Source organism: Nerophis ophidion, linkage group LG25 (genome assembly GCF_033978795.1).
Source record: "Nerophis ophidion isolate RoL-2023_Sa linkage group LG25, RoL_Noph_v1.0, whole genome shotgun sequence".
Classification (NCBI taxonomy): Eukaryota; Metazoa; Chordata; class Actinopteri; order Syngnathiformes; family Syngnathidae; genus Nerophis; species Nerophis ophidion.
The window spans coordinates 11,058,309-11,130,397 of NC_084635.1; the positions used below are offsets into that span (position 1 = coordinate 11,058,309).

The following is a 72,089-nucleotide window of genomic DNA, read 5'->3' on the forward strand; positions in this document are numbered from 1 at the left end:
TAAAGACATGCACCTGGGAATAGGTTGATTGGCAACACTAAATTGGCCCTAGTGTGTGAATGTGAGTGTGAATGTTGTCTGTCTATCTGTGTTGGCCCTGCGATGAGGTAGCGACTTGTCCAGGGTGTACCCCGCCTTCCGCCTGATTGTAGCTGAGATAGGCGCCGAAAGGGAATAAGCGGTAGAAAATGGATGGATGTATTATTTTATTGTATGTTTGTATATTTTGTTTCCTCATGACCTGACACAGAGGCGGAGGAGCTTCATTAAAATGTTAATTTACACGAGGCGTAACAAAGCAATCAATCGCATTAAAGGGCCCTTTATGTGTTTTGTTATCTTTGACGCCTCAAATGAAAACCCGAAAACAACGGAGTCCAGGAACAAAGCGCTCAGATGAATTAATAATTAATTATAGTCGTGTTCTGTAGAGTATAAGTTATGAGAAATGCTGACTCGGCTGATTGTGTGTGAGGATAGTAAACAGAAGAGAAGTACCCCGTAATGACTTGTGATGTAATGTGTAAATATCACAATCATCTTCAGAATCTCCTTCCTCGTCGGTCATTCCTTTCAATTGTCCATGATTGATAGCGTAATATTCAGCAGCCCTTAAGAGGCATCATTTATCATAATATATAACATTACAACTGTTATAAAACTGGTGCAAATTCAAGATATATATGCAAGGTGGTGTTTATTTTGTAAGATGCTAATAAATCAGTGACAGTTACGGCACGTCCAGATAAATTTTGCTCAATATTGTCCATTTTTTTTTTCCCCCAGGTTTTATTGCTGTCAAACGGCTCTGGCAGTGCACCCCTCCCCCGTCCTGCATGTCACACTTGATCAATGGCTTTCATTTAATGTTGAGGGCTTGTGTTCACATCTATTAAGTAGAGAACTCTCCTCAAGCAAGGATGAATATTTAATTTCCTTTTATGGCGAGGAAATTCTCAACTGGTGCTCATATTACACTTACTGGTTGCGTGCATGTAATGATGGTTATGTTTGTAATGATTGCCTGGTCACACATGAGGTGAATCACGGTCTAGGGTTGACTTAATTAAAGGCCGACTGAAATGAGATTTTCTTATTCAAACGGGGATAGCAGGTCCATTCTATGCGTCATACTTGATCATTTCGCGATATTGCCATATTTTGGCTAAAAGGATTTAGTAGAGAGCATCGGCGATAAAGTTCGCAACTTTTGGTCGCTAATAAAAAAGCCTTGCCTTTACCGGAAGTAGCAGACGATGTGCGTGTGACGTCACGGGTTGTAGGGCTCCTCACATCTGAACATTGTTTACAATCATGGCCACCAGCAGTGAGAGCGATTCGGACCGAGAAAGCAAAAATTTCCCCATTAATGGGGACATTTTTTCGGGGGAGATCCATCTGGATTCATCAACTTAATTCTAAACATTTCTTCCCAAAAAAGAAATCTTTAACATCAATATTTATGTAACATGTCGACAAAAAAATCTAGCTGTCAACACTGAATATTGCATTGTTGCATTTCTTTGCACAGTTTATGAACTTGCATTCATATTTTGTTGCACAAGCTCTTACTTGCTAGTCCTGTCCGACTGGTCCTTTTGCATCCTGGGGTGGACAAAACGCGCATCATTATGCGCTACTCTCGTGACAAAAGTCCCCTCTTTGGGGATTGTAATAGTGGTCCATCTGGATTCATGAACTTAATTCTAAACATTTCTTCCCAAAAAAAGAGATTTTTTACATCAATATTTATGGAACATGTCCACAAAAAAATCTAGCTGTCAACACTGAGTATTGCATTGTTGCATTTCTTTGCACAGTTTATGAACTTGCATTCATATTTTGTTGAAGTATTATTCAATAAATATATTTATATAAAGGATATTTTAATTGTTGCTATTTTTAAAATATTTTTTAAAAAATCTCACGTACCCCTTGGCATACCTTTAAGTACCCTCCAGGGGTACGCGTACCCCCATTTGAGAACCACTGCTCTTAGGCAGTGGTCCCCAACCTTTTTGTATCCGCGGACCGGTCAACGCTTAATAATTTGTCCTGCGGCCCGGGGGTGGGGGGTGGGGGTTGGGGGACGTGGCGTGTCATTAAAAGGGGACGTTTTTGTCATGAAAAAGGGAGGTTTTTGTGGTTGGTGCACTAATTGTAAGTGTATATTGTATTTTTTATGTTGATTTAAAAAAAAAAAAAAAAAAATATATATATATATATATATATATATATATATGTATATATTTTTTTTTAATTTGTCATGAAAAGGGGACGTTTTTGTGGTTGGTGCACTAATTGTAAGTGTATATTGTGTTTTTTATGTTGATTTAATAAAATAAAAAAAAATATGCATATATATATATTTTTTTAATTTGTCATGAAAAGGGGACGTTTTTGTCATGAAAAAGGGAGGTTTTTGTGGTTGGTGCACTAATTGTAAGTGTATATTGTGTTTTTTATGTTGATTTAATAAAAAAAAAAAATGTATATATATATATTTTTTTAATTTGTCATGAAAAGGGGACGTTTTTGTCATGAAAAAGGGAGGTTTTTGTGGTTGGTGCACTAATTGTAAGTGTATATTGTGTTTTTTATGTTGATTTAAAAAAAAAAAAAAAAAAAAAAAAAAAATATATATATATATATATATATATATATATATATATATTTTTTTAATTTGTCATGAAAAGGGGACGTTTTTGTGGTTGGTGCACTAATTGTAAGTGTATATTGTGTTTTTTATGTTGATTTAATAAAAAAAAAATATATATATATACATATATATATATTTTTTTAATTTGTCATGAAAAGGGGACGTTTTTGTCATGAAAAAGGGAGGTTTTTGTGGTTGGTGCACTAATTGTAAGTGTATATTGTGTTTTTTATGTTGATTTAATTAAAACAAACAAACAAACGGGACGGCGTGGCGCAGTGGGGAGAGTGGCCGTGCGCAACCCGAGCGTCCCTGGTTCAATTCCCACCTAGTACCAACCTCGTCACGTCCGTTGTGTCCTGAGCAAGACACTTCACCCTTGCTCCTGATGGGTGCTGGTTGGCGCCTTGCATGGCAGCTCCCTCCATCAGTGTGTGAATGTGTGTGTGAATGGGTAAATGTGGAAGTAGTGTCAAAGCGCTTTGAGTACCTTGAAGGTAGAAAAGCGCTATACAAGTACAACCCTTTTATTTATCATTTAAACAAGAAAAACAAAACAAAAAAAAAAAAATATATATATATATATTTTTTTTTTCATAAAGATGAATGAAAAATTCTTCTGCGGCCCGGTGGTTGGGGACCAATGCTCTAAGGGGGCCTTGTGGCCCAAAAATGGGCCCCGGCCCTATGGTTAAGAACCATTTATGAACTGTCACTATACAGAAGTCGGTATCCTTACTGTCGACATATGTATCGATCCACCCCCTTGTTTACATACAGGAGCTCTAGCTGAGCAGATTGCTTTGCCTTTTTGTGTCCTCCTCCTTTATGTAGTGTGGCATGTTTATCCATCCCCCAGTGATACTATTACGTGTAAAAACCCTCGTTTTATTTGCCGCCATGGAGGCAAGGATTACTGATTCATAAGATGCACTGTGGAGGCACATTAGCCGCTATCTCGCCAGTTAAGACACTGAATTGCGTTGAGGGCACGTCAGCTACTTGCATTATCATGATATAACAAACTAAAAACTCAATTGTGGGCCAAATTAATATCAAATCTATTGTGCAGTCCTACACTTGATTATGCGTTTTTTAATTCTATCAACATTCAGTAGCTCTATTTGGCGTACTATAAATGGAGGAGTGCCGCAGTCCCCTGGGGTGGGACTTCGCCGCTACGTCTGTTAGGTTTCTACCGCCGGAGTGCAAGAAGGCACCGTCATTTATTGGAAGTGTTTACCAAACATTAATCATCACCATGGCAACAAGAGTCTACGACACGAGCCGTCTCTATGGAAAAGTCTACCATGACTATCGTTTCTGCGTCAGTCTCAGCTGGGAATGGACATTTTTTTGGGGGGGGGGCAAAGGCCAACCTGTGTGTTTTCCTTGCAAATTTCAGTGTGCAGCAGCAAAACCAAACTTGACGATCTAAGTAGCTGGGCTGTTGTAGTACACCAGGGGTCACCAACGTGGGGCCCGCGAGGACCAAGTAGCCCGCTGGCCTGTTCTAAAAATAGCTCAAATAGCAGCACTTACCAGTGAGCTGCCTCTATTTTTTTAAATCGTATTTATTTACTAGCAAGCTGGTCTCGAGACGCTTTGCACAACATTTTTAATTCTAAGAGAGACAAAACTCAAATAGAATTTGAAAATCCAAGAAAATATTTTAAAGACTTGGTCTTCACCTGTTTAGATAAATTCATTTATTTTTTTAACTTTGCTTCTTATGACGTTCAGAAAGACAATTTTAGAGAAAAAATACAACCTTAAAAATGATTTTAGGATTTTTAAACACATAAACCTTTTTAGCTTTTTAAATTCCTTCCTCTTTATTCCTGACAATTTAAATCAATGTTCAAGTAAATTTCTTTTTTTATTGTAAAGAATAATAAATACATTTTAATTTAATTCTTCATTTTAGCTTCTGTTTTTCCGACGAAAAATATTTGTGAAATATTTTTTCAAATGTATTATGATTAAAATTCCCAAAAAATATTCTGGCAAATCTATAAAAATCTGTAGGATCAAATTTAAATCTTAATTCAAAGTCTTTAGAATTGCTTTTAAATGTTTTGTTCTGGAAGATCTAGAAGAAATAATGATTTGTCTTTGTCAGAAATAAAGCTTGGTCCAATTTGTTATATATTCTAACAAAGTGCAGATTGGATTTTAACATATTTAAAACATGTCATCAAAATTCTAAAATTAATCTTAATCAGGAACAATTACTAATGATGTTCCATAAATATTTTTTTTATTTTTTTCAAAAAGATTCAAATTAGCTAGTTTTTCTCTTCTTCTTTTCGGTTGAATTTTGAATTTTAAAGAGTCGAAATTGAAAATAAAGTAGGTTTCAAAATTGAATTATTTTTTTTTTCTCCTGTTTTCTCCTCTTTTAAACCGTGCAATTAAGTGTTTTTTTCATCATTTATTCTCTACAAAAAACCTTCCATAAAAGGAAAAAAAATGTACGACGGAATGACGGACAGAAATACCCTTTTTTTTTTTATATATATATTTTTTTTTTTTAAATTTTATTTACTAAAGGTAAATTGAGCAAATTGGCTATTTGTGGCAATTTATTTAAGTGTGTATCAAACTGGTAGCCCTTCGCATTAATCAGTACCCAAGAAGTAGCTCTTGGTTTCAAAAAGGTTGGTGACCCCAGTAGTACATAATAGCAGCTGGGGAGCAGCGTTGAAGTCACAGCGGTGGTCTGAATAATACATTGCGCTACGAACGTTATAGCTTGTCTATTTTGTCCCAACGCAGCACACTGTACCGCCGCGCTTACAGTATGTCACGTCATCTGTGTGTCGCTACGCCAATGGATTGTGTCTGGTTACGTTTTAGATTGGCACTTTAAAATGAAACGAGCACTTTATGCGGCGACAACATCAGGCTCATAATCCCTTTATGGCGGCGCTCGCTGCAATAATTGCAATTTTCACATTTATTGTACAACATCCATTTTCTGTATTGCAAGATGTTCCCATTAGGGTTATGGGTGAGCGGGGAGCCTATCCCAACTGATTTGGGGAGAGAGGCGGTGCACACCATGGTCCAGTAATTGAAACAATTCTTTAAAAAACTAATTTTGTCAGGTATATACCTGACAGTTTGGTCAAGTTTTAGTTTTTCCTCAGTTTGTCTTATTTCCTGTCAGCGCTCTTATTTTGTCTTTATTTCCTGCTGTAATCCTTGAGTGTTTTTCCCCTCAGCTGTGGCTGACTGGCACAGGGCCACACCTGGTGTCAATCAGCCAGCTGCTATTTAGACCTGCCTTTCCCTCCACTCTGGGCTGGATTATTGTCATTACGACTTGTCGCTCCTACCGTTTGTACCTGTATCCTATAGCTGCTGTCACGTCGTCCAAGTTCCTGTTTCCTGATATCCTGTTTCCTGTCTCCAAGTTCCTGGTTTGTGTTTTTTCATTTTTAAAGATTAAATCAAGTTTTCCTGCTTTTTTTGATTGATTGATTGATACTTTTATTAGTAGATTGCACGGTTCAGTACATATTCCGTACAATTGACCACTAAATGGTAACACCCGAATAAGTTTTTCAACTTGTTTAAGTCGGGGTCAACGTTAATCAATTTATGCTCAATGCCTGCCGTCATCTCTGCATCTTGGAGTTTGTCACAAACTCAACCTGACAATTTATTATAATGACTAGTTAATTTCCAAAACTAAATAATTGCCCTGCCATGTTCCGATCAGGGTTTTATGCTGCCATAATTGAGACTGGCATGCATTAACTGTACATTTTTCAATGTAACATATTTTTCGTACTATAAGGCGCACTTAAAATTATTTCATTTTCTCAAAAATGAAAACAATAATTTAATGAATATATATATATATATATATATAATTATGATTGAAATAAATGTAGTGTAACTAAGTAAAAGTTGCGTATCTTTTTCACCAAAATACTCAAGTAAAAAGTATGTTCAGGGTACTTACCCGCAGGGTCTTAAAAAGTCTTAAATCTAAAAAGTTAAAGTACCAATGATTGTCACACACATACATTTGGTGCGGCAAAATTATTCTCTGCATTTGACCCATCACTCTTGATCACCCCCTGGGAGGTGAGGGGAGCAGTGAGCAGCAGCGGTGCCGCGCCCGGGAATAATTTTAGGTGATTTAACCCCCCAATTCAAACCCTTGATGCTGAGTGCCAAGCAGGGAGGTAATGGGTCCTATTTTTATAGTCTTTGGTATGACTTGGCCGGGGTTTGAACTCACATCCTACCGATCTCAGGGTAAACACTCTTACCTCCTAAAAATTTTAATTTAAGGCCTTAAAATGTCTAAAATTCTCCTGAAATCTCATGGATGGTCTTAAATACGATTCTGAAAAGTCCTAAACATATATTATTGTTACTTTTATTTAAACCATGCATAACCTTTAGTCTTGTTATTAAATGTTTAGATTTTTAGGACGCTTTAACATAACTACAAAACAGAACTAAAGTACCGTATTTTCCGGACTACAAGGCACACTTAAAATCTGTTTTTTGCGCCCCTTGTAACTTGGTGCATCTAATGTACGGCATAATACTGGTTGTGCTTACCGACCTCGAAGCAATTTTATTTGGTACATGGTGTAATGATAAGCGTGACAGGTAGATGGTAGTCACACATAAGAGATACGTGTAAGACTGCAATATGAGGACAGTAAACAACACACAAACTTTAAATGTTCCATCGAAAATAAAGACATTGCACTCAAAAATCTGTCGAAATGTTTTAGTATGACTTTGAGGCCGCACCACTTGATGGATTGTCGGCCCATTACGGCTACCGTAGTCAGAAGTACTAGAGCAGGGGTCGGGAACCTTTTTTGGCTGAGAGAGCCATGGAAGGCAAATATTTTAAAATGTATTTCCTTGAGAGCCGTATAATATTGTTAACCCTGAATACAACTGTCAGGTTCAAACACTGATGACATATTAAACAGACAAGAAGCAAGGAATTAAACAGAGACAGTATTCAGTTCAGCTCAATGAGGAGAAACGCGTAGACCTGTACTCTTGTACAGTGTGGTCCCAGGCTCTGACAAGAGAATTCTACGCCTCCTCTTTTATTTGGACTTTCCCTGATTCCAACAACTAAATGTGTGCATCTCTTTAATTTTTAATAACATTGTTATTCTGCAGCTAACCAATAATAAATAAAATACTTTTGACCATTAATGCGACTTCTTGAACAGATGCGATAGAAACCGGATGGATGGATTAAAATGCATGAGAATGTTTTATATTTTGAACTTTATTTTTGACACTGTGATTACTAGCGGACATATTCATTACTTATCGTGTTAAACAATGTCAGCTAAGATTAATCCGAAGGCCAGACGCAGTCATCAAAAGAGCCACATCTGGCTCTAGAGCCATAGGTTCCCTACCACTGTACTAGAGTATTGTTATGGTGTGTGTATAAGGACCGCAAAATGGCACCTATTAGCAGACATATTATCCGATCCGTTGTGGTGAAGAAGGAGCTGAACCGGAAGGCAAAGCTCTCAATTTACCCGTCGATCTACGTTCCCATCCTCACCTATGGTCATGAGCTTTGGGTCATGACCGAAAGGATAAGATCACGGGTACAAGCGGCCGAAATGAGTTTCCTCCGCCGGGTGGCGGGTCTCTCCCTTAGAGATAGGGTGAGAAGCTCTGTCATCCGGGAGGAACTCAAAGTAAAGCCGCTGCTCCTTCACATGGAGAGGAGCCAGATGAGGTGGTTCGGGCATCTGGTCAGGATGCCACCCGAACGCCTCCCTAGGGAGGTGTTTAGGGCACGTCCAACCGGTAGGAGGCCACGGGGAAGACCCAGGACACGTTGGGAAGACTATGTCTCCCGGCTGGCCTGGGAACGCCTCGGGATCCCCCGGGAAGAGCTAGACGAAGTGGCTGGGGAGAGGGAAGTCTGGGTTTCCCTGCTTAGGCTGCTGCCCCCGCGACCCGACCTCGGATAAGCGGAAGAAGATGGATGGATGGATGGAGTTTGTTTTTGTCTGATTCAAAAGTTATTCTACTTGTAAATTATGCTAAAGGCCGTCATTGATTGATTGGTTGAAACTTTTATTATTAGATTGCACAGTACAATACATATTCCGTAATTTTACACACAAGCGACTGTCGAATAAAAACATTATTGTATCTTGTGTAGGCGAAGTAGGAACTTATCCGGCATTTTGTTTCGCAATATTGTGCAAAACCAACTTTTTTTTACCTTCTGGTACCTGCTGATGTGTATTTGAGATTTGAGTCCTGAAAATTTACGCACTTCCGCCACTGTAGTCCGTGGTGATGCCGTAGTCGATAAGCTTCTTCTTTTTCACTATCTTCTTGTTATGGGACATTCAACCTGCGCTGTTGACATTTCTAATATAAAGTAATGTAAAGTTCCTACTTATATCCGTCAGTGAACTCACTCTGAAAGCAAATTTCAAAATCTTATGATATATTTTAATTTCTTTATTATTTTTTTGTCACTGCCGCATAATGAGATGATTTGATCCCTTGAACTGAAAACATTTTTGACAAACCTTTCCACTTGAGATAATGCCTAATTAAGTTTTTTCGACCCTGCTTTCGCCCTCACCTTTAAAAAAATGTTTATAATTCTGTTTGTGTCGGACTGCTTACCTCAGTCCTGAACCCTTCCTGAACTCGACGTTTGGGCTCTGAGTCATGCATAAGAGTCTACACTTGGTGCCTTGTGATAGCACTGTGGCTCTGAGCAGCTTATTCGCTGTCACTTATTATTAGCGAGTAAAGACTGCATCACACAGCCAATTCAAAGAAAAAAACAAAACAAAACATCTGTACGTTGGCAATATCAATAAATACTTGATATTTACGCTCAAGTTTAACAAAAACACACTGAAGCTCGATTTAGTTCCTGGATGACTGTTTTGAATTTACTTTGTGAATCTTTACATATTGTTGCTTTGTTTTTTTTTTCACTTCCTTGTTTCCTGTTTGCTTCGTCTCCATGGCTGCATATTGTTTCCACCTGCTACTCTCGGTTCCCGCACACCTGTTCCCACAGGTCACTGCCTTATTTAGGTCTGCCCCTTTTCGGTCTTCTTTCTCGGATCCTAATTTGCCCTCGTGCAACAGTTGACGACTTGTTTTTCCTGCTCTCACTCGTCAGCTCTCACGCTACGCTTCATTTTATTCCTAGCTTTCATGCTAGGTGTTTTGTTTTCCCTTTTGTGCCTTTGTGCCATGTATTAGAGTTTCTGTTTGTTTTCCTAGCTATCCATGCTAGCGCTTTTTGTTTGCCTTTCTGTTTAGCTCCAGTGTTTTTTGTTTCTAGCCCTTTCATTAGTTTAATAAATCCTTTGTTGCTTACCTTACGCTGTGGTTTTGCCCAACGCATACTCGGAGGAACAAATCCGGCATCGTTATGCCACACAAGCTTCACACTCTGTGTGATATTTATATTTAATGAAATACAAAAAAATCCCATTAAAGTAAATATGATAACCCACATTTTTAATTGTAGATTTGATTGACCACAAATATGGTGTTTGGATAATCGGGTGTATATGTCAGCAATGTGCATACTGTATTTAGATGATGTCTAAGATGCCTTTAAAGGCCTACTGAAATTATATTTTCTTATTTAAAGGGGGAGAGCAGGTCCATTCTATGTGTCATACTTGATCATTTCGCGATATTGCCATATTTTTGCTGAAAGGATTTAGTAGAGAACATCCACGATAAAGTTCACAACTTTTGTTCGCTAATAAAAAAGCCTTGCCTGTACCGGAAGTAGCAGACGATGTGCGCGTGACGTCACGGGTTGTAGAGCTCCTCACATCCTCACATTGTTTACAATCATGGCCACCAGCAGCGAGAGCGATTCAGACCGAGAAAGCGACGATTTTCCCATTAATTTGAGCGAGGATGAAAGATTCGTGGATAAGGAAAGTGAGAGTGAAGGACTAGAAAAAAAAAAGGCGAGGACAGTGGGAGCGATTCAGATCATTTACTAGGATAATTCTGGAAAATCCCTCATCTGCTTATTGTGTTACTAGTGTTTTAGTGAGATTATATGGTACTTGAAAGTCAGAGGGGTGTGGCCACGGGTGTGGTGACCGCCAGTGTCTCCGGTGGGAGGAGGTAAGAGAGTCCGCAGCTGCAGGAGGACGCAAGCTCCGCTCATGTCTACGGTAAGAGCCGACTTATTACCAAAATTTTCTCACCGAAACCTGCCAGTTGACATGTGGTCGGGAACCATGTTCACTTGACTGCTCTGTTCCATAGTAAAGCTTCACCTTCGGGAATGTAAACAAGGAAACGCCGGCTGTGTTTGTGTTGCTAAAGGCAGCTGCAATACACAGCTTCCCACCTACATCTTTCTTCTTTGACGTCTCCATTATTAATTGAACAAATTGCAAAAGATTCAGCAACACAGATGTCCAGGATACTGTGTAATTATTCGATTAAAGCAGACGACTTATAGCTGGGAATTGGGCTGGAAAAAAAGTGTCTGCTACAATCCGAGATGTCACGTATTCAACAGGATATTTCTCTCGAAATTTGAAATTGCAATTTAGTAAACTAAAAAGGCCGTATTGGCATGTGTTGCAATATTAATATTTCATCATTGATGTATAAACTGTCAGACAGCGTGGTCGGTAGTAGTGGGTTTTAGTAGGCCTTTAAAGGGGAAGTGCACTTTTTTGGGGATCGTTCACAAGCATTATGAGAGACAAAAAAACCACACGTCTTTTATTTACGATTTTAAAGATGATAAAAAACTCTTGAAAGATGCGGCGTCACCGTTGTCAAAGCCCTCTAAAACAACTTCAAAACCCTCCATCAACAGTTTACATACACACCGCAAGTCTATATACTGCATAATGTCGTAACAGACACGTTCATAACAATATGTAATATTTTCGATATTAACCGTAATTTGATAATTTGGATCATTTCTGGGGCCGATTTATTCCCCGCATTTATTTTCTGTTTCTGTAGCAGCACACGTGAGGTTAAAGCAATTTTGACGATATAAATACGGAACTTGGAGCCAAGCTATTTCGACATAAATGGAGTGCTTACCAAAAATCAACAGGAAACGTCCCCGGCTTGCTGGACCAGACGAACACCTGCCCATCGAGTGAGTCACTTTGATATTGATCATGATACAAGCAGCACGCCGCGTGTTAGTACAACTACAGAACATACACCATCTGGCTAGCTTAGCTGTGTACAAACAAAAGATGAAATGTGGGCTGATACTTTACAGATACTGTAATATTATTGTTCATGTTTTTCAGTCAGTACAATTTGGTGTTGCATTGTAGTGTTGTGTATTAAAAAGTCAAACGCGTTTTGTGTTGTTGTAGAAGCTGGCTTTTCTCTTGCCGTAGTTAGCTTTTACGGCTAATACCGAAGCATGCCGATGTGTTACTACGATAGAAAAAGAGTTCCTCAGTGTTTGCTCTTACAATAACAATGTCGCTAAAGCTTGGTTATTATACAGGTTACGAAACGTAAATTAAGTATTGTTGAGAGTTTTTAAATTCATTTTTAAAGGGATTTAGAGGGAAAATTGATTGCTCCTGTTAGCGGCATTGCTAAATACCGAGAATGAGCCATTTTTTATATGTTAGAAAGCAAAAAAAAACACAAAAAAAAACATTTTGTCTTCTTGTCTCTCATTCTTATTGTGAACGATAGGCACATTTCTAAAAATAAAAAGTGCAGTTCCCCTTTAAAGACAGATTGATTACAGTCACAATGGGAGACACTAATTCAAATCAGATTCATATTCAATACCATTTCAAGTACTATTTAAAGGCCTACTGAAACCCACTACTACCGACCACGCAGTCTGATAGTTTATATATCAATGATGAAATATTAACGTTGCAACACATGCCAATACGGCCTTTTTAGTTTACTAAATTGCAACTTTTAATTTCCCGCGAAGTCTCGTGTTAAAATGTCGCGGTATGTTGACGCGTGCACGTGACGTCACGCATTGTAGAGGACATTTTGTTCCAGCACCATTCCCAGCTATAAGTCGTCTGCTTTCATCGCATAATTCCACAGTATTCTGGACATCTGTGTTGCTGAATCATTTGCAATTTGTTTAATGAATAATGGAGACGTCAAAGAAGAAAGCTGGAGGTGGGAAGCTTTTAGCCTTTAGCCACACAAACACACTGTGTTTCCTTGTTTAAAATTTCCGGAGGTGAAGCTTTACTATGGATCAGAGCGGTCAAGCGAACATGGATCCCGACTACATGTCTACCGGCAGTTTTCGGTGAGAAAAATGTGGTATAAAGTCGCCTCTTACCGGAGATCTGCAGAGCTTGCGCCGTCCATGCAGCGGCCGTGACTTCTCTCAGACTCTGGCGTCAACACACCCATGGCCACACCCCTCCGACTTCAGGTACTATTTAATCTCACTAAAACACTAGCAACACAATAGCAGATAAGAGATTTTCCAGAATTTTCCTAGTAAATGTGTCTAAAAGCATCTGAATCGCTCTCACTCGCCCTCGCCTGTTTTTTAAATTTATTTTTTTAAACGTTTTTTTTTTTTTTTTCTAGTCCTTCACTATCGATATCCTCATCCACGAATCTTTCATCTTCGCTCAAATTAATGGGGAAATTGTCACTTTCTTGGTCCGAATCGCTCTTACTGCTGGTGGCTCACATTGTAAACAATGTTCAGATGTGAGGAGCCCTACAACCCGTGACGTCACACGCACATTGTCTGCTACTTCCGGTACAGGCAAGGCTTTTTTATTAGCGACAAAAAGTTGCAAACTTTATCGTCGATGTTCTCTACTAAATCCTTTCAGCAAAAATATGGCAATATCGTGAAATGATCAAGTATGACACATAGAATGGACCTGCTATCCCTGTTTAAATAAGAAAATCTCATTTCTGTAGGCCTTTATCCATCCATCTAGTGGGGCGGTGTAGCTCGGTTGGTTGTTTTTGGAGGGTTCCAGGTTCGATCCCCACTTCCGCCGTTGTGTCCTTGGGCAAGACACTTGACCCACCTGCTTCCAGTGTCACCCACACTGGTTTGAATGTAACTTAGATATTGGGTTTCACTATGTAAAGCGCTTTAAAAATATAATTCACTTCACATTTATGTGTTCTTTTTTCTGTTGACCCCACCATGACGCAAAGTAATAAAATTAGGCCCCTGTGCAAGAATGATATTGTAATTGTTTCACTAGTAGTGGGAATCCAGCGCCCCCCGCGGCCCCGAAGGGAATAAGCGGTAGAAAATGGACGGATGGATGAAAATTGGCTCTGCTATTTGGATTTTTACAGCCACATGGAAGTCCTTTTTGGTTTTGATGTGTTTTAAAGTTTTTGTTGTTGATGGGCAATGTGACCTAAAATCCGTATTGCGATATACAAAGTAGTGTTTTGTGATATATATTATTCGACATATTAATTATTTAAAAACTTTAACCGTGCAAACCTGTAATCGTTTATTTATGATAAATGGTGCAGATAATATTTAAATACATAAATATTGAACTATCCCTGCGATGAGGTGCGACTTGTCCAGGGGTGTACACCGCCTTCCGCCCGATTGCAGCTGAGATAGGCTCCAGCACCCCTAGCGACCCCAAAATGAACAAGCGGTAGAAGATGAATGGATGGATGGAACATTGAAGCATTCAAAGAAAAACTACAAGGTTTCTTTCCTTTAATTCGAACCGAAAAGGAACTACAAGCAGCTTTTTGTGTCCTTGACTCTAAAAGATACAGAGAACAGTAAAAACTGAATTCACAACAGCTTTTCAGAACGTTCTGGCAAAGGTTGTGATGTTTAGAGACTTTATTTATTTATTTATTTTTTTTTAATAACATTGAATACACTTGTGATTTTATGAATTTGCTCTGGCTTTAAGTGTTTTTGCAACCTTATCCTCAAAACACATTGAAAAAAAATACTGTATTGATGTTTTACTCATTTTATACAGCACATACTCAAAAGTAGACACAAGATGGCAAATACTCAGTGCTCAATGTTTGTAAAATTAATGTTCCGTTTCAATTTATAGAACAAATACAAGTAATAGTTAATTATTAGGGGTGTGGGAAAAAATCGATTCAAATACGAATCGAATCGTTTATGTTGGGCGATTTAGAATCGATTGTAATTAAAAAAAAAATCATTTTCTTTTTTTTTAATCAATCCAACAAACCACTAAACAGCAATTCCATAACAATGCAATCCAATTCCAAAACCGAACCTGACCCAGCAACACTCAGAACTGCAATAAACAGAGCAATTGAGAGAAGACACAAACACGACACAGAACAAACCAAAAGTAGTGAAACAAAAATGAATATTATCAACAACAGTATCAATATTAGTTATAATTTCAGCATAGCAGTGATTAAAAATCTGTCATTGACATTATCATTAGACATTTATAAAAATTTAAAAAAGAACAATAGTATCACAGTGGCTTACACTTGCATCGCATCTCATAAGCTTGACAACACACTGTGTCCAATTTTTTCACAGAGATAAAATAAGTCATATTTTTGGTTTGTTTAATAGTTAAAATAAATGTACTTTATAGCAATCAGTTGATAAAACATTGTCCTTTACAATTATAAAAGCTTTTTACAAAAAATCTACTACTCTGCTAGCATGTCAGCAGACTGGGGTAGATCCTGCTGAAATCCTATGTATTGAATGAATACAGAATCCTTTTAAATAGGGAAAAAAATCGTTTTTGAATCGAGTCGAATCGAAAAAAATCGATATATTATCAATCGTGACCCCAAGAATCGATATTGAATCGAATCGTGGGACACTCAAAGATTCACAGCCCTATTAATTATAATTATAGCTAAAAACATCAAAGGTTTTCTTACAGTCCGTTCTCTCCTCTGTCTCTGTCGTCCACAAGTTGCTGCCATTCTCTTTGTATGTTTTACGCTTGAAAAACGTTTGTCCATCTTAAACATGGACTTACGTTACAGCACATTAACCACTGCAGGTTAAAAAACAAAACACTTGTAAACTGTTGAAAGCGACCTATAGTTTAATTGACGTTAGTAAATAAGAGATGGTGAGAGATTATCATCACACTTCAACATCTCTAACATGTGAATGTTTCCTCTTTTGCTAATGAAAATATTTTCTAAACTGCCTTACTCTGGATAAATAAAGGTTAAAAACACATTTGAAATATGAAGTGAGTGTTTATGTACTGTATCAGTTGTGGCCTTTGAGCAATGAAAAGTTGTTCCTACTTCACCTACACAAGATACAACAATGTTTTTATTCGACAGTCGCTTGTGTGTAAAATTACGGAATATGTATTGTACTGTGCAATCTAATAATAAAAGTTTCAACCAATCAATCAATGGCCTTTAGCATAATTTACAAGTAGAATAACTTTTGAATCAGACAAAAACAAACTCCATCCATCCATCCATCTTCTTCCGCTTATCCGAGGTCGGGTTGCGGGGGCAACAGCCTAAGCAGGGAAACCCAGACTTCCCTCTCCCCAGCCACTTCGTCTCGCTCTTCCCGGGGGATCCCGAGGCGTTCCCAGGCCAGCCGGGAGACATAGTCTCCTCCTACCGGTTGGACGTGCCCTAAACACCTCCCTAGGGAGGCGTTCGGGTGGCATCCTGACCAGATGCCCGAACCACCTCATCTGGCTCCTCTCGATGTGGAGGAGCAGCAGCTTTACTTTGAGTTCCTCCTGGATGGCAGAGCTTCTCACCCTATCTCTAAGGGAGAGCCCCGCCACACGGTGGAGGAAACTCATTTCGGCCGCTTGTACCCGTGATCTTATCCTTTCGGTCATGACCCAATGCTCATGACCATAGGTGAGGATGGGAACGTACATCGACCAGTAAATTGAGAGCTTTGCCTTCCGGCTCAGCTCCTTCTTCACCACAACGGATCGGTAAAACGTCCGCATTACTGAAGACGCCGCACCGATCCGCCTGTCGATCTCACGATCCACTCTTCCCTCACTCGTGAACAAGACTCCTAGGTACTTGAACTCCTCCACTTGGGGCAGGGTCTCCTCCCCAACCCGGAGATGGCATTCCACCTTTTTCCGGGCGAGAACCATGGACTCGGACTTGGAGGTGCTGATTCTCATTCCGGTCGCTTCACACTCGGCTGCGAACCGATCCAGTGAGAGCTGAAGATCCCGGTCAGATGAAGCCATCAGGACCACATCATCTGCAAAAAGCAGAGACCTAATCCCGCGGTAACCAAACCGGAAACCCTCAACGCCTTGACTGCGCCTAGAAACCGGTACAAACTACAGGTGCAAAAGCGCGCTAACTGCTTTTGACATTAATATATACAGTATGATTTTAGTTAAATGTAATTGCAAATAAATTACAAAAGCTATCAAGGAATAAAAAACTTTAGGCACGTAATATTTAGTATTCATCCCTCGTGGGTTCCTCTCTGTCCTTTCAACTTTGAAAAACACTAATGGGTTGCAATAAATCTTCTTTTCTGTTCAAGGAATCACTTTTTAGCCCCGAATGAGTTGTAATGGCAATCTGGAGGCCGGCCCATAATCAGTAATCTTGCTTAACTTTTGCATTGTGATTAACCTCAACTGTCTAATCAAGGAATATCCAAGGACAAAGAAAAGGACCTTTTTCAGTCATTCTTATCAGCCCTTTGAAGAGACTTTTGCGTCACCTGACTGTCCCGCTGTTATCTTATGCGGTGGCGGGCGGTCAAAGCCTGCAAGGCCGTCTTTGCTGGCCGAAACACGATCAAAAGCACTGATCTGAGAGCAGAGGTGGATAGACGAGGCAGAAATTGTATCAAGAAAGAGTACTTTTACTTACAGTAAAATGTTTTGGGCGACACATTCCCAAAAAGGTAAGGACAGGGGGCCAGACTTTTCCCTTCACTATTATTCTTATTTTGTATATTCTAAAGCAGTGGATCTCAACCTTTTTTCAGTGATGTACCCCCTGTGAACATTTTTTTAATTCAAGTACCCCCTATTCAGAGCAAAGCATTTTTGGTTGAAAAAAATTAGATAAAGAAGTAAAATACAGCACTATGTCATCAGTTTCTGATTTATTAAATTGTATAACAGTGCAAAAATTGCTCATTTGTAGTAGTCTTCCTTGAACTATTTGGAAATAAATAAATAAAAATAACTAAAAACTTGTTGAAAAATAAACAAGTGATTTAATTATAAATAAAGATTTTTACACATAGAAGTAATCATCAACTTAAAGTGTCCTAGTAATAAAGATCCATCCGGATTCATGAACTTAATTCTAAACATTTCTTCACAAAAAAAAAAAAGAAATCTTTAACATCACTATTTATGGAACATGTCCAAAAAAATCTAGCTGTCAGCATTGAATATGGCATTGTTGCATTTATTTTCACACTTTATGAACCTACATTCATATGTTGTAATTGAGGACTCCTGGCTCAGTAAAGTATGATAGAGGTGGAACACATTACCGTCAAAATCTTATCTCAAAGAGACCCAGGATAGCCCAAAGGTTAAGACTGCTGCCTCTCATGCAGTACCACTGGGTTCAAATCCATAACTTGGAAGATCTTGTTTTTTGTTTTGCCTCGCTCATAGTTTACTGATTACATATATATATGAGCGAAAACCAGATCTTAACGGGAACCAGGATAGCTCAATGGTTAACACTGTGGGCTCCTGATACAGGGGTACTGAGTTCAAACCCATACATGGCTGTAATTTGGCTGTATGGTGTCAAAATGACATACAGTGTGGGGGGTTTCTTCTCCCCCACACAGAGTAATGTTATGTGCTAGTTGTTTGAGTAACATATAGTTGAAAAATTAAGTAAACACTAAAGATAATAATAATTAAAAAAAAAATGTCACCTCAGGGGTTACCCGTGAGTGTGTGAGTGTGAGTGTGTGTGTGTGTGAGAATGAATGAGTGTGTGCGAGTGAGTGTAATTCCTGAGGTGGGTGGGAATAGGAGTATAAAGTTAATAATAAAGAGCCAATGACCTCTCCTGGGTACAATTAAAAGAAAATAGGTTAATTGCAATTGGATAAAAAAAAAGTTTAATAATTATTTATTTTAATATTACATGGGAGAAGTGACAGTCACAATATATGTGACTTTTAAGCCTCCAACTGGTTTATTAAATTAAATGTCAACCTAACCGGGATTCAAACCCAGCACCCTTCAATCTGAGTCAACAGTCTTAACCAGTGGGCCACCCTGGGTCTTGTGGAGAGGTGCATTTTTTTTAATACACAAATGTAATCAAGGACTCCTGGCTCAGTAAAGTATGTTGAGGGCGAACAAAATACTGTCTACTAGGGTGGGGTTCGAACCTTGTATATCTCATTCCCAGTCAGCAGTCTTAACCCCTGGTCTATCCTGGGTCTTGTGCAGAAGTGATTGTGTTCCATACACAAATGTAATCGAGGAATCCTGATTCAGTAAAATTTGATAATGTGGGACAAACTGCTGTCAACTACAGTGTGATTCGAACCTAGTACTTCTTGTTTCAAGTCAGCAGTCTTAACCACTGGGCTAGCCAAAGACTTGTGCAAATAAGAATTTGGTCCATACTCTAATGTAATCGAGGACTCCTGGCTCAGTAACGTATAATGAGGTCGAACAAAATACCATCGACCAGAATTGGGTTTGAACCCAGTACTGCTCGTTCCGAGGTCAGCAGTCTTAACCCCTGGTCTATCCTGGGTCTAGTGAAGCTCAGATTTCTTTCCATACACAAATGTTATCTGCGACTAAAGCAGTGGTTCTCAACCTTTTTTCAGTAATGTACCCCCTGTGAACATTTGAACATTTTTTTTTTATTCAAGTACTCCCTAATCAGAGCAAAGCATTTTTGGTTGAAAAAAAAGAGATACAGAAGTAAAATACAGCACTATGTCACTATGTTTATGATTTATTAAATTGTGTAAACGTGCAAAATATTGCTCATTTGTTGTGGCCTTTCTTGAACTATTTGGAAAAAAATTTAAAAAAAAAAACTACAAACTTGGTGAAAAACAAACAAGTGATTCAATTATAAATAAAGATTTCTACACATAGAAGTAATCATAAACTTAAAGTGTCCTCTTTGGGGATTGTAATAGCGATCCATCTGGATTCATGATCTTAAGTCTAAACATTTCTTCACAAAAAAAAAATAAAAATCTTTAACATCACTATTTATGGAACATGTCCACAAAAAATCCAGCTGTCAACATTGAATATTGCATTGTTGCATTTATTTTCACAGTTTATGAACTTACATTCATATTTTGTAATTGAGGACTCCTGGCTCAGTAAAGTATGATAAAGGTGGAACACATTACTGTCAAAATCTTGTCACAAGGAGACCCAGGATAGCTCAAAGGTTAAGACTGCTGCCTCTCATGCAGTACCACTGGGTTCAAATCCATAACTTGGAAGATCTTGTGTTTTGTTTTGCCTCGCTCATAGTTTACCGATTACATACAAATATGAGCGAAAACCAGTGCTTGACGGGACCCAGGATAGCTCAATGGCTAACACGGTGGGCTCCTGATACAGAGGTACTGAGTTCAAACCCCATTCATGGCTGTAATTTGGCTGTATGGTGTCAAAATGACATACAGTGTGGGGGGTTTCTTCTCCCCCACACAGAGTAATGTTATGTGCTAGTTGTTTGAGTAACATATAGTTGAAAAATTTGATAAACACTAAAGATAATAATAATCAAAAATAAATTGTCACCTCAGGGGTTACCCGTGAGTGTGTGTGTGTGTGAGAATGAATGAGTGTGTGCGAGTGAGTGTAATTCCTGAGGTGGGTGGGAATAGGAGTATAAAGTTAATAATAAAGAGCGTTGACCAATGACCTCTCCTGGGTACAAGTAAAATAAAATAGGTTAATTGCAATTGGATAAAAAAAAGTTTAATAATTATTTATTTTAATATTACATGGGAGAAGTGACAGTCACAATATATGTCACTTTAAAGCCTCCAACTGGTTTATTAAATTACATGTCAACCCAACCGGGATTCGAACCCAGCACCCTTCAATCTGAGTCAACAGTCTTAACCAGTGGGACACCCTGGGTCTTGTGGAGAGGTGCATTTTTTTAATACACAAATGTAAACGAGGACTCCTGGCTCAGTAAAGTATGTTGAGGAAGAACAAAATATTGTTTACTGGGGTGGGGTTCGAACCCACTATAACTCATTCCCAGTCAGCAGTCTTACCCCCTGGTCTATGCTGGGTCTTGTGAAAGAGTGATTGTGTTCCATACACAAATGTAATCAAGGAATCCTGATTCAGTAATATTTGATAATGTGGAACAAAGCGCTGTCAACTAGAGTGTGATTCGAACCTAGTACTTCTCTTTTCAAGTCAGCAGTCTTCACCACCGGGCTATCCACAGACTTTTGATAATTCGATTTTGGTCCATACTCTAATGTAATCGAGGACTCCTGGCTCAGTAATGTATAATGAGGTCGAGCAAAATACAATGAACCAGAATTGGGTTTGAACCCAGTACTGCTCATTCTGAGGTCAGCAGTCTTAACCCCTGGTCTATCCTGGGTCTTGTGAAGGTCGGATTTCTTTCCATACACAAATGTTATCTGCGACTAAAGCAGTGGTTCTCAACCTTTTTTCAGTAATGTACCCCCTGTGAACATTTTTTTTAATTCAAGTACTCCCTAATCAGAGCAAAGCATTTTTGGTTGAAAAAAAAGAGATAAAGAAGTAAAATACAGCACTATGTCACTATGTTTCTGATTTATTAAATTGTGTAAAGGTGCAAAATATTGCTCATTTGTAGTGGCCTTTCTTGAACTATTTGGAAAAAAATTACAAAAAATAACTAAAAACTTGGTGAAAAATAAACAAGTGATTCAATTATAAATAAAGATTTCTACACATCGAAGTAATCATCAACTTAAAGTGTCCTCTTTGGGGATTGTAATAGAGATCCATCCGGATTCATGAACTTAATTCTAAACATTTCTTCACAAAAAAAAAAGAAATCTTTAACATCACTATTTATGGAACATGTCCACAAAAAATCTAGCTGTCAGCATTGAATATGGCATTGTTGCATTTATTTTCACACTTTATGAACTTACATTCATATTTTTTAATTGAAGACTCCTGGCTCGGTAAAGTATGATAGAGGTGGAACACATTACTGTCAAAATCTTGTCACAAGGAGACCCAGGATAGCTCAAAGGTTAAGACTGCTGCCTCTCATGCAGTACCACTGGGTTCAAATCCATAAAATGGAAGATCTTGTTTTTTGTTTTGCCTCGCTCATAGTTTACTGATTGCATATATATATGAGCAAAAACCAGATCTTAACGGGACCCAGGATAGCTCAATGGTTAACACTGTGGGCTCCTGATACAGAGGTACTGAGTTCAAACCCCATTCATGGCTGTAATTTGGCTGTATGGTGTCAAAATGACATACAGTGTGGGGTGTTTCTTCTCCCTCACACAGAGTAATGTTATGTGCTAGTTGTTTGAGTAACATATAGTTGAAAAATTAAGTAAACACTAAAGATAATAATAATTAAAAAAAAATTGTCACCTCAGGGGTTACCCGTGAGTATGTGTGTGTGTGTGAGAATGAATGAGTGTGTGCGAGTGAGTGTAATTCCTGAGGTGGGTGGGAATAGGAGTATAAAGTTAATAATAAAGAGCGTTGACCAATGACCTCTCCTGGGTACAAGTAAAAGAAAATAGGTTAATTGTAATTGGATAAAAAAAAAGTTTAATACTTAATTATTTTAATATTACATGGGAGAAGTGACAGTCACAATATATGTTACTTTAAAGCCTCCAACCAGTTTATTAAATTACATGTCAACCCAAACGGGATTTGAACCCAGCACCCTTCAATCTGAGTCAACAGTCTTAACCAGTGGGCCACCCTGGGTCTTGTGGAGTGGTGCATTTTTTTAATACACAAATGTAATCGAGGACTCCTGGCTCAGTAAAGTATGTTGAGGCAGAACAAAATACTGTTTACTGGGGTGGGGTTCGAACCCAGTATATCTCATTCCCAGTCAGCAGTCTTAACCCCTGGTCTATCCTGGGTCTTGTCAAAAAGTGATTGTGTTCCATACACATATGTAATCGAGGAATCCTGATTCAGTAAAATTTAATAATTTGGAAAACAAAGTGCTGTCAACTAGAGTGTGATTCGAACCTAGTACTTCTCTTTTCAAGTCAGCAGTCTTCACCACCGGGCTATCCACAGACTTTTGATAATAAGATTTTGGTCCATACTCTAATGTAATCGAGGACTCCTGGCTCAGTAACGTATAATGAGGTCGAGCAAAATACCATCAACCAGAATTGGGTTTGAACCCAGTACTGCTCATTCTGAGGTCAGCAGTCTTAACCCCTGGTCTATCCTGGGTCTTGTGAAGGTCGGATTTCTTTCCATACACAAATGTTATCAGCGACTAAAGCAGTGGTTCTCAACCTTTTTTCAGTAATGTACCCCCTGTGAACATTTTTTTTAATTCAAGTACTTCCTAATCAGAGCAAAGCATTTTTAGTTGAAAAAAAAGAGATAAAGAAGTAAAATACAGCACTATGTCACTATGTTTATGATTTATTAAATTGTGTAAACGTGCAAAATATTGCTCATTTGTTGTGGTCTTTTTTGAACTATTTGGAAAAAAATTACAAAAAATAACTAAAAACTTGGTGAAAAATAAACAAGTGATTCAATTATAAATAAAGATTTCTACACATAGAAGTAATCATCAACTTAAAGTGTCCTCTTTGGGGATTGTAATAGAGATCCATCTGGATTCATGAACTTAATTCTAAACATTTCTTCACAAAAAAAAAAGAAATCTTTAACATCACTATTTATGGAACATGTCCACAAAAAATCTAGCTGTCAGCATTGAATATGGCATTGTTGCATTTATTTTCACACTTTATGACCTTACATTCATATTTTTTAATTGAAGACTCCTGGCTCGGTAAAGTATGATAGAGGTGGAACACATTACCGTCAAAATCTTATCTCAAACAGACCCAGGATAGCCCAAAGGTTAAGACTGCGGCCTCTCATGCAGTACAACTGGGTTCAAATCCATAACTTGGAAGATCTTGTTTTTTGTTTTGCCTCGCTCATAGTTTACTGATTACATATATATATATGAGCGAAAACCAGATCTTAACGGGACCCAGGATAGCTCAATGGTTAACACTGTGGGCTCCTGATACAGGGGTACTGAGTTCAAACCCCATACATGGCTGCAATTTGGCTGTATGGTGTCAAAATGACATACAGTGTGGGGGGGTTTTTCTCCCCCACACAGAGTAATGTTATGTGCTAGTTGTTTGAGTAACATATAGTTGAAAAATTAAGTAAACACTAAAGATAATGATAATAAAAAAAAAAATTGTCACTTCAGGGGTTACCCGTGAGTGTGAGTGAGAATGAATGAGTGTGTGTGAGTGAGTGTAATTCCTGAGGTGGGTGGGAATATGAGTATAAAGTTAATAATAAAGAGCGTTGACCAATGACCTCTCCTGGGTACAAGTAAAAGAAAATAGGTTAATTGCAATTGGATAAAAAAAAAAAAAGTTTAATAATTATTCATTTTAATATTACATGTGAGAAGTGACAGTCACAATATATGTCACTTTAAAGCCTCCGACTGGTTTATTAAATTAAATGTCAACCCAACCGGGATTCGAACCCAGCACCCTTCAATCTGAGTCAACAGTCTTAACCAGCAGGCCACCCTGGGTCTTGTGGAGAGGTGCATTTTTTTAATACACAAATGTAATCGAGGACTCCTGGCTCAGTAAAGCATGTTGAGGCAGAACATAATACTGTCTACTAGGGTGGGGTTCGAACCTAGTATATCTCATTCCCAGTCAGCAGACTTAACCCCTGGTCTATCCTGGGTCTTGTGAAGAATTGATTGTGTTCCATACACAAATGTAATCGAGGAATCCCGATTCAGTAAAATTTGATAATGTGGGACAAACTGCTGTCAACTACAGTGTGATTCGAACATAGTACTTCTCGTTTCAAGTCAGCAGTCTTAACCACTAGGCTAGCCAAAGACTTGTGAAAATAAGAATTTGGTCCATACTCTAATGTAATCGAGGACTCCTGGCTCAGTAACGTATAATTAGGTCGAACAAAATACCATCGACCAGAATTGGGTTTGAACCCAGTACTGCTGATTCCGAGGTCAGAAGTCTTACCCCTGGTCTATCCTGGGTCTTGTGAAGGTCAGATTTATTTCCATACACAAATGTTATCTGCGACTAAAGCAGTGGTTCTCAACCTTTTTTCAGTGATGTACCCCCTGTGAACATTTGAACATTTTTTTTTAATTCAAGTACTCCCTAATCAGAGCAAAGCATTTTTGGTTGAAAAAAAAGAGATAAAGAAGTAAAATACAGCACTATGTCACTATGTTTCTGATTTATTAAATTGTGTAAACGTGCAAAATATTGCTCATTTGTAGTGGCCTTTCTTGAACTATTTGGAAAAAAATTACAAAAAATAACTAAAAACTTGGTGAAAAATAAACATGTGATTCAATTATAAATAAAGAGTTCTACACATAGAAGTAATCATAAACTTAAAGTGTCCTCTTTGGGGATTGTAATAGCGATCCATCTGGATTCATGAACTTAATTCTAAACATTTCTTCACAAAAAAAAAGAAATCTTTAACATCAATATTTATGGAACATGTCCACAAAAAATCCAGCTGTCAACATTGAATATTGCATTCTTGCATTTATTTTCACACTTTATGAACTTGCATTCATATTTTCTAATTGAGGACTCCTGGCTCAGTAAAGTATGATAAAGGTGGAACACATTACTGTCAAAATCTTGTTATAAGGAGACCCAGGATAGCTCAAAGGTTAAGACTGCTGCCTCTCATGCAGTACCACTGGGTTCAAATCCATAACTTGGAAGATCTTGTTTTTTGTTTTGCCTCGCTCATAGTTTACTGATTACATATATATATGAGCGAAAACCAGATCTCAACGGGACCCAGGATAGCTCAATGGTTAACACTGTGGGCTCCTGATACAGGGGTACTGAGTTCAAACCCCATACATGGCTGTAATTTGGCTGTATGGTGTCAAAATGACATGCAGTGTGGGGGGGTTCTTCTCCCCCACACAGAGTAATGTTATGTGCTAGTTGTTTGAGTAACATATAGTTGAAAAATTAAGTAAACACTAAAGATATTAATAATTAAAAAAAATTGTCACGTCAGGGGTTACCCGTGAGTGTGAGTGTGTGTGTGTGTGAGAATGAATGAGTGTGTGCGAGTGAGTGTAATTCCTGAGGTGGGTGGGAATAGGAGTATAAAGTTAATAATAAAGAGCGTTGACCAATGACCTCTCCTGGGTACAAGTAAAATAAAAATAGGTTAATTGGATAAAAAAAAAAAGTTTAATAATTAATTATTTTAGTATTACATGTGAGAAGTGACAGTAACAATATATGTCACTTTAAAGCCTCCAACCAGTTTATTAAATTACATGTAAACCCAACCGGGATTCGAACCCAGCACCCTTCAATCTGAGTCAACAGCCTTAACCAGTGGGCCACCCTGGGTCTTGTTGAGAGATACATTTTTTTAATACACGAATGTAATCCAGGACTCCTGGCTCAGTAAAATATGATGAGCCAGAACAAAATACTGTCTACTAGAGTGGGTTTCGAACCTAGTAAATCTCGTTCCCAGTCAGCAGTTTTAACCCCTGGTCTACCCTGGGTCTTGTGAAGGAGTGATTGTGTTCCATACACAAATGTAATCGAGGAATCCTGATTCAGTAAAATATGATAATGTGGAAGAAACTGCTGTCAACTAGAGTGTGATTCGAACCTAGTACTTCTCATTTCAAGTCAGCAGCCTTAACCACTGGGCTATCCATAGACTTACAAAAATTGGATTTTGGTCCATAATCTAATGTAATCGAAGACTCATGGCTCAGTAACGTATAATGAGGTCGAACAAAATACCATCAACCAGAATTGGGTTGGAACCCAGTATCGCTCATTCCGAGTCAGCAGTCTTAACCCCAAGTCTATCCTGGGTCTGGAGAAGGTCAGATTTCTTTCCATACACAAATGTTATCTGCGACCCCTGGCTCACAAAAGCAGTGGTTCTCATCCTTTTTTCAGTGATGTACCCCCTGTGAACATTTTTTTAATTCAAGTACTACCTAATCAGAGCAAAGCATTTTTGGTTGAAAAAAAAAAAGAGATAAAGAAGTAAAATACAGCACTATGTCACTATGTTTCTGATTTATTAAATTGTGTAAACGTGCAAAATATTGCTCATTTGTTGTGGTCTTTCTTGAACTATTTGGATTTTTTTTTTTTTAAATTACTAAAAACTTTTTGAGAAATAAACAAGTGGTTCAATTATAAATAAAGATTTCTACACACGGAAGTAATCATCAACTTAAAGTGTCCTCTTTGGGGATTGTAATAAAGATCCATCTGGATTCATGAACTTAATTCTAAACATTTCTTCCCCCCAATTTTTTTTTTTAACATCAATATTTATGGAACTTGTCCACAAAAAATCTAGCTGTCAACACTGAATATTGCATTGTTGCATTTCTTTTCACACTTTATGAACTTACATTCATATTTTGTTGAAGTATTATTCAATAAATATATTTATAAAGGATTTTTGAATTATTGCTATTTTTGGAATATCAAAAAAAAAATCTCACGTACCCCTTGGCATACCTTCAAGTACCCCCAGGGGTACGCGTACCCCCATTTGAGAACCACTGTTCTAGAGAACCAGCGCCCTCTTCGGTAAACACTAGGTTTTGGTCTGTATACCATATTTTCCAGACTATAGGATGCAAATATAAGCCGCAGCCACTAAATTTTGTAATTTGTCCCCCATACATTAGCCGCACCAGACTATAAGCCGCAGATATACAGTATACGTTACGACATGAGTTACTTACAAAGAAAGATAAATGTTTATTTACATACCTTAATTGTTTCCAAACAGTGTCTAACACGGCAGTAAAACGGCTGATCAAACAAAACAGAAGTCATCATCATGGAGCAACTCGCTAAACAGACTCAATAACTCCATGGGTTTAAAAATAGCTAAGATGCAGGAAAAGCTACTCGTTCGAAATTAAGCTAAGCCACCGCCGAGATACTGGGAAATGTAGTTAAGCTACGTAGCTAAGCTACATGTAGGTTGTTACTGCCCATCACTGCAAATATGCACGAAAACATCCCACAGTCATTTATCTTGGGACGATTTAGTTTATTTTACTTATACTGTAAAACTTACAACAGTTGCTTGGAGTTATGGACGAAGAACCCACATGAGTAGAAACGTTATGGACGGCTATAAGACTGAACTGCACTTTATTTTCCGGTTGAAAGCACTAAATGAATGGCGCCATAGCACAAACAATAACACAATTTCTTTGTTTATTTTTGGGGTTTATTTTTTACTAATTGCATTATCATCTCTGTGACTAGACTCTGCGGCAAAAATGAGTCTCACAAGTTTTTTTTAAATGAACTTGTGGGCCACCAGTTGAATACCCCAAAAGATAACTCATGATCTTATAACAGGGCTAATGTTAGCATATGTACAGCTTAAACACACAAAAAGCAACTACAGCTTACCACAACATGTTCTCTCGAGGTGGAAGTGGAATTCTTGTAGGCTGAAATGTGAATATTTCTACTGACACAGATGACATCGCAAGATATGAAAGTAATTTTTTCCTAGTATGTAATTAAACTTTAAAGAGTTGTGCTGCCTCGTCGGACGACATGTCACTTTTTACAGTGCCTGAGTGTGGTCATGTGACTGCCAGACTCCGGTGGAATGGTGAAATGGTGTCAAACGTCACTAGTGCTTGGATTGGTGGAACAAAGTCACGTGACGGTGACTGTTGGATAAGTCTCTCTCACAATCCCAAGTGGATATGTCTTTGCGATCATAATTTATATATTATAAATAAAAGTAAATATGATTGAAATAAATGTAGTGATCGGAATGAAACACAATGTAACTAAGTACAAACCCCGTTTCCATATGAGTTCGGAAATTGTGTTAGATGTAAATACAAACGGAATACAATGATTTGCAAATCATTTTCAACCCATATTCAGTTGAATATGCTACAAAGACAACATATTTGATGTTCAAACTGCTAAGAAAAATTTTTTTTTGTAAATAATCATAAACTTTAGAATTTGATGCCTGCAACACGTGACAAAGAAGTTGGGAAAGGTGGCAACAAATACTGATAAAGTTGAGGAATGCTCATCAAACACTTATTTGGAACATCCCACAGATGTGCAGGCTAATTGGGACCAGGTGGGTGCCATGATTGGGTATAAAAAAAGCTTCCCGAAAAATTCTCAGTCTTTCACAGGAAAGGATGGGGCGAAGTACACCCCTTTGTCCACAACTGCGTGAGCAAATAGTCAAACAGTTTAAGAACAACATTTCTCAAAGTGCAATTGAAAAACATTTAGGGATTTCAACATCTACGGTCCATAATATCATCAAAAGGTTCAGAGAATCTGGAGAAATCACTCCACGTAAGCAATGAATGACCGTGACCTTACATCCCTCAGTTGGCACTGTATAAAAAACCGACATCAATCTCTAAAGGATATCACCACATGGGCTCAGGAACTCTTCAGAAAACCACTGTCACTAAATACAGTTCGTCGCTACATCTGTAAGTGCAAGTTAAAGCTCTACTATGCAAAGCGAAAGCCGTTTATCAACAACATCCAGAAACACAGCTGGCTTCTCTGGGCCCGAGATCATCTAAGATGGACTGATGCAAAGTGGAAAAATGTTCTGTGGTCTGATGAGTCCACATTTGAAATAGTTTTTGGAAATATTCGACATTGTGTCATCCGGACCAAAGGGGAAGCGAACCATCCAGACTGCTATCGACGCAAAGTTCAAAAGCCAACATCTGTGATGGTGTGGAGGTGCATTAGTGGCTAAGGCATGGGTAACTTACACATCCGTGAAGGCACCATTAATGCTGAAAGGTACATACAGGTTTTATGCTGCCATCTAAGCGCCATCTTTTTCATGGACGCCCCTGCTTATTTCAGCAAGACCGTGCCAAGCCATATTTAGCACATGTTACAACAGCCTGGCTTTATAAAAGAAAGAGTGCGGGTACTTTCCTGGCCCGCCTGCAGTCCAGACCTGTCTCCCATCGAAAATGTGTGGCGCATTATGAAGCGTAAAATACGACACCGGAGACCCCGGATTGTTGAACGACTGAAGCTCTACATAAAACAAGAATGGGAAAGAATTCCACTTTCAAAGCTTCAACAATTAGTTTCCTCAGTTCCCAAACGTTTATTGAGTGTTGTTAAAAGAAAAGGTGTTGTAACACAGTCGTGAACATGCCCTTTCCCAACTACTTTGGCAGGGTTGCAGCCATGAAATTTTAAGTTAATTATGATTTGCAAAAAAAAAAAAAACAAGTTTATGAGTTTGAACATCAAATATCTTGTCTTTGTAGTGCATTCAACTGAATATGGGTTGAAAAGGATTTGCAAATCATTGTATTCTGTTTTTATTTACATCCAACACAATTTCCCAACTCATATGGAAACGAGGTTTGTACAAAGGCTTACACATTTTCGATGGGAGACATGTCTGGACTGCAGGCGGGCCAGGAGAGTACCCGCACTCTTTTACTACGACGCCACGCTGTTGTAACACGTGGCTTGACATTGTTTTGCTGAAATAAACAGGGGCGTCCATGATATCGCTGCTTGGATGACAACATATGTTGCTCCAAAACCTGTATGGACCATTCAGCATTATTGGTGCCTTCACAGATGTGTAAGTTACCCATGCCTTGGGCACTAATGCAGCCCCATACCATCACAGATGTTGGCTCTTGAACTTTGCGCCTATAACAATCCGGATGGTTATTTTCCTCTTTCTTCCGGAGGACACCACGTCCACAGTTTCTAAATATAATTTGAAATGTGGACTTGTCAGACCACAGAACACTTTTCCACTTTGCATCAGTCCATCTTAGATGAGCTCGGGCCCAGAGAAGCCAGCGGCGTTTCTTTGTGTTGTTGATAAATGGGTTTTGCTTTGCATAGTAGAGTTTTAACTTGCACTTACAGATGTAGCAACCAACTGTAGTTACTGACAGTGGTTTTATGAAGTGTTCATGAGCCCATGTGGTAATATCCTTTACACGTTGATGTCTGTTTTTGATGCAGTACCGCCTGAGGAATCAACGGTCCATAATATCATCGCTTACGTGCAGAAATTTCGCCAGATTCTCTGAGCATTTTGATGATTTTACGGACCGTAGATGGTAAAATCCCTAAATTCCTTGCAATAGCTCGTTGAGAAATGTTGTTCTAAAACTGTTCCACAATTTGCTTACAAAGTGCTGACCCTCGCCCCATCCTTGTTTGTGAATTACTTAGCATTTCATGGAAGCTGCTTTTATACCCAATCATGGCACCCACCTGTTCCCAATTAGCCTGCACACCTGTGGGATGTTCCATATAAGTGTTTGAAGAGAATTTCTCAACTTTATCAGTATTTTTTGCCACCTTTCCCAACTTATTTGTCAGGTGTTGCTGGCATTAAATTCCAAAGTTAATGATTATTTGCACAAAAAAAAGATGTTTATCAGTTTAAACATTAAATATGTTGTCTTTGTAGCATATTCAACTGAATATGGGTTGAAAATGATTTGCAAATCATTGTATTCCGTTTATATTTACATCTAACACAATTCCCCAACTCATATGGAAACGGGGTTTGTACTTGTTGTCAGACGTTCTTATACATCTATTATAAAAGTGGATTTTTCCAGAAGAGTTAACATCTCAAGGAAAGGTCCCGACAAATGATTTGTTCGCCACATCCAGACCAGAGCTTATAAGTGATGTACTCAATCTATGTTTGTGGCATGCTTTTAGATTAATATTGACCTGGAATTTATGTGTAATTCGCGGTGTTGGTTTTTGTGATGTCTGACTGCCTTTGTGACTGTCAACGCTTCGGGGGCTGAACCATGTGTGCTTGTTTCTAAAAAAATAAATAAAAATGATGCCATTTGTTATTCTTATAGCCAGACTTGTGTGTTTATTTCCCTACCTGACGGTTTCTTCTGCAAATAAACACACAGGTCTGACTACAAGAATAACAAATGGCATCATTTTCTGAAGACCTAATGAACCTATTTGGATCGCCTTAAAATTAGTTTGTAAATGATGTATTAAATGATAAAAAATTACCTGGGTTTCTTGCATTCGTAATAATGGTTTTCACCTCCAACATGAAATATGCCTCACTTTCTGTCTGTAATACAATGTATTGCTTTTTCATATTATTGATGGTGGCAACATTAAATGGTCCCTAGCGTGTGAATGTGAATGTTGTCTGTGTTGGCCCTGTGCTGAGGTGGCGACTTGTCCAGGGTGTACACCGCCTTCCGCCCGAATGCAGATGAGATAGGTTCCAACACCCCTCGAAACCTCACAAAATGGATGGATGATGGTTAAATCAGGGGTGTCAAGCTATAATCCATTTTCTACCGCTTATTCCCTTTGGGATTGCGGGGGGCGCTGGTGCCTATCTCAGCTACAGTCGGGCGGAAGGCGGCCTACACCCTGGACAAGTCGTCACCTCATTGCAGGAGTGTCACGCTCGTTTTTATTAAGGGCCGTATCGCAGTTATAGCTGCCACTAGGGGGCCGTTGTAACAATGAATAATGTATACATTTTCCAAAGCATTTGATTATTATGTATATTTTTACATATACTGTACTAAAAAAAAGCATGTAGATTTTACAGTAAAAACTGGCCCCTCAGACCATGGCATTTTACTGTAAAAAATATTTATTGTTTTTTTTTTTTTTACAACATATGACGGTAAATGGAACAGCAGGAACTCTTTTTTTTTATGGTAACTTTGTCGCCAGAACTTTTCTGTAAAATTTTTGGTGTTTTTTACAACTGTCAGGGGTATTTGTTGTTGACGAACCCCAAGATGCAGAGACGGAGGCAGGCATAGAATATGAAAACATGATTTAATTAAAACTAAACAAGAACAAACAAAAAGCACACACGTGGGCGGAATAACAAACTAAGGGAGCTAGCACAGGAAGCTAGAAAACAAAAAGGAACTTTAGCATGGAAGCTAGAGGATAGCAAACAGAAAAACTGGAAATAACTAATGGCTAACAAGAAACAGCTTACCGCTACGACGACCAGGACAAAATGTAGCACGACAGGTAGTAGCTGCAACAAAATGACGCGACAGGTAGCACGACAAGAGTGACATGTGGCAACGACAATGCAATACAATGATCCAGCACTGACTGGAGGAACAAAGCAGGTAAAATAGGAGCTGGCCGATTGACATCAGGTGTGACCAGATGCCAATCAGCCGCAGCTGAGTGAAAACAGGACACAGGGAGACAAACAGGAAGCTGAACCAAAATAAGAGCACGACAGGAACTAAATACAGGAAATACTAAACAGAGGAAACAGACAAATGCAGAGGAAAAAACTAAAACATAGACAAACAGTCAGGAATAGCCTGACACCAACATAATATTGTAAATAGAAAATAAACAGTATCACCGTTTCTTTTATTCATATATTGGCAATAGGTTGATTGGCAACACTAAATGGGCCCTAGTGTGTGAATGTGAGTGTGAATGTTGTCTGTCTCTGTTGGCTTTGCGATTAGGTGGCGACTTGTCCAGGGTGTACCCCGCCTTCCGCCCGATTGTAGCTGAAATAGGCGCCAGCGGCCCCGCGACCCCAAAAGAATATAAGCGGTAGAAAATGGATGGATGTAAAATGGATGGATGGATGGGCAACTCAGATACCATTTTTTTACTGTAAATAAATGTGATACTGTTTTTCCATTCACAGTAATACACCGTGAAAAAAACAACCGTCAATTTTACGGTACAAAAAAACTGTCTCAGTCGACAGAAATTTTACTGTAGAAATAAAAATGTTAGTTTATTTCAGTTTACAGTAATATTTTGTTAAAAACACTACATTTTACCGTAAATTCTCTGTTAATTTTTAAATTGTACAACTTGATTGATAACTTGCTTTGAAATGTAGGTATTTATCTTTATTTTAAACGAAAAAAATTATTGGAAAGTATTATTAAACCATATTTTTTGCAATATTGGATATTAGTACAATTTTAAATGTATGCAATTTCACGCAGTACATGTAAAAAACCGAATGCATTTAGGAAGAAAATAATGGGTACTTTATTGATGCATTTAATTTCAAGGCGTTCACGAGCCATATAAAATGATATAGTTTGACATTTGTGGTTTAGGTAATGAAAACGTGTTTGAATGTTCTGTATGATTATTGATAACAAAACATTTTTTAAACATTTTGTTCAGTATTATTGTCTACATTTGCATATTTGAATTAAATCCTAAACTGCGATACGCTCCAGCACACCTGCAACCCTGAGAGGGACAAGCGGTAGAATATGGATGAATGGATGCTTCGCCTGCCTTGATTGAAAGGTTTGCCTTGTTGTGGTCAACGCAAGTTCAAATTGCACGGAAGACGGTGCCCCAGAATTGTAAAACCAAACCGCAAAAGCCACAATGCTCTCTGGGTATTTATTAGAGGGGTTTTCACTCTGCTGGAAGGATAAACAACAATCCTCCCAATTGTCATTCTTCTAAGTCATTCCCCCCAGCACCTGTCTCCTCAAAAATACTAATCTAACCGGAAAACATCCCATCTAGATGCATCCATGTAAGGATGTGATCTACTCAGGTTAGAATAAGTGCTAAAGGCCTACTGAAATGAGATTTTCTTATTTAAACGGGGATAGCAGGTCTATTCTATGTGTCATACTTGATCATTTCGCGATATTGCCATATTTTTGCTGAAAGGATTTAGTAGAGAACATCGACGATAAAGTTCGCAACTTTTGGTTGCTAATAAAAAAGCCTTGCCTGTACCGGGAGTAGCAGACGATGTGCGTGTGACGTCACCAGTGTGAGGGCTCCTCATATACTCACATTGTTTATAATGTGAGCCACCAGCAGTAAGATCAATTCGGACCGAGAAAGCGACGATTCCCCCATTAATTTGAGCGAGGATGAAAGATTCGTGGATGAGGAAAGTTAGAGTGAAGCACTAAAAAAAAAAAAGAAGAAAAAAGAAAAAGCGAGGGCTCCAGGCGGCGGCAGTCGGAGCGTTTCAGATATAATTAGACACATTTACTAGGATAATTTTGGAAAATCAATCAATGTTCATTTATAGAGCCCTAAATCACTAGTGTCTCAAAGGGCTGCACAAACCACAACACAAACCACTACGACATCCTCGGTAGGCCCACATAAGGGCAAGGAAAACTCACACCCAGTGGGATGTCGGTGACAATGAGAACTATGAGAACCTTGGAGAGGACCACATATGTGGGCAACACCCCCGAAAGCAATGAATGTCGAGCGTGTCTAACATGATACTGTGAAAAGTTCAGTCCGTAGTGGATCCAACACAGCCGCGAGAGTCCAGTCCAAAGCGGATCCAACACAGCAGCGAGAGTCCCGTCCACAGCGGAGCCAGCAGGAAACCATCCCAAGCGGAGGCGGATCAGCAGCGCAGAGATGTCCCCAGCCGATACACAGGCAAGCGGTCCATCCTGGGTCCAGACTCCAGACGAGTGGTCCATCCTGGGTCCCGACTCTGGACAGCCAGAACTTCATCCATGGACATCGGACCGGACCCCCTCCACAAGGGAGACTGGGACATAGGAGAAAAAGAAAAGAAACGGCAGATCAACTGGTCCAAAAAGGGAGTCTATTTGAAGGCTAGAGTATACAAATGAGTTTTAAGATGAGACTTAAATGCTTCTACTGAGGTGGCATCTCGAACTGTTACCGGGAGGGCATTCCAGAGTACTGGAGCCCGAACAGAAAACGCTCTATAGCCCGCAGACTTTTTTTGGGCTCTGGGAATCCCTAATAAGCCGGAGTCCTTTGAACGCAGATTTCTTGCCGGTACATATGGTACAATACAATCGGCAAGATAGGATGGAGCTAGATCATGTAGTATTTTATACGTAAGTAGGAAAACCTTAAAATCTGCTTATTGTTTTAATAGTATTTTAGTGAGATTATAAAGTCATACCTGAAAGTCGGATGGCTGTGGTGAACGCCAGTGTCTCCGAGAGAAGCAGGTTAGCCAAGATCACAGCTGCCTTTTTGAGCTGCAGGACGAGGTCGCGTAATCCACTCAAGTCTCCGGTAAGAGCCAACTTAATATCACAATTTTCCCATCCAAAAACTTGCTGGTTGACGTAGAGAAACATGTTTGCTTGACCACTCTGTGTTAAAGCTTCACAACAAACAAAGAAACACCGGCTGTGTTTCGGTTGCTAAAGGCAGCTGCAATCCACCGCTTTCCACCAACAGCATTCTCCTTTATAGTCTCCATTATTAATTGAACAAATTGCAAAAGATTCAGCAACACAGACGTCCAAAATACTGTGTAATTATGCGATGAAAAGAGACAACTTTTAGCCGCAAGTGGTGCTGGGCTAATATGTCCCCTCCAACCAATAATGTCACAGACATGCGTCATCATTCCGCAACGTTTTCAACAGGAAACTCCGTGGGAAATTTAAAATTGTAATTTAGTAAACTAAACCGCCCGTACTGGCATGTGTTGCAATGTTAATATTTCATCATTGATATATAAACTATCAGACTGCGTGGTCGGTAGTAGTGGGTTTCAGTAGGCCTTAAATAGCATGTGCAAACTGTAAAATTGTGGGTTCTATTAGTGAATGTGTTGCATGTGATTCACCAAGACGTGTACAATGAATAACAATCGCAAGAGTGATAAACACTGCCCTTTTTAAATGAGGTTTTTGCCCGTGTAGCAGCTGTGACCATGGAGATACTCATTTCCCTCCACATGTATGGGAACATGCTCCCACCTGTGGCGTTTTGTCATGTTGTTGACATGCAGCACACACGTAAAATATGTATCGCCTTTTCTGGGCTATATACATTAAAAATGTGAGCGACAGTAAGTAAGTTCTAAAACTTTTTTCTCTAAGTACCGCCTCAGAAAATATTTGGCTTTCCGAATACCACTATAATGACAAACAATAGAATTCAGTAGCATGGTAGGCCAAAATATTCATTGAAAACAAGGCAGATGTTTTAGCAAGTACATTTAATATTTTAAACACAGTTTGAACAGTGACACTGTGTTTGAATATTTAATTAAGGGATTATTTGGTATACCACTAGATGGTACCACAGTTTGAGAATCATTGATGAAGACCTGGGGATAGGTTGATTGGCAACACTAAATTGGCCCTAGTGTGTGAATGTTGTCTGTCTATCTGTGTTGGCCCTGCGATGAAGTGGAGACTTGTCCAGGGTGTACTCCGCCTAACGGCGGAATGCAGCTGAGATAGGCTCCAGCGACCCCAAAAGGGACAAGCAGTAGAAAATGGATGGATGATAGCGATAACAGATCCTATTTTTCAGTACACAGACGGTGCGCTTTGGGAGGCGCTGCATTAGTCAGACCATTTAGTTATCAAGGAGTTATAAAATTATAAAATAATATTGCTTAATGTGTTTTTCTTTACGATAGTCCAAATCGACACTTACACCGGATTCTCTCTCAATTGAGTCTTTACAGTGCGATCGCTTCCTTCTTCACTGTGCCAGTTTGCACGCACATTTTGCACGGGCTAATTTTAGACGCAAAACAACCTTGATGAATCACATTGGCTGTGCTAAATTCTAATTGATTATTTTTGTAACTTCACTCTCTATTTTGTTCCTTTAAGAGACGCATTTCTCAGAGCTGAGTAGATCAGCTGTGCATGCACTATCAAGTTTGCACGTGGTTTAAAACACCCAAACCTCCATGTAGATCAGGCCCGAAGGCCTCCTTCACAGGAATTGCAAACGCATTGTTTCTACGAATGATAGCATTGTTTGGTGCCAAACTTTGCTGCAGTGATTTTTGGCCGTTTTTTGGCGATAAAAAGGATCATACTTTAACAAACTCGTCCCAGGGACTTTGGCCAAATGAGTCGCAGTTACACTGAAAGGGGAACATTATCACAATTTCAGAAGGGTTAAAACCAATAAAAATCAGTTCCCAGTGGTTTATTTTAATTTTCAAAGTTTTTTTCAAAATTTTACCCATCACGCAATATCCCGAAAAAAAGCTTCAAAGTGCCTAATTTTCACCATCGCTATATCCACCCATCCATTTTCCTGTGACGTCACTGCGTGACGCCAATACAAACAAACATGCCGGATAGAACAGAAAGATATAGCGACATTAGCTCGGATTCTGACTCGGATTTCAGTGGTTTAAGCAATTCAACAGATTACGCATGTATTGAAACGGAAGGGTGTAGTGTGGAGGCAGATAGCAAAAACAGAATTGAAGAATAAACTGAAGCTATTGAGGCATATCACGACAGACAGCGGCACAGGAGGAAGCGAGGACGAATTCTGCGACCACCTTCTAACCAACGATTGCATCTTTTGACAACTGGTGCAACTTGAATCCGTCGATTGGTATGTGTTTGTTTGGCATTAAATGTGGGTGGAGGGAAAGGCTGGATGCAAATATAGCTACAAATGAGGCATAATGATGCGATATGTACATACAGCTAGCCTAAATAGCATGTTAGCATCGATTAGCTGGCAGTCATGCCGTGACCAAATATGTCTGATTAGCACATAAGTCAATAACATCCACAAAACTCACCTTTGTGATTTCGTTGACTTTATCGTTGGAAATGCATCTGCTTTGAGTGTTGCAGGATATCCTCACATATCTGTCGTAGCATCACTATCGTCGGTAAAGCGTGCGAGGGACTGTCGCATCTTTTGACCACTGTTGCGGTGCAACTTGAATTTGTCGATTGGTATGTGTTTGTTTGGCATTAAATGTGGGTGAAAGGAAAGGCTGGATGCAAATATAGCAACAAATGAGGCATAATGATGCAATATGTACATACAGCTAGCCTAAATAGCATGTTAGCATCGATTAGCACGCCGTGACCATTGATGTCTGATTAGCACACTCCACGTAACTCAACTTGAATCCGTCCCTGATCGTTTTGTTACATCCTCCGACAACACACCCACGAATCATAATGTCTCCAAGGTACGGAAAACAGTCGAAAAAACGGAAAATAACAGAGCTGATTTGACTTGGTGTGTGTAATGTGTTTGAGAAAATGGCGGATTGCTTCCGGTTGTGACGTCACGGGTGAAAGGTCATTACTCCGACAGCAAACAATTTAAAGGCGTTTCAATCGTCAAATTCACCCTTTTAGAGTTCGGAAATCGGTTAAAAAAACATATGGTCTTTTTTCTGCAACATCAAGGTATATATTGACGCTTACATAGGTCTGGTGATAATGTTCCCCTTTAAGGCTACCACACATATAGGCAATAAAAAATTGAGAAACACATTTTTTTTTTACACCGTTAGATGTTAGTGTGGTATGGTGACAATTTGGTCACTTGCATGCGACTGTCAATCAAACCGGTTACCAACACGCCATCTGCTGAGACACAAAGGGAGCATTTTTTTGGATTTTGCAAAAAAACAACAACCCTTAATTCCAATCAGTTTTGTTTAAAGCTGTGTAATTCATTAATTTCAGCGGGGCCTTGAAACCCCATTGTTTATTACAAAAGAGAATGGATCACCGCTGTTTGATTATTCTCTCACTAGAATTTGTTCCGAAGACACTAGAGAGCGAATCAGAAAGGCTGGTGGCGTCCTGTTCTGAAGAATATGATTGTATAAAACACTCGGGTACAACCCCGGTGTCCATTACCAATGCCGCCTTTCTCTTCACGGTCCCAGAGACGCTGGAGCCTATCCCAGAGGACCCGGTGTCGTCCAGCACGGACTGATCACCAGCCAATCACAGGGCCGGCACATCATAGAAAGACACTCCTATTCACACCTTCAGAGGACGTAGACGTGATAACCCATGCAACTGTGCCGCCTGAGGACTACAACAGTAAAAAGAAATATCTGACAATATAAACGCTGTATCGTGTGATCAGCGAGATGTATTGTTATGCCGGAAGGCTTTCTCAGGCGCCGCAAGTTTGGCTCCACTTAAGAACCACTTTCTCTCATTATGACGTATTAATGGTGGTTAACTGTAGGGGTCCTTATGAGTCAAAATGATTCATGTACATGTGTGTGTGTGTGTATATATATATATATATGATTAGGCTGGCACTATGTTTCTAAGGAGGGAAAACGGACTTGACGACAGGTTGTAGAGTACGTTAAAGGCAGTACCTTTAAGGCACGCCCCCATTATTTTTGTCCAGGCGGAAATCGGGAGAATGGTTGCCCCGGGAGATTTTCGGGAGGGGCACTGAAATTCGTGAGTCTCCCAGGAAAAAAAGCATTGATTAGCTTGCAGTCATGCACTGACCAAATATGCCTGATTAGCACTCAAAGAAGTCAATAACATCAACAAAAGGCACCTTTGTGCATTCATGCACAGTATTAAACTTTTGTTGGACAAAATGAGACAAAGGAGTGAAAGATTTCACATGTAAACAGACTGTTGCGTCAGAGTCCACGCTACGGTGAGTTCAAATACGGACGAAATCAGTAACACAAAACGATGTTCACCAAATACTCTCATCAGTGAGGCATACACACAAACATATTAAACAGTGGGCTTTCTAATAATCGGGAAGATGTGTGTCATGTTTGTCCTCAATCAAAAAACATACTAAAACAAAAACAATATTTTTCCATTTTCAATGCTTTTTTAAAAAAATGCTCCAGGGAGCCATTAGGGCGGGACTAAAGAGCCACATGTGGCTCGAGTGGTACATAATGGTCTGCTGCATGTTTCACGAAATAGCAAAACCCCCACAAGTAGGAGCATGTTAACCTGAATGTGCACTAAATGAGTGTCTCCATGGTGACAGCAGATTGTGCGACTCACACAGTATATTACCTAACCGCTCGGAAATTGGTTTTAGTATTCCATATCTTTGTTACGGCAAATTGAATATCGCTATTGTGTGGCGGCTATGGATTCATCACCCTTGGAGACAGCTGGAAGTGGTCATTGTGTTGATGAAAACCATTATGAATATATATATATATTTTAATTTCAGGCTCCGCCAAGACGTATGAATGATGCAATTAAAAAGAGGCTATCTGAAAAATCTGATTGCTTGAGAGAACTAGATTTGCCAACCGCCTTGTTCTCCATTTTCTATTAGCAGCGAACGAAGGCCGTTTCGCATTAACTGACAGCCAGGAGTGTCCTTGCTCATTATTCTTCCCTTTCCTAGTAAGAGGATGTAAATAAAAAGGTGTGATTAAATAGGCGGGAGATGTGCTGGGAAGGTGGTGGACAGATTTAATCTGTTGTCTAACACGATTGAAGTGTGAAGACTGAGTGCCAAGAAAGAGCCAAAGCGGTTCATTATTCAAACATTAAAGGGCTACTGAAACCCACAACTAGAGACCACGCAGTCTGAAAGTTTATATATCAATGATGAAATATTAACATTGCAACACATGCCAATACGGCCTTTTTAGTTGACTAAATTACAATTTTAAATTTCCCGCGAAGTGTCCTGTTGAAAACGTTGCAGAATGATGACGTGTACGCGTGACGTCGCGGACTGTTAGGAAATATCAGCGTTGCGCACACACACAGCTAAAAATCGCATTATTAAACAGTATTCTGGACATCTGTGTTGCTGAATTTTTTGCAATTTGTTCAATTAATAATGGAGAAGTCAAAGTAGAAAGATGGAGTTGGGAAGCTTTAGCCTTTAGCCACACAAACACACGGTGATTCCTTGTTTAAAATTCCCGGAGGTGAAACTTTACTATGGATCAGAGTGGTCAAGCGAACATGGATCCCGACTACATGTCAACCAGCAGTTTTCGGTGAGAAAATTGTGGTAAAAAGTCGCCTCTTACCGGAGATCAGCTGAGCTTGTGCCGTCCGTACAGCTGCCGTCAACTTCCCTCAGACACTGGCGTCAACACACCCGTGGACACACCCCTCCGACTATCAGGTACTATTAAACTCACTAAAACACTAGCAACACAATAGAAAGATAAGGGATTTCCCAGAATTATCCTAGTAAATGTGTCTAAAAACATCAGAATGCAATCGCGTTTTTTTTAACATGATTTTTATTTTTTTGTAGTCCGTCGCTATCAATATCCTCAAACACGAATCTTTCATCCTCGCTCGAATTAATGGGGAAATTGTCGTTTTCTCGGTCCGAATAGCTATTTTTGTTGGAGGCTCCCATTAAAAGCAATGTGAGGATGTGAGGAGCCATCACCCTTGTGACGTCATTGTCTGCTACTTCCGGTAAAGGCAGGGCTTTTCTGTTAGCAACCAAAAGTTGCGAACTTTATTGTCGATGTTCTCTACTAAATCCTTTCAGCAAAAATATGGCAATATTGCGAAATGATCAAGTATGACACATAGAATGAACCTGCTATCCCCGTTTGAATAAAAAAAATCTCATTTCAGTAGGCTTTTAAGAGTGATTCCATATCCATGTCAGTGATTAGAAGGTATATATAAGCCATTAGAGGCCTACTGAAACCCACTACTACCGACCACGCAGTCTGATAGTTTATATATCAATGATGAAATATTAACATTGCAACACATGCTAATACGGCCGGTTTAGTTTACTAAAATTCAATTTTAAATTTCCCGCGGAGTTTCTTGTTGAAAACGTCGCGGAATGATGACGAGTGCTTGTGACGTTATTGGTTGGAGGGGACATATTATCCCAGCACCACTTACGGCTAAAAGTTGTCTCTTTTCATCGCGTAATTAGACAGTAATTTGGACATCTGTGTTGCTGAATCTTTTGCAATTTGTCCAATTAATAATGGAGACTATAAAGAACAATGGTGTTGGTGGAAAGCGGTTGATTGCAGCTGTCTTTAGAAACCAAAACACAGCCGGTGTTTCTTTGTTTGTTGTGAAGCTTTAACACAGAGCGGTCAAGCGAACATGTTTCTCTATGTCAACCAGAATGTTTTTGGATGGGAAAATTGTGATCTATATCTTACCGGAGACATCAGTGGATTATGCGTCCTCCTGCAGTAGCTGTCAAAAAAGGCAGCTGTGAGCTTGGCTCCTCGGCTTCTCTCTAAGACACTGGCGTGTTCACCGCAGCCATCCGACTTTGAGGTATGTCTTTACAATCTCACTAAAACACTATTAAAACAATAAGCAGATAAGGGATCTTCCAGAATTATCCTAGCAAATGTGTCTAATTACATTTGAAACGCTCACACTGCCGCCGCCCGGAGCCGTCGCTTTTTATTTTATCTTATTTATTTTTCTAGTCCTTTACTATCAATATCCTCATCCACAAATCTTTCATCCTCGCTCAAATTAATGGGGAAATTGTCGCTTTCTCGGTCCGAATTGCTCTTAATGATGGTGGCTCACATTATAAACAATGTGAGGATGTGAGGAGCCCTCACACTGGTGACGTCACGCGCACATACTTCCGGTAAAGGCAAGGCTTATTTATTAGCGACAAAAAGTTGCGAACTTTATCGTGGATGTTCTCTACTAAATCCTTTCAGCAAAAATATGGCAATATCGCGAAATGATCAAGTATGACACATAGAATGGGCCTGCTATCCCCGTTTGAATAAGAAAATCTCATTTCAGTAGGCCTTTAAATGACCTTAGGAGGCCACTGTTGATCTTTGTAAAACTTGGGAATCATGTGTCTTACCATGGGATGGGTACTGTACAGTATTTTTGTTGGTGTTCAAATGTGCTATTACATGTTGTTTAAAACAATTATCTCAATTTTTGTATTCAACATTTAACACTGAGCTGTGCTGCCCACTTGTTTTCTTACACTTTTGTCTCATTTGCAAGTATTATAAGGTACGGTGGAAAAGGGGTTAGTGCAAGTGCTTAACAATACGAAGGTCCTGAGTAGTCCTGAGTTCAATCCAGGGCTCGGGATCTTTCTGTGTGGAGTTTGCATGTTCTCCTTGTGACTGCGTGGGTTCCCTCCGGGTACTCCGGTTTCCTCCCGCCTGCAAAGAAACACACCTGGTGATAGGTTGATTGGCAACACTAAATGGTCCCTAGTGTGTGAATGTGAGTGTGAATGTTGTCTATCTGTGTTGGCCCTGTGATGAGGTGGCGACTTGTCCTGGGTGTACCCCACCTTCCGCCCGAATGCAGCCATGATAGGCTCCAACACCCCCCGTAACCTCAAAAGGGATAAGCAGTAGAAAATGGATGGATGGATGAATGGATGCTGGTTAAATCAAGGCTGTCAAGCTCGTTTTTATTAAGGGCCGTATCGCAGTTATAGCTGCCACCAGGAGGCCGCTTGTAACAATGAATAATGTATACATTTTCCAAAGCTTTTGATTATTATATATATTTTTTACATACACTGACATAAAAAAAGCCTGTAGATTTTAAAGAAAAAATTGCCCCCTCAGACCCTGGCATTTTACCGTAAAAAATATTTGTTTTTGTTTTTTTTTTACAATATATTACAGTAAATGGAACAGCAGAAAAAATGTTTTTTTTATGGCCGCTTTGTCACCAGACATTTACTGTAAAAGTGGTGTTTTTTCCAACATATTATTGTAACTTAAAAAAAAACAGTATGACTGTTTTGTCTTCTTAATATTTTGGAAACTGAGCTACCAATTTTTACTGTAAAAATTGGTGCTGGAGCCTATCGCAGCTGCATTTGAGCTACCAATTTTTACAGTAAAAATTGGTAGCTTGAATGCAGCCCCCGCAACCCCAAAAAAGGGACAAGCGGTAGAAAATGGATGGATGGATATGGTAGACTTAGCTTGCAGTTGCAAATCCAAGATGTTAACTGGAAGTAGTGTATAGACTAAGGCAGGCCCGGGCGATTACCGTATTTCCTTGAATTGCCGCTGGGGCGCTAATTAATTTAAAACCTCTTCTCACTCCTGCGCTTACCAAAGGCATGCGGTAAAAGTAAGCATTCGCTAATTATTTTAGAACCTCTTCTCACTCTGACACTTACCAAAGGCATGCAGTAAAAAATTGAGTGTGATGTAAGCTTAGACCTCAAATCCTACTGAATAGCTCTTAATCTTCTTCCCTTTATGCGATTTCAAATTACCGGTATGAAAATGATGACAGGGGAAGTGTTACTCGTGACGTCACAAGTTTGACCAGGCGGTAATACTAAGCATCCGCTAATTATTTTGCGAAGCGAGTTTGACCCCCGGCAGTAATTCAAGGCAGGCACATACTATATGCCCTGCGGCAATTCAAGGAAATATGGTAGCTTTAGTCAGGGGGTAGTTAAGTTGAATGTGACAGTCTTTTCTTTTGTTGAGCCTTACAAAGTGTTTATACTCTAAGTAGGGGCGAAATGGACCAAAACTAATATCCCGGTATTTGTAGTCCGAACGGCGATACATAGCTTAAACAAAACGTGTTAAGTGCTTAAGTGTTTTATGGCTAGTTAACCAGTGTTGAGAGTACTCACATTCAGTAAGTGCACTGTGATTGTGCACTGCCAAACATGCTTCTCTGCTTTTAAAACCAGCAGTGCCCGTCAACAAAATGGTGGGTACTCTTTAGAGGCGGTACAGTACCGAATATGATTCATTAGTATTGCGGTATTATACTAATACCGGTATACCGTACAACCCTTGTAGACACACAATTATATTTTTGACATACACAAATGGTGAAATGAAGAAATTGTGGCGATAACACTACCCCCATGACTGTATATCTACGGGAGTCCATTTCCTAACCTTTTATGTTTGTGCATGACTCTGAAAAAACAGAGGCTGGGTGGGCAATAATCGTACGTCCGGTCCTATAATGTCACATCCCTGACACATGACAAAACACATTGCTGAAATGGGAACCGTGCATTCGGATACGGACAGACTGACAAACACAATCATCTGGGAGATTCAAGGGAGCTTTGTGATTGCACATTCCTTCACAAAGATTTTAAGTTAACATAATACCTTCCAAATAAATAAAATAAAGCGACACTGGCTTGGCAATTACACACACATAGTAGTTATATTCTGGCTAATGTAAAAAAAATAAAAAATAAAAAATAAATAAATAAATAAAATAAAATAAAAAAATATATATATATATATATAAATGTATGTATATATATATATATATATATAATACATAAAAACAGGAACTGCAGAGGCATATATATATATACACACATACATATACATATATATACACACACATATACACACATATATATATATATATTCTATTTAATGTATCTTCTATAAAATTGTGTATGTATATATATAATACATAAAAACAGGAACTTCAGAGGCATATATATATATGTATATATATATATATATATATATATATATATATACACACACATATATATATATATATACATATATATATATATATATACGCACATACATATATATACATACTGTATATATATACACACATATATATATTCTTTTTGATGTATCTTCTATAAAATTGATAATAACACTCACAGCATAAATTAATTAATAATAACACTCACAGCATTAATAGGATAAATTAATAGTAATAACATTCACAGCACAAATAAGATAAATTATTAATAACACTCACAGCACAAATAAGATAAATTATTAATAACACTCACAGCATAAATAAGATAAATTACTAATAACACTCACAGCATAATAAAGATAAATTAATAATAACACACAGTATACATAAACCAGATCAATAACACAGCATAAATAAGATATATTAATATAATAACACTCACAGCATAAATAAGATGAATGAATGATAATAACACTCACAGCATAAATAAGATAAATTAATGATAATAACACTCACAGCATAAATAAGACAAATAATAACACACAGCATTAAAAAGATAAATTAAGAGTAATAACATTCACAGCATAAATAAGATAAAGTATTAATAACACTCACAGCATAAATAAGATAAATTAATAATAAAACTCACAACATAAATAAGATAAATTAATAATAAAACTCACAACATAAATAAGTTAAATTAATGATAACACTCATAGCATAAAATAAATTATCAATAATAATCCTCACAGCATAAATAAAATAAATTATCAATAATCCTCACAGCATAAATAAAATGAATTAACAGTAATAACACTCACAGCATAACAAATGAATGATATAATAAAACAAATAATCAGAACAAGACTGAATAAATAAAATAAATAAGAAAATGCCCTTAACCATGTGTCTGAACAAAATTAGGCTTCAATCAAACAAAAAAAATAGTCCCACACAAAAAAAAACTACAACAAAGAAAATCAACAACTAGGTGCCCCCTTATTTATTTTTCTGGGATTTGGCAACCGTTTGAGTGTGTTTAACTTCCTGTTTGTCTGCTGCCCAGAGGTATACAGCCATCATCTCCTTGCCTGTCACTTAACTTAACTTAAGGTTGTAGCCGACAAGTACCAGCTTTAATAAATGTGAATGATGAATTATTGTGCTCCACAAATCGTGCATAGCAAATAAATAAAAATGAGTATGTTACTGTGCCAGCTGCATGGCTTAAAAAGGCTTTTTGCTATTTTATTTCATACATTTTTATCTGTGAAAAAATAAACAATTGTCAAACAAATGTGTTGTGTTAAACCACTAATGACAATTTAAGCTTGGTGGTGGTGTTCGTTATATTTTTTTGTTTTGAAAAACAAAAAAGTTGCAAACATCACCTTTAATTGATGTCATATAAGTTAATGGAGCCCCGCCATTTCTTTTCATATAATAACTATATTCCTGTAATCTCCCAAAGTGCAAAATTTTCAATACTTTTAACAAAAAATAGGTTGACTTTTGACTACCGTATTCCTTTGAATTGCCGCCGGGGTGCTAATTAATTTAAAACCTCTTCTCACTCCTGCGCTTACCAAAGACATGCGGTAAAAGTAAGCATGCGCTAATTATTTTAAAACCTCTTCTCACTCCGGCACTTACCAAAGGCATGCAGTAAAAATTTGAGTGTGATGTAAGCTTGGACCTTAAATCCTACTGAATAGCTCTTTATCTTCTTCCCTTTATGCGATTTCAAATTACCGGTATTGAAATCATCCTCCTCCATTTTGAAAATGATGACAGTAGAAGTGTCGTTTGTGACGTCACGAGTTTGACCAGGCGATAATACTATGCATGAGCTAATTATTTTGCGAAGCGAGTTTGACCCGGCAGTAATTGAAGGCAGGCGCATACTATATGCCCTGCGACAATTCAAGGAAATACGGTATGTTACCAATCCATCCAGGTGGCTGGAACATGTATGTGGCATACTCTTAAAGGGGAACTGCCCTTTTTTAAATTTTGCACATTATTCACAATCATTATGAAATACAACGCTTATGTTTTTCTTTATTTTATGCATTCTATTTAGTATATAAATGTGATTCAAAGTCTGCTTGCAATAGAGGCTTGTCATGTCTGTTCATGTTTTTGTTAAGTTATGTTTTGCTTAAGACTCCATTGTTTCTAGTTTTTGCACTTCCTTGTTTGTCTTACTACCATGCCAACTCATTAGTTTTCACCTTGTCCTCATGTCTCACACCTGTTTTCACTAATCACAGTATTATTTAAGCCAGTCTGTTTCTGTTGTTCATTCAGGCAACATCACCTCCTTCTCACGTCTACCACCTGCTACGCACCTTGCTATGATCCATGTCTCGTTCACGTTTCCATGTCAAGTAACTTTTTGTTTATAGTTCATAGTTAATTGCCTTTGTGCTAGTCTTTTGTTTCCTTAGTCAGTTTTTGTACCGCCGTTGTGCACGCCTTTTCTTTGTTCCTGTTTTTATCCATCCATCCATTTTCTACCGCTTATTCCCTTTCGGGGTCGCGGGGGGCGCTGGCGCCTATCTCAGCTACAATCGGGCGGAAGGCGGGGTACACCCTGGACAAGTCGCCACCTCATCGCAAGGCCAACACAGATAGATAGACAACATTCACACACTAGGGCCAATTAAGAGTTAGTGTTAAAATAAGGAAATGTCTTTACCTTCACGCCGTTTCCACTCCATTTGCTTTGCACCTCGGGAAAACAATCCACGTCCAAGTCCAAGTTTGACGAGCCTATTGGAATCGCTCGATTCTGCATACAAAACCTTTACAAAACCTCCATTGAGGTTTTATATACATGATGTAAGTAGATATGTAATGTAATAAAAAATCTAATATTTACGTATTTTGTTAATTTTAAGCATACACGGCACAACAATTTCAGAATTGCTTTTGTTCATCACTTTCTTTCAACTACATCACTGATTATTACTCACTGCAGACTTTAGGAGAGCTAACAAACATAATAAAACATTGCTTACTGCACAAGGTCTACTGTCATTAGGATGCTGACCGCTGGGATATCAATATATTACCGTTTAGATGACACAAGGGGGGGTGGAACCAAGCTTCTATGCGTGTCGTTCTTGCCAGCTTGGGGTCTAAATTGGTTGTCAAAGTGTACCAACTTGTCGGAATACGTCCTCATCCCTCTACTATCCAGGTGAGAGGCATTTTTTTTGATCTACAATAAACTTTCACGAGCAAGGAAGCGAGAAAGCAGCTCACTTGGCACACAAGCTTGTGATCACGGTGGCGCTATAAAATAGTTTGTCTGCGCTCACTGCAAAAAATCTGTGTTTAAAAACAAGAAAAAAAAATAAGGGGTATTTTATTTGAACTAAGCAAAATGATCTGCCAAAAGAATCAAAAAATTCGGCTATCAAGACTTTCCAAATCAAGTAAAATTAGCTGACCTCAGTGAACCCCAAAATACCTTAAAATAAGTATATTCTCACTAATGATAAGTGCATTTTTACTAGTAAGAAAAAATTAGACTTTTTTGCTCAATATGTTGAAAAATATTCTTAAATTAAGTAAATGCTAGTGACATTAACTTGACAAAATGCCCTCGCCATCATGATTTTTTTTTCATTCTTGAAATAAGAAATTATTACTTTAAAAAAGTAGTTTTATACTTGTGAGTGTTGATGACACAGCTTTGCAACAGTTGACACTCTAGTTTCATGCATGTTTTACTCAATATATGTCATAAAATCTCAGCAACAAGCTGTAATATCTTACTGAGATAATTTAGGACCAAAACCCTTATAACACTCCAACGTAAAATCTGCTTAGTGAGAATAATTATCTTATCAGACAGAAAATAAGCAAATATCACCCTTATTTGAGATATTTCATCTTACTTAGATTTCAGTTTTTGCAGTCCTTAAGTAAATAAATAAACGGGTTGTATTTGTATAGCGCTTTTCTACCTTCAAGGTACTCAAAGCGCTTTGACATTACTTCCACATTTACCTATTCACACACACATTCACACACTGATGGAGGGAGCTGCCATGCAAGGCGCCAACCAGCACCCATCAGGAGCAAGGGTGAAGTGTCTTGCTCAGGACACAACGGACGTGACGAGGTTGGTACTAGGTGGGATTTGAACCAGGGACCCTCGGGTTGTGCACGGCCACTCTCCCACTTCGCCATTCTGCGTTGTGTAGTTTTTTAAGTAAGAGACACTCCACCATTCCGTCGTTTCATCATTTATTGGACACCTTTCTTGGAAACATGAAACATATACACGTCTCTACTTTACTGGCGGAGTGATACCTCATCAGCAAAAGTCCGATAGAAGAGGAAATAAACAACATTCTTTCATATAAACATAATAATTTGAATTACAATAACAAAAACGTTTTAACACAAAAAAAAATAATAATACACAAATCCACATACCTTTGTTGGAAACATGAAACACATACACAGGTCTCTACTTTTCTGGCGGAGTGATACCTGCGTAAATACCATGTGTAATTAGGACCAAACATTTCAAACATTCGACGCTCTAATCCTTACTTAACAAAATTGTGCATAAAAAAATACTTAAAACAACACATTACTTATACCTACAACATTAATGTTTTAACTTTTAAAGTATTATGAAAGTTTAGAAATAATATTTACACAAGAAACAGCGCAATGAAGAACTATTACCTCATCAGCAAAAGTCCTATAGAAGAGGAAGACAGGAAGTAAATATCCGAAAAAAACCGCAGAGTCACTTCCTGCACCGGACATCCGGTTCTTCAAAATAAAACCAATAATTCATAATAAAACATAACACCCTGTCTCGTTCATAATATAGCGCAACAACATCACACTATTACACTTATAATGACAATATTATGGAGTATTGTTGGCAGTTTTTGTATGTTTCTTTAATTGGGTTTCATGGGTGGAATAGAGGACCTAAAAAATGAGCAGTGGGCAGTTTTGTGTCTGGAGCAGATAGTTATAGAAGTGTAATTGTGCAATGAAAAGCTTACACTGCGCTGATGCTTTGGTAACCAACGTTGTGACCTTTTTGCGGCTCTAATATTCTCAAGTACATGACTCTCCCTGTCGTTGGCTAGGTTGTGTGATGAACTTCTTATTGCATAAAACGCCACTTGACTTTTACAGAGCTGCACTCACTAAAAACTTTTTCATAGTTTTTTTTTTTTGGTGAACAGGAATCGTTTTTATGGTGTTTTGGTGTAAAGGTTAACCCAGTCCAATATGTGTTTTCAATGCTGCATAATTCTCATATCTCCAATTAAGGTTGTACGGTATACCAGTACTGATAAAATACTGTGATGCTAATTGATTGAAATCGGTACTATACTGTCTTTGAAAAGGCACACGCAAAGCGCATACAAGCAATAACATCTTGGAGAGGAAAAAGGGCAAAACAAATACAATTCTAGTGGTTAATACAGAGGGTTGCATGCAGCGCAATATTGAGGTATTGGTAAAGGTGACGTTTTATACAAGGAAGCGCCACGATTCAAGTGTTGCTTTAAAAATGGGGCGAATAAGTTTGCTTCAAACTTACACACAAGGGGTTATAAAGAGTGATCGGTAATAATGTTGTTACACCTGTCCTGCTGTTTGGCTCCTGTGCAGACTGTCGTCAAGGACCACAGGGCAGACGTTCCCTTCAAGGTCGATGTTTGCGTAGGGGGTAAGCCTTCGTTTTACAATGGGTCTGCAAAGGTCCTTTTGCCAATCAGAATTCCAGGCCACCAATTTGTGACATTCTGGTTGCTTTATTATTGTCATGTCTGTGTGATCATATATTGCTTTAGTCATGTTCGGTTTTGTTTTTGGACTCTTTGTGCACTTTTGTTTGTTGTCACCCTTGCAACCCATAAGTTTTCACTTGTCCTCATGTCCCGCACCTGTCTCACCTTTTTGCACTCACACACCTGCTTTCACTAATCACCACAGTATTATTTAAGCCACAGTTGCAAGCTAGTCAGCCTGGCAACATTACCATCTATCACCCTCGATACCTCTACTCACGTCATGCCATGTTTCCTCCACTCTGCTACATGTCATGTTTCACAGTTCCATGCCAAGTAAGTTTTTGTTTATTGTTCATAGTTTCTGCCTTTTTGCAAGTCTGTTTTCATTAGTCAAGTTTGTTCTCCGCCGTTGTGCGCGCCTTTTGTTTGCTTTTTGTTCTTAGTGTCAAAATAAACTTTAACTTCACGCCATATCCAGTCCAAGTTCACTTGCATCTCGGGAAAACAACCACCTCTAGTCCACGCCTTCACAATTATTAGTTTTGCAGGACACAACCGGCCCTGCACAGTGCATGCGCTACCTCTCCGTCTCTTTGCTCGTCCACTCACTCACTGACATGACTTTGACAACACATTGCCATAGTTAACCTGCTCCTCTGTTGTGTGCATAGATACATAACATGTAGATAAAAAACATGTAGATACATAACATGTAGAAAATGTTTTATTGGCAAGAAGAGGACAAAATGACAGCGGTCAAAGCAATAGTTAATCGTATATTATATGAAAGTGCCAGGCCAAACTGCCTAATGGACTCCAACCGTCTCACAGGCCAAAACAAAGACGCCGGCGGTTCCGCAGTTTGGACACCCCTGCTATATATGTGCCATTACTAATAATAGTATGCTGATATTGTGTTTAGTGTGCCCTTGTTCTGTTGATTTTGGTTCCTGCATTGCTTTTCCTGATGCTTCCGGTGCACTTCTGAGCTGCACTATAATTTTTAGTTTGTACATTGAATGCACGCCGCCCGCTGTCCTCTGCATCTTGGGGTCACGTCGCAAGCAGCGCTGACCTCAGCCCGACACTTGAACCTATTCATCTCATTAAGTAATTCACAATTCACTTAACTATTTATGAATGAGAACCGTATTAATTATTCATTTACATACTCATTTATTTATTTGTTAATCCACTGTTTGTGTTACAGATTGAGTACAAACAAATGTGTTAGAAATGTTGCAATGAAATGGAAAATGGGTCTGATTAAATCATTTTCCTACTCCTTTTGGGACATGTTGTAATGAGAGACTGGACATATGTGATGTCCCTTATTGCAACTGTATACGAGTTCCAAATAAACTAATAGGTTAACCATAACCATTCAGGAAACACAGCGGCACGAAAAATGGTAGACCAGAAGTACTTAAACTTTTAGACCTCGGGGCCTATCTTTTCCACCACAGAGGGGCCCGAAAGCCACTCAAATATTACCACAGAATTAGAAAACGTACGCTTTATTTTAATCTTATTCAATAATTATGTCCAACTGTCAGGGTCAAACACTGATGACATCTATTAAACAAGACAAGAAGCAAGGAATTAAACAGAGACAGAATTAAATTTGGTTCAATGAGTGTCACCACGCTCTGACGAAAGATTGTACGCCTCCTCTTTTATTTGGACTTTCCCTGATTACATGGCAACAGCTGTTTCTACAGGAAGGGAGTCGTAAACAGCCGCTGCTTTTGGTTACAAAACAGTTCAAAGAAAAGGTTGTAAACAGTTCAAAGAAAAGGTCCCCGGAGCTTGGGCCGATCCTGCTTCCTCTCCACTTTGTAGATCTCGGGTCAAGACAATATCTTTCTGTGGATTACATCAAAGAAACAGAACACCTTCATGTTGCTTCCCATCCTACACAGTGGAGTTTTACAAGCCTTCTTCTTGGTAGGATCAAAGACAGCGTTTGTCTTCTCGCCGGGAACTCATGGCAACATACAGTTTTGTGATTGTCACACCGCGGTGAGGGAAGTCTTGTCTTGGTTTTTCTGTCTTGTGATTTACGTGTTTTATTTCGAAAAGCTACCCTCTTGTTTCAGACCACGGGCCCTTCCTGTTGTGTCACCAGTCTGACGTCATCCCTGATTCCTGGTTGTTTCCACCTGTTCCCCATCACTCCCACATCCTATTTAAGCTCACTTCTCCGTTTGTCCTTTGCCAGATCGTCTCGTCTATCGTGCCTTTCTAGCGTCCATGTCCATGTCCTTGATTAGCTTCTTGTCTTGCCCCTGTTTTCCTAGTTACCCTAGTTTTTGCTGTAATTTTGAGTTTACTTTTTCCTCCTTCGAGCGGCCTTGGTTATCCTTCGTCTTCCTAATTGGTGAGTTTTTGTTTTTCCAAATTTCGAATGTATTGCCTCATTGATTGAGTGATTTTTTTTGTTATTTATAGTTACTGTTTATATATAGGTCGTTTTGGTGTTTTTTCCTCCTGTTGGGTCGCTTTTCGTTTATTCTTATTAATATACTCCTTTTTTTTTTAGAATTTCCTTAGATTAGTATTCCTCCTTATTTTTGTGGAGTGATTTTAAGTTAATTGTTTATCCTCAGAATTATTTTTCCGCGTGTTGATTATTTTTGTGAAAAACTTTTTGCATTGGAGGTAAAAAGTTGTTTCAAAATAAAAGCTTTGTTTTTTTTATCTTCTTTGCATCTGGGTCCTCTCCTTACTCCGAGTCGTAACAGTGATAACTCAGATACAATTATTCTAATACCAACAAACTTACCGTATTTTACGGACTATAAGGCACATTTAAAGTTCTTTTTTTTTTCTCAAAACTCGACAGTGCGCCGGGCAATCATGCATATGTGACAATAACACCTACGGCTTTTAGAGAGTGCAGTGCACAACTGCGCACACAACAGCTGTAAATATACTCCTCCCCTCTTAACCACGCCCCCGGCCCCACCCCCCACCTCCCGAAATCGGAGGTTTCAAGGTTGGCGAGTATGAACTAATTGTACATCAAATAAGTATTTAACTATGTACTGTATACAGAGTATCATTGTTGATTATGTTTGTGCATTGTCTGTAATGTTACAGTGGCCCAAAAGATCAAATATACTTGTTTTTAAGAATACTTAGGCCTACTACGCTACTGGTGTTCCTTATTATGGTATTTGGAGATCCAAGGGCTTTTCTGAGGTGGCTCTCGGTGAAAAAAGTTTGAGGACCACTGGAATAGAGCAAAAATAAAAATAAATAAATGTGGGTGTTATTGATTGGGAAGTTCTCGATCTGGAAGGTTCTGCCGGGTCTTACATAAGCAATGCACAGTTCATGTTGCATGAAACCAGAGAGCAGAAGCAGCTGTAAAGTGGGTTAGTACCAATTATTTCCATGCCAGAAGCCAAATAATCTATAAGTTTCTTTATGATGACATTGATCAAATCCGAAAGGAGATCTTATCGAATCTTTCCGCCTCATAACTGGCTGAGAGAACAAACTGTTAAATGTCACCGTTAAGAGGACACTTGGAAATGTATTTGGATCAAAAACACTCACAGGAATAGATACAATACAGTCTGTGCAGTTAGCTTCTGAGAAGCTGAATGAGCCTGGAATTCTACTAACTTTTTAAGGAGGCATTCTTCAAACCCCGTTTCCATATAAATTGGGAAATTGTGTTAGATGTAAATATAAACGGAATACAATGATTTGCAAATCCTTTTCAACCCATATTCAGTTGAATGCACTACAAAGACAAGATATTTGATGTTCAAACTCATAAACGTTTTTTTTTTTTGCAAATAGTAATTAACTTAGAATTTCATTGCTGCAACACTTGCCAAAGTAGTTGGGAAAGGGCATGTTCACCACTGTGTTACATCAACTTTTCTTTTAAAAACACTCAATAAATGTTTGGGAACTGAAGGAAACTAATTGTTGAAGCTTTGAAAGTGGAATTCTTTCCCATTCTTGTTTTATGGAGAGCTTCAGTCGTTCAACAGTCCGGGGTCTCCGCTGTCGTATATTACACTTCATAATGCGCCACACATTTTCGATGGGAGACATGTCTGGACTGCAGGCGGGCCAGGAAAGTACCCGCACTCTTTTTTTACGAAGCCACGCTGTTGTAACACGTGCTGAATGTGGCTTGGCATTGTCTTGCTGAAATAAGCAGGGGCGTCCATGAAAAAGACAGCGCGTAGATGGCAGCATACAGTATGTTGTTCCAAAACCTGTGTGTACCTTTCAGCATTAATGATGCCTTCACAGATGTGTAAGTTACCCATACATTTGGCACTAAGGCACCCCCATACCATCACAGATGCTGGCTTTTGAACTTTGAGTCGATAACAGTCTGGATGGATTGCTTCCCCTTTGGTCCGGATGACACGATGTCGAATATTTCCAAAAACAATTTGAAATGTGGACTCGTCACACCACAGAACACTTTTCCACTTTGCATCAGTCCATCTTTGATGATCTCGTGCCTAGAGAAGCCGGCGGCATTTCTGGATGTTGTTGATAAATGGCTTTCGCTTTGCATAAGTAGAGCTTTAACTTGCACTTACAGATGTAGCGACAAACTTTATTCAGTGACAGTGGTTTTCTGAAGTGTTCCTGAACCCATGTGGTGATATCCTTTAGAGATTGATGTCGGTTTTTGATACAGTGCCATCTGAGGGATCAAAGGTCACGGTCGTTCAGTGTTGGTTTCCGGCCATGCCGCTTACATGGAGTGATTTCTCCAGATTCTCTGAACCTTTTGATGATTTTATGGACTGTAGATGTTGAAATTCCTAAATTTCTTGCAATTGCACTTTGCGAAACGTTGTTCTTAGAGTGTTTGACTATTTGCTCACGCAGTTGTGGACAAAGGGGCGTACCTCGCCCCATCCTTTCTTGTGAAAGACTGAGCATTTTTTGGGAAGCTTTTTTTATACCAAATCATGGCACCCACCTGTTTCCAATTAGCCTGCACACCTGTGGGATGTTCCAAATAAGCGTTTGATGAGCATTCCTCAACTTTGTCAGTATTTACTGCCACCTTTCCCAACTTGGCATTAAATTCCAAACTTAATGATTAAAAAAAAAATGTTTATCAGTTTGAACATCAAATATGTTGTCTTTGTAGCATAATCAACTGAATATGGGTTGGAAATGATTTGCAAATCATTGTATTCCGTTTATATTTACATCTAACACAATTTCCAAACTCATATGGAAACGGGGTTTGTAATTCTGGCATTTATTCGGGCAATTTGCAGCATGTTTACTTTAGTGACAACAACGTGTGATGAGGACAGCCGACACAGGACTAATTTGAGTGTGGAGCGCACTCATGCGCCGTTCTGCTTTAAAAAACACTACCTAAACAGCAGATGTGCTAATTCTTTCCCCACTAAAGCGCTGACGTGGAGTTTGGTGGCACGTTGTTATTGCTCCTGCATCCACCGCCCATACGGGTCAGAGTATTTATAGTCTATCGTGTGTTCATCTAATTTGCCGTATGCGTGAGTGACGGGGACACACAGCGTGCGTCTGAGAGCCCCGCAGGAGTGTGAGGCAAGAAGCAGCAAGAGGCAGAAAATCCCCGACGTTTTTGGATTAGTGTCAGCAAGCAGGGAAGCCAGGCATCATGTGCATGCACATTCTACACTCTCTCTTTCTTGTGCGCTTTTCTGTCTCGGAAACACATCATTTGTGGATCATTTTGGACAAAATTCACTTTTAATCTGTGATGATTACCCATATACTACAAACCACGTTTCCATATGAGTTGGGAAATTGTGTTAGATGTAGATATAAAAGGAATTTAATGATTTGCAAATCCTTTTCAACCCATATTCAGTTGAATATGCTACAAAGACAACATATTTGATGTTCAAACTCAAACTTTATTTTTTTTTGCAAATAATAATTAACTTAGAATTTAATGGCTGCAACACGTGCCAAAGTAGTTGGGAAAGGGCATGTTCACCACTGTGTTACATCACCTTTTCTTTTAACAACACTCAATAAATGTTTGGGAACTGAGGAAACTAATTGTTGAAGCTTTGAAAGTGGAATTCTTTCCCATTCTTGTTTTATGTAGCGCTTCAGTCGTTCAACAGTCCGGGGTCTCCGCTGTCGTATTTTACGCTTCATAATGCGCCACATAATATCGATGGGTGACAGGTCTGGACTGCAGGCGGGCCAGGAAAGTACCCGCTCTCTTTTTTTTATGAAGCCACGTTGTTGTAACACTTATCTTGCTGAAATAAACAGGGGCGTCCATGATAACGTTGCTTGGATGACAACAGTGTTTGATGAGGATTCCTCAACTTTATCAGTATTTATTGCCACCTTTTACAAGTTCTTTGTCACGGTTTGCTACATCAAATTCTAAAGTTAATGATTATTTGCAAAAAAAAAAATGTTTATCAGTTTGAACATCAAATATGTTGTCTTTGAAGCATATTCAACTGAATATGGGTTGAAAATGATTTGCAAATCATGAGGTGGCGACATGTCCAGGGTGTACTCTGCCTTCCGCCAGATTGTAGCTGAGATAGGCGCCAGCGCCCTCCGCAACCCCAAAAGGGAATAAGCGGTAGAATATGGATGGATGGATGTATTCCATTTATATTTACATCTAACACAATTTCCCAACTCATATGGAAACGGGGTTTGTATATACAATAACATTAATAGTAATGGATTACATTTATATAGCACTTTTCTATCGGTATAAATGATATACAGTAATTTGGCCGACGATGGAGTGGTACCTCAATTGGTTTTGCGACGGAGCTCCTAACTCAAAACACTTGTATCGCAAATCAACATTGTCCATTGAAATTAATTGAGATCAATTTAATCCATGCTTGGTCTACAAAACAAGTAACACACTTTTGTTTAAGAAATATTGTATAAAAAATATAATAGAATTTACTACTGACAACTACAGTAGTTTCATGAAGTAATATACCAGATTTTCCGGACCATACGGCGCACCGAATTATAAGGCGCACTGCCGATGAATGGTCTATTTTTGATCTTTTTTCATATATAAGGCGCACCGGATTATAGGGCGCATTAAAGGAGTCATATTATTATTATTTTTTTCTAAATGGAAATTACTTTCTTGTGGTCTACATAACATGTAATGGTGGTTCTCTGGTCAAAATGTTGCATAGATTGTATTTTACAGATCATCTTCAAGCCGCTTTCTGACAGTCCGTTCTGGATCCGCCGTTTTGTGGGCGGTCTTATTTACGTGTCTCACCTTCAGCAGCGGGTCTAGTCAGGTCAATTTTCATACAAAAGGTGCACTGGATTATAGGGCACATTAAAGAGGTCATATTATAATTTTTTTTTTCTACATGTAAAACACTTCCTCGTGGTCTACATAACGTGTAATGTTGGTTCTTTGGTCAAAATGTTGCATGGATTATGTTTTACAGATCATCTTCAAGCTGCTTTCTGACAGTTGCTTCAGGATGTGGGCTGTCTTATTTACGTGGTTCACCTTTGACCGCGTCTTCTCCCCGTCATCTTTGTTGTAGCGGTGTAGCGTGCAAGGACGGGAGTGGAAGAAGTGTCAAAAGATGGAGCTAACTGTTTTAATGACATTCAGACTTTACTTAAATCAATAACGGAGCAGCATCTTCTCATCCGGAAACAACCACGCCGGAAATGTTTCCTGTGCAAAACCGTCCGACCGGAACTCTGTGATAACTAAAGTTCCTTGTGTGAATAATGTAAACTCACTACACCGGTATATTTTAGCGCTTTCATGGCGATTTTACTGACAGATACTGTATAAGTACGAACTTTACACTACTTTATAGTAGAAATGGCAAAAAAGGAGGATGAATGTCACATAACAAGATGATAGAGAAAAATAAGAATCTTATCGACTGTGGTGTCACCACGAACTACAAAGGCGGATGCGCACAAATTTTCAGGACTCATGCAGATCCCAAATAAAGATCAGCAGGTACTAGAAGGTAAGAAAAGTTGCTTCCACATATCATTGCGAAACAAAACGCCAGATAAAATGTCTTGCCTTATACACACACCATAATAATACTTGTATGTTGAAGCACAGTACAATCCTTCAAGCGGTGCGGCTTCATAGCTTACCAAAGTCGTACTAAAACATTTGGATAGATTTTTGAGCGCCGTGTGTAATCTTCTATATTTTCAATGGAACATATAACATCTTGGTGTTTACTTGAGTCATATTCCAAACATATTGCAGTCTACTTGTATCTCTTATGTTTGACCGCCATCTACTGGTCACACTTATCATTACACCATGTACCAAATAAAATTGCTTCGAGGTCGGTAAGCCAAACTAGAATTATTCCTTACATTAGGAGCACCGGGTTATGAGGCCCACTGTCGAGTTTTGAGAAAAAAAATAAGATTTTAAGTGCGCCTTATAGTCCGAAAAATACGGTAATAATAATGTAGAACATTTACTTTGGGGAATGTGCTTCTACAGTACCTCCTATTAGCTGCTGCTTCGTCAAACACACCATCAGCAGCTTTTCCATATTTTCATGAATAAAATGTGTTGCTGTTTAGATATTACTTTAACATTCGCTATACTGGCCCTGCAAGAGGTGGCGACTTGTCCAGGGTGTATGCGGCCTTCCACCCGTGTACAGCTGAGATAGACTCCGGCACCCCCCGCGACCCCATAAGGGACAAAAGGTAGAAAATGGATGGATGGAGGGATGGCATTCGCTAGACTCTTTCTGCTTTAGTACGATGTGGACTGGCAGTTATACGCTCCAACTGCATTGCCAAGCTGGCTACACGTTTGGTCAAATTTTTCATGATTTCTTTCTTTCACTCTAACTTTCTTACTTTTGTGGGTGGATAACAAACGTATGTCCATCTTGAGCTATAAGCTAAATCTGGCGGGTAAGACCAGATGTTTTGGTCAGATCTTACGGGATTCACTCTGAAATTTGATATACGAGAGAATAAAAGTGATGGTTATAACTCAAAGTTTAGAGCATGGGTGTCAAACTCTGGCCCGCGGGCCACATTTGGCCCGCCGTGTATTTTCATTTGGCCCTTGAGGCAATATCAAATTAACATTAGAGCTGGCCCGCCGGTATTATACAGCGGCGGTGTCAGTGTAACACCGCATTCACCGCTAATACTCATACTGGCTAACCCCGCCGATTTTCCAAGGAGACTCCCAAATTTCAGTGCCCCTCACGTAAATCACAGGGGGCAACCATTCTCCCAAATGTCTCCCAATTCCCACCTGGACAACAACATTGGGGGCGTGCCTTAAAGGCAATGCCTCAAGCATCCTCAAAAACCTTTCGTCACGTCCGCTTTTCCTACGTGGAAACAGCGTGCCGGCCTAGTCACATGATATATGTGGCTTTTACACGCACACACACACATGCTAATGCGATGCAAGCTTGGTCAACAGCTATACAGGTCACACTGAGGGTGGCCGTATAAACAACTTTAAGACTGTTACAAATATGCGCCACACTGTGAACCAACACTAAACGAGAATGACAAGCAAATTTCGGCAGAACATCCGCACTGTAACACAACATAACAAATACACAGAACCCCTTGCAGCACTACCTCTTCCTGGACTCTACAATATAAAAATGTATTGTTAGCCTGTGGGAAAAGTTTATTTTGATAGTTACCTGAGAAGGCTGCAAATAGATCTATTTAAATTAGATTTGATATGCCATTGCTATTTTTAAATTATTAGTATTATTTGAAACTCGATTTTGCATGTCACTATAAAGTTACATAAGTCTCGCTTGTTCAATATTCAATGCAAAACTTGTTTGGGTCCCTATTAAAAGGTTAATTTGTTTAACCTTGGACCGCGGCTCTGTTCAGCTTAAAAATTTGGCCCACTCTGTATTTGAGTTTGACACCCCTGGTTTAGAGAGACAAGTCTTATCCCAAAACACATTTAAGTCTGTGTCCTCTAAAGGTGAAAGTCATATTGTGATAATGTATGTTGACGACACATTCTAGCTGTTTTGATAGCGACAAGCGAACAAAGCCGCTCTCAACGCAACGTAGCGTCCTTGCTAGCAATTTAGTAGCTAACGTCCCTCCACAGTGCAGCTTCCAAATCACCAATCCTTGCCTCCATGGCGGAAAATAGACCGCGTTTCCTACAAGTATCACTGGAGGAGTGGAGGGCGAGGAATAACTAAATATGCCCCATTGCACACCATAGGAGGATAACTTTGATCAAAAAAAACCCCGAACCAGTGAAGTTGGCATGTTGTGTAAATGGTAAATAAAAAGAGAATACAATGATTTGCATATCCTTTTCAACCTATATTCTATTGAATAGACTGCAAAGACAAGATACTTATCGTTCAAACTGGAAAACGTAATTTTTTGCAAATATTAGCTCATTTGAAATTTGATGCCTGCAACATGTTACAAAAAAGCTAGCACGAGTGGCAAAAAAGACAGAAAGTTGAGGAATGCTCCACAGGTGAACAGGCTAATTGAGAACAGGTGGGTGCCATGAATGAGTATAAAAGCAGCTTTCATGCAATGCTCAGTCATTCACAAACGAGGATGGGGCGAGGGTCACCACTTTGTGAACTAATGCGTGAGAAAATTGGAAGAACAGTTTAAGAACAACATCTCTCAACGAGCTATTGCAAGGAATTTAGGGATTTTACCATCTAAGGTGAAAGGTTCAGAGAATCTGGAGAAATCACAGCACGTAACATTGAATACCCATGAATTGATTAACGTGGACCCCGACTTAAACAAGTTAAAAAACTTATTCGGGTGGTCAATTGTACGGAATATGTACTGAACTGTGCAATCTACTAATAAAAGTATCAATCAATGAATTAAATGCCCATGACCTTGGATCCCTCAGGTGGTATTGTATCAAAAAGCGACATCCGTGTGTAAAGGATATCACCACATGAGCTCAGGAAGACTTCAGAAAACCACTGTCAGTAACTACAGTTGGTCGCTACATCCGTAATTGCAAGTTAAAACTCTACTATGCAAAGCAAAAGTCATTGATCAACAACACCCAGAAACGCTGCCGTCTTCGCTGGGCCCGCATTCATCTAAGATGGACTGATGCAAAGTGGAAAAGTGTTCTGTGGTCTGATGAGTCCACATTTCAAATTGTTTTTGGAAACTGTGGACGTCGTGTCCTCCAGAACAAAGAGGAAAAGAACCATTCGGACAGTTCTTAGTGCAAAGTTGAAAAGCCAGCATCTGTGATGGTATGGGCGTGTATTAATGCCGACGGCATTGGTAACTTACACATCTGTGAAGGCACCATTAGTGCTGAAAGCTACATACAGGTTTTGGAGCAACATATGTTGCCATCCAAGCAACGTTATTATGGATGCCCCTGCTTATTTTAGCAAGACAATGCCAAGCCACGTGTTACAACAGCGTGGCTTCATAGTAAAAGAGTGCGAGTACTAGACTGGCCTGCCTGTAGTCCAGACCTGTCTCCCATTGAAAATGTGTGGCGCATTATGAAGCCTAAAATACCACAACGGAGACACTGGACTGTTGAATAACTTAAGCTGCACTTTAAGCAAGAACGGGAAATAATTCCACCTCAAAAATTGGTCTCCTCAGTTCCCAAATGTTTACTGAGTGATGTTAAAAGGAAAGGCCATGTAACACGGTGGTAAAAATGTCCCTGTGCCAACTTTTTTGCAATGTGTTACTGCCATTAAATTCCAAGTTAATGATTATTTGCAAAAATAAATGAAGTTTCTCAGTTGGAACATTAAATATCTTGTCTTTGAAGTCTTTTCAATTGAATATAAGTTGAAAAGTATTTGCAAATCATTGTATTGTGTTTTTATTTACGAATTACATAACGTGCCAATTTCACTGGTTTATGGTCTTGTACAGTGGGGCAAAAAAGTATTTAGTCAGCCACCGATTGTGCAAGTTCTCCCACTCAAAATGATGACAGAGGTCTGTAATTTTCATCATAGGTACATTTCAACTGTGAGAGACAGAATGTGAAAAAAAATCCAGGAATTCACATTGTTGGAATTTTAAATAATTTATTTTTAAATTATGGTGGAAAATAAGTATTTGGTCAACCATTCAAAGCTCTCACGGATGGAAGGAGGTTTTGGCTCAAAATCTCACGATACACGGCCCCATTCATTCTTTCCTTAACACGGATCAATCGTCCTGTCCCCTTAGCAGAAAAACAGCCCCAAAGCATGATGTTTCCACCCCCATGCTTCACAGTAGGTATGGTGTTCTTTGGGATGCAACTCAGTATTCTTCTTCCTCCAAACACGACGAGTTGAGTTTATACCAAAAAGTTCTATTTTGGTTTCATCTGACCACATGACATTCTCCCAATCCTCTGCTGTATCATCCATGTATCCATTTAAGTATTAACTCAACTTGTCATGTTTGGAGGAAGTGAAGTGAATTCTATTTATATAGCGCTTTTCTCAAAGTGACTCAAACCGCTTTACATAGTGAAACCCAATATCTAATTTTTACATTTAAACCAGTGTGGGTGTCACTGGGAGCAGGTGGGTAAAGTGTCTTGCCCGAGGACACAAAAGCAGTGACTAGGATGGCAGAAACGGGGATCGAACCTGCAACCCTCAAGTTGCTGGCACGGCCGCTCTACCAACCGAGCTATACCGCCCTTAAAGAGGAAGAAGAATACTGACTTGCATTCCAAGAACACCACACCTACTGTGAAGCACGGGGGTGGAAACATCATGCTTTGGGGCTGTTTTTCTGCTAGGGGGACAGGACGATTTATCCGTGTTAAGGAAAGAATGAATGGGGCCATGTATCGTGAGATTTTGAGCCAAAACCTCCTTCCATCAGTGAGAGCTTTGAATGGTTGACAAAATACTTATTTTCCACCATAATTTACAAATAAATGTGAATTCCTGGATTTTTTTCTTCACATTCTGTCCCTCACAGTTGAAGTGTACATATGATGAAAATGAAAGACCTCTGTCATCATTTTAAGTGGGAGAACTTGCACAATCGGTGGCTGACTAAATACTTTTTTGTCCCACTGTATATCGTTATTTCAATAAATATCGCAATATAAATTTTAGGCCATACCGCCCGTATCTACAATCCCTTTAATGCTGGTGGTGGTCATTTGGTCGGATTAAAACCTGCTGTAGAATTATGTGGAAATTGAAGAGCAGTTATTCTCTTCCTGTAGATTTACAGTATGTTATGATGATGAGGTCATGGGTCCAAAGACCGTATTCAGGATTACTGCACGTCCTGAAACACTTAGAAACAGCAACATTTGCTTCTGACAAACAGCCAACTAAGTCCTCAAACACCCCTTCAGCCCGGGACACCCAGAGTCATAATACGGAGTCCTAATACCGTCTAAGGCCGACACTAAGGCTTTCCGACAGGTGACTAGTCTGTGAAGCTCTTCTCGGGGCTTTGATGGAGGTTGCTTCAGCTGCTCACGACACCCAGATCAGAAGATTGTTGATGAGAGTATTAACAACGAGCACTCGAGTCTCAAAGGAGATTTTCCTCGGAAGGTGAGCTCAAGTGCAATCTGTCACAATCACGCCGCGCCAATAATTATATATTTAAAGGATAAAGTCATACTTCTACCTGTCCAACACTAAACATTCATTTTGCTTCATTGCATGAGTCTTGTCCTGCGATGAAGTGGCGACTTGTCTAGGGTGTACGCCGCCTTCCGCCCGATTGTAGCTGAGACAGGCACCAGCGCCCCAAAGGGAATAAGCGGTAGAAAATGGATGGCTGGATGGATGCAAGAGTCTTGCTGCAGACCATGTCCACATTTTCATGCTCGGCACTAAAGATGGATACCGAACTCTGTACTTTGTTTAGGCACCGATCGAATTCTGTCGGTACAACCATACTATTACAGGGGTGTCGATTCATTTTAAATCGTGGGCCACATGGAGAAAAATCTACTCCCAAGTGGACCGGACTGGTAAAATCACAGCACGATCACTTAGAAATAAAGACAACTTCACATTGTTGTCTTTGTTTTAAAAATAGAACAAGAACATTCTGAAAATGTCCATCCGTCCATCCATTTCCTACCGCTTATTCCCTTTGGGGTCGCGGGGAGCGCTGGTGCCTATCTCAGCTACAATCGGGCGGAAGGCGGCGTACACCCTGGACAAGTGGCCACCTCATCGCAGCATTCTGAAAATGTACAAATCATAATGGGTTTTTTTTACACTTACAAGTTGCGGTTAGTAGTATGCTATCTTTTTTTGTCTTTATTTTTACTTTCCGAGTAAATTATGTGATAATGTTTATCGGTGTTGGTGTTAATTTTCAATCCATCAAGATAAAAAAAAAAAAAAATTATATCAAAATCACACTACAGGATGTTTTTTTTGTAATAATTTGTTTTACATATGCAAGCATATTCTACAAATATACAAATAATTGCTATTGCGACATCTAGTGGACACATTTAGAACAGCAGTTTCTTTCATTCAAAAAATGTCGGTTCTGCAACATGGGTAGCGCATAATGATGCGCGTTTTGTCCACCCCAGGATGCAAAAGACCAATCGGACAGGACTAGCAGGTAAGGGCTTGATTTTAATACAAAAAATAACCACACTGGTACAAAATAGACAGAAATCAACGGAAAAAAAACACGTGCCGAACGCACGGGAAGCTAAGCTAAAACTTAGCACTGAGTCGAGAGTCCAAAGTTAACGTGCCGAGCGCACGGGAAGCTAAGGTGAAACTTAGCACAGAGGACAGAATAAGGAAAACGTCCACGTGAAAGTTTCTTACTGCAAACAAAGGATCAAGATGGAACGAAGGAAGAAGGCAGGCTTAAATAAGGGCAGCAATCAGTAACCACAGGTGCGCGTCATAAACAAGAGCAGGTGGAACAAATCAGAAACTATGGTAACAAGATAAATAAGGAAGTGCAAACTAGGAACCGGAAGAGTCCAAAACAAACAGAAAACACAAAAGGACTCAAAGACCAAGATCAAAATGTGAAGCGGATCACAACAGGGTCATTTTTATACTTTGCGATCTCATCCTGCGGGCCAGATAAAATCTGTTCGGGGCCGTATGTGTGACACCCCTGAGCTATTAATTGATGTAAAACCGTACGGTGCCATATTTCGACAGCTTTGTTGCACGTCCGGTTACAGACACTGGGCGGGCAAACAAGCAATCAAGCAGCACTCAGAGCGGACTCAGCCAAACTGCCTCTTGGTAATGTTGCAATTTTTTTATGCCAACAAAGCAAGTATGCCTAATAGAAAACAGTAAGGCTCCGCTTTTCAAAATGTGCTAGCGCGAGGCTAACTTGCTTTAGGCAATTTCAACACCTCCAATTTGGGTAATGAAACAACTACTGTAAGATGTATGTTACAATCAAACAGCTGGTCTGCCGTAAGTAGAATACTTACAGGATAAACACATTGTAGGACGCAACAAATGACTAGGTTTAGCTATGTGGCAAAGACTACTCCCTCACAAGGCAACAGACCATAGCCCAGGGTTTTGCCGTAGCCCGGAGCCGTGTGTCGAGGGATTATGGCCAACTCGGTTTTAGAGTTGGTCCCCAACATGGCGGTCAGTGGTCCAAGATTGTTCGACAGCCCCTCACGTGACTACAGCACGCCATATCGGGTACCAACTTTGAAACCAAGTTCCCATTGCCGTAGCTTATACCAGGGGTCACCAACCTTTTTGAAACCAAGAGCGACTTCTTGGGTACTGATTAAGGCGAAGGGCAACCAGTTTGATACACACTTAAATAAATTGCCAGAAATAGCCAATTTGCTCAATTTACCTTTAATAAATAAATCTATATGTTTATAAAATAAAAAGGGTATTTCTGTCTGTCATTCTGTCGTACATTTTTTTTCCTTTTACGGAAGGATTTTTGTAGAGAATGAATGATGAAAAAAACACTTATTTGAACGGCTTAGAAGAGGAGAAAACAGGAAAAAAAATTAAATTTAATTTTGAAACAGTTTATCCTCAATTTTGACTCTTTAAAATTCAAAATTCAACCAAAAAAAAGAAAAGAAAAAGTAGCTAATTCAAATCTTAAAAAAAAAATTAAAAAAAATTCATGGAACATCATTAATAATTTTTCCTGATTAAGATTAATTTTAGAATTTTGATGACATGTTTTAAATAGGTTAAAATACAATCTGCACTTTGTTAGAATATATAACAAATTATAGCAAGCTGTATTTCTAGCAAAGACAAATCAATATTTCTTCTAGATTTTCCAGAACAAAAATTTTAAAAGAAATTCAAAAGCCTTTGAAATAAGATTTAAATTGGATTCTAAAGAATTTCTAGATTTGCCAGAATAATTTTTTGAATTTTAATCATAAGTTTGAAGAAATATTTCAAAAATATTTTTCATGGAAAAAACTAAAGCTAAAATGAAGAATTAAATTAAAATGTATTTATTATTCTTTACAAAAAAACAAAAAAACATTACTTGAACATTGATTTAAATTGTCAGGAAAGAAGAGAAAGGGATTTAAAAGGTAAAAAGGTGTATGTGTTTAAAAATCCTAAAATTATTTTTAAGGTTGTATTTTTTCTCTAAAATTGTCATTCTGAAAGTTATTAGAAGCAAAGTAAAAAAAATTATGAATTTATTTAAACAAGTGAAGATCAAGTCTTAATATTTTCTTGGATTTTCAAGTTCTATTTGAGATTTGTCCCTCTTAGAATTAAAAATGTCGAGCAAAGCGAGACCAGCTTGCTATCATTAAAGTACTACTATCTATCTAGTATCTATCTAGTTTGCTATCAATAAAGTACTACTATCTATCTAGTAAATAAATACAATTTAAAAAATAGAGGCTGCTCACTGGTAAGTGCTGCTATTTGAGCTATTTTTAGAACAGGCTCGTGGGCTACTCATCTGATCCGTTGGTGACCCCTGGCCTGTACACTACTGCCTTTGAATGTTTTGGAATTACAACTGCCTGTAAAACCTTCTACATAATGCTTGCTAATGAGACTCAGAGGTGTAATATATACATTTATAACAACTGGACAGCACAGTTAGAATAATGAGCTCACGGTTAAATGTTAAATATTAACTATTCAAATAAACATATTTTAACACATGAACACACAAAGATTTAGTGTAAATTAGTTCAACTACGGCCTAGTAAATACACTGCAAGATAGTTATACTGATCAACGTTCTTCAGCACAAAGTAACCCACAAATCTTCTTGCAAGTCAAAAGTTCCATCCATCCATCCATCCATTTTCTACCGCTTATTCCCTTTCGGGGTCGCGGGGGGCGCTGGCGCCTATCTCAGCTACAATCGGGCGGAAGGCAGGGTACACCCTGGACAAGTCGCCACCTCATCGCAGGGCCAACACAAGTAATTTTTTTATTGAATATTGACATTTTTTTAATAATCCAGTAGCCTTTGCTTTTCGAAAAAAGCACAGAGTTTTTCATTTATATTAGGCCTTCAAACAAAACATGCATTCCAAAAAAAAAAATAAAGTGCATTAAAGTGGATAAACCCACAACAAATGAATGATTGTCCTTTTGGCAAAAGTCTGCTTAGCCACAGTAGATATGCTAATAATGTAAACAAAAGTTCCTTTTCTTTTTATTTCTCTCCGTTGTCAAGTTTGTTGTCATACATATACCCAAGAAATAAGAAATAAGTTGTCTAGCGTTCTGTAATGGTAGTCCTGTGTTTGAAAAACACGTTTTAGGAAGCTCCCCAAATGTGTTCAACCAATCAGCGTTTGACAACACAGCCATCCCCCGATAAGAGTCCAGGAAACCTTCCAAAAGTCCCACCTAGCTGGCAGAAACTCCGAAAAGTTCCTGAAGAACTCACATATTTTTAGGACTATAAAATCCTTTGATTTTCTCAAAAATCGACAATGTGCTTTATAGCCCGGTGTACCTAATGTAGAGCATAATTCTGGTTGTGCTTGCCGATCTCGAAGCAATTTTTTTTGGTACATGATGTAATGATAGGTGTGACCAGTAGATGGCAGTCACACATAACATATATGTGTAGACTGCGATATGATACCAGTAAGCAACACCAAAACTTTAAATGTTCCATTGGAAATAAACAACATTACACACGGCGCTCAAAAATCTGTGAAAATGTTTTAGTACGACTTTGAAGCTGCACCGCTTGATGGATTGTTGTCCCATTACGACTACCATAGTCAAAAGTACAAGTATTACTATGGTGGACCGCAAAATGGCAACCATTAGCAGACATATTCTCTGCCTTTTTGTTTCACAATATTATGCAAAACCAACTTTTCTTACCTTCTGTAACCTGCTGATCTGTATTTGAGATCTGCATAAGTCCTGAAAATTTGCGCACGTCCGCCACCGTAGTGTGTGGCAATGCCGTAGTCGATAAGCTTCTTTCTTTTCACTATCTTCTTGTTATGGTACATTCATCCTCCGCTGTCGCCATTTCTAATATAAAGTAGTGTAAAGTTCTTACTTATATCTTGCTATGTGTCATGTTTTGTAGATCATGTTTTGTTTAGTTATGTTCTGTTTTGTTAAAACTCCATTAGATCCTGTTTTTTTACGCATCCCTGTTTGTTTTGTCACCATGACGACCATTAGTTTCACCTGTCTCACATGTTGGACTCATCTACCTGTTTTTAACCATCACATGACTATTTAAGCCTGTAGTTGCCAGGTAGTCGGCCTGGCATCATCGTTTGTTCTATGCTCATTCCATGCCATAGTTCCATGCTCGTTCCATGCCATAGTTCCATGCTCGTTCCATGCTTTTACAAGTAAGTTTTTTTTTCTTCATGTCACGTTTGTTTCTTGCCCATACTCTACATTAAGTTTTGCTCCTTGGTCAAGTTTTTTGTCCCCGACTTATGCGTGCCTTTTGTTTACACTTTTTATAGTAATGATAAAATTTTGCATTTACCTTCTTTTGCATCTCGGGAAAACAATCCACGCAGGAAACGGCCTCAAAGTCCATTTGCCGAAACTATGTGTCAGGACTTGGACTATGACTTGGATTGTTTTCCCGATGCAAAGGAGAGTTGGCACGAGCGAGACGTGAATGTGAGTACATATTTATTTTTAAACACTATAACTAACAAAAGGCAAACAAAAGGCGCGCACGGTGGCGGAGAACAAACTTGACTACCGAAAACAAAAACTAGTACAAAGGCATGATTATGGACAAAAGAACAAAAGACACTAACTGTGGCATTAAACAAACCAAAAACGTACGTGGCATGGACAGAATGATTATACAGCAGGGCATGACATGAAGGCCGTTGAGGTATAAAGTCGCCAGGCTGACTTCCTGGCAACTTCCAGTTTAAATAATAGACATAATTGCAAACAGGTGTGAGACTTGAGGACAGGGGCGAGACATGAGAACAACGTGAAAACTAATGAGTTGCTATGGTAATAAAACAAACAAGGAAGTGCAGGAACAGGAACTGATGGTCCAAAAAATAAAACCAAACACGACAAAAACAAAACATGATCCCATAGACATGACACTATGGAAGCGCAAAAATCTACTGGTGTAGTGAGTTTTTATAATTCACCCACAGAACTTTAGTTATTAGAGAGTTCCGGTCGAAGGTTTTTAAATGTAGGACCCATACTTGCCAACCTTGAGACCTCCGATTTCGGGAGCAGGGGGGTGAGGAACGTGGTCGGGGTTGGAGCGGAGGCGTGGTTGGGGGCGTGGTCGGGGGCAAGCCGTGGTTAAGAGGGGAGGAGTATATTTACATCTACAATTCACCAACTCGAGTATTTCATATATATATGAAATACTTGACTTTCAGTGAATTCTAGCTATATATATTTATTTTATTACATATATAAATAAAATAAATAGTTAAATTTCAGACGGCACCTATCAAATACACAGTAATAAAAACAGTTGTTCTACTAACTGTGCTGTGCTTAATGGTTACTAAAAAAAAAAACAACAACAACACTTACCTTTCACTATTTGAGTAACCTTTGTTCTGCCATTTGTGTACTAGCGAGAGTCACTTGCCATCAGGTGCGCAACACCACATAAATCGTTGGCCAATCAAAAATAAACCCCATAACGCTATTGCCAACATTCACCAGGAGATGGCGACATACAACATAGAATCACTCTATCACAGACGGCGTCGCCATGGTTGTAACTTC

The 72,089-nt window shown here is 38.9% G+C and overlaps 1 long non-coding RNA gene across 1 annotated transcript; it reads right to left on the reverse strand.

Moving 5' to 3' along the window:
- Positions 1-32,749: 32,749 nt before the first annotated feature.
- On the reverse strand, positions 32,750-50,862 carry LOC133542947 (uncharacterized). Its single transcript, XR_009804256.1, has 3 exons — positions 50,573-50,862; positions 48,822-48,938; positions 32,750-43,824 (listed from the first exon to the last, which is right to left on the reverse strand). It is a non-coding gene; the product is annotated as an uncharacterized LOC133542947 (long non-coding RNA).
- Between the last annotated feature and the right edge of the window lie 21,227 nt (positions 50,863-72,089).